Source organism: Microcaecilia unicolor, chromosome 5, assembly GCF_901765095.1.
Source record: "Microcaecilia unicolor chromosome 5, aMicUni1.1, whole genome shotgun sequence".
In the NCBI taxonomy this organism is placed as follows: domain Eukaryota; kingdom Metazoa; phylum Chordata; class Amphibia; order Gymnophiona; family Siphonopidae; genus Microcaecilia; species Microcaecilia unicolor.
This window is the reverse complement of record NC_044035.1, coordinates 106032342-106104430: the sequence shown is the minus strand read 5'-3', so window position 1 is coordinate 106104430 and position 72089 is coordinate 106032342. Positions and strand designations below refer to the sequence as shown.

Below are 72089 nucleotides of genomic sequence, written 5' to 3'. Positions count from 1 at the left end.
AAGGGCCCATAAGCTTTCCTCTGTGCAGCAGCAGCATGTAGTGAATCTGCCTCTGCTGTGCTAGTGCTTGCTTTATAGACTGTCTGTGTTAGGGTCATAGATCATGCACAAAGTGCATCAATGAAAACAGATCAGATACATAAAAATACAGATGTGTTCTATTCTTAGCAAAAGTTTGTCCACATCTCCTCCTCTCCATGATGTGCATGAGGCAGCCAGGGAAAAGAATCTATAATCCTCAAACATGTGAAGGACTTGGTTAGTGTGTTCCACAAGTTCTCCTTAATCTGTCTTTTGATGGTGCTCTTATGTTCCATAATTCTCAGATTAAACCTCATTTTTGTTTTGTCAGTATAGATCAAATTGCAAGGACATATTGCAGAATATACTACTCCTACAGTCTTATAGATAGAAAAAGTTCTGAGTTTAAATTCTTCTCCGATAGTAGGATGAGTGAATACCTTGATTTCCATATTGACCACACACACAGTGCAAGATCTACATTTGAAATGACCAAAAGACAATTTCTTCATTGTGATATTGGCAGATGATTGTGCAGATGGAACATGCATCATTTTTAGCAAGTTTTTTAGCATTTAAAAGTGTAAAAAATTATGTATTTATTTATTTTTTGCTTTTGTATCCCACATTTTCCCACCTATTTGCAGGCTCAATGTGGCTTACATAATACTGTGATAGCGTTCGCCAATTCCGGTATGAGAAATACAGAGTGGTATTGCGTTAGAGTTCAAGAGTGACAAAGTAAATTAGGTAGTCAAGGAGGAAGAGTCAAGTTTTGTCCAGTTCTGGTATAAGTTTTGTTGTATTGCAGGGTTCAGGTGTTTCAGTTGGATCGTTTTGGTATGCCTTATTGAACAAGTTGGTTTTTAATGATTTCCAGAAGTTTGTTAGTTCATGCATTGTTTTCAAGACGATTGGTAGTGCATTCCATAGTTGTGTGCTTATGTAGAAGCTGTGTGCTTATGTAGGAGAAGCTGGATGCATAGGTTGATTTATATTTTAGTCCTTTGCTGCTTGGGTAGTGGAGATTTAGGTATGTGCATGTTGACCTTTTTGTGTTTCTGGTTGGTAAGTCTATGAGGTCTGCCATGTATACTGGGGCCTCACCATGGATAATTTTATGGACCAAGGTACAGATTTTGAACGCAATTCTTTCTTTGATTGGGAGCCAATGCATTTTTTCTCATAGGGGTTTGCTGCTTTCGAATCTCGTTTTTCCAAATATGAGTCTGGTTGCGGTGTTTTGGGCAGTTTGTAGTTTCTTAATGATTTGTTCTTTGTTTCTGGCATAGATTGCATTGCAGTAGTCTAGGTGATTACAAAAATTACAAAAACATTGTGATTTTACTAATTTAATTATGCTTTTTCAGAATCTGTAATTGATTTTTATTTTGGATGGCCATTTTTGCCATTTTTGTGCACTGTGGGATCCTTTTACAAAGCTGTGGTAAAATGTGGCCTGCAGTAGTGTAGGTGTGCACTGGGTCACGGAAATGGGAGGGCCATGAGCAAATTGGGTGTATGACTTTTATTTAGGTGCTTAATTATAAAAAGGACCCTCAGAATTTGCACCACATTTTTGTTTGTGCAAATGGCTGCACCTAAATGTAGGCACGACTCCTGTGCTTCAGCACTATTCTATAAACTGTGCCTAGCTTTAGGTGCTATCTATAGAATATGTGCTTTTATTGGCACCAATTTTTTAGGTGCCATTTATAGATTAGTTCCCCCTAAATGGATAGTTCTACTGAACAGCTGCATAAAGTTAAACAGATAAGATATCTATTAAATTTTAAGCAATTGACTCATTGCATTAAATTTTTTTTTTTTACTTTTATTTTTAACTAGTAATAAAGGCCCTTGTGAGAGAGAGAGAGTGACTGTGCAAGTGTGTGTGTATGATAGAGAGAGAGTGAGACTGGGTGCGAGTGTGTCTGTGAGAGAGAGTGTGCGTGTGAGAATGACAGTGTGTGCAAGTGCGTATGTGAGACACAGTGAGTGTGAGAGAGAGAGAGAGAGAGAGAGTGGTCCACATAGATACAGTGTGTGTGAGAGAGAGAGTGAGTGTGTGAGAGACAGCGAGTGTGAGATACACAGACTCTTTGTGAGACCGAGAGTGTATGAGACCAAGAGTTTGCAGAACCCCCCTCCCCCTCTTCTTCCACCCCTCCTTCCCCCTTCCCCCCCTTCCACCCCTGTCCGAGTTCCAGAACCCCCTCCCACTTCTTCCCTTCCCCCCTCTTCCCTTCCCGCTCTGCCGATCCCCCTTCCCCCCCCCCCCCCCGCTACCCCCTGATCCAGGACCCCCCCTCCCCTTCCAGTTCCAGGACCCGCCCCTCCCCTTCCAGTGGATTTCCAGTAATCCCCTCCCCCCCATGTTGTTTCAGGACCCCCTTCCCCCCCTCTGTCACTTCAAGACCTCCTTTGTAGTTTCAGGACCCCCCCATGGGGCGCCACTGCAAACGCCTCTTCGATAAAGGAGTACATTTTGCGTTGTATCCAGCTAAAGTGCGAGTTCTACAGCATAACAAAGCACTGTACTTTACTGATCCCAAGGACCTTGGGGCTTTTGTGGATAAACTACAGTGACCCCACGGATATGCTCACTGTTGCTGATGGAAGTCGTAAATGCTACCGAATGGTCTGCGGCCTAATGTTAGTTTGTTTGCCAGCTGCTGAGTTTGCGTACTCATTGCTAGTTTACTGCCGCTGCGGAGTTTAGAAGGACTGGAGGTCTTGGGGAGGTGTCCGAACCCTGAGATCTTTCTGGAGAACTAAAGCCTTAAAATCGGTAGCTGGTGAGGAATAGCAGCTCCCAATAGGTCTCTGAGGCAAGGCATGACAACTTATACTTTGCAACTGGAAGCGGCCCTGCAGAACTAACTTCGCCTGTTTGCTGCAGTAGTGACTGTCACGATTGTGACTTTTTCTTGGTTTGTGCTCCTCTCGCGCTCTGGTGGCCAGAACCGGTGGCTGCCATAGACTTTCCAGACTCTCTTTTCAGTCCAGTCCAGATATTTTAGCCCTCCAGTCTTGCTTGGAAGTTTGGCAGCTAGCCTCACCCATAGCTGCTTCGTGATTCCTGCATCTGAGCTTCAGCTGCTGATGGCCTTACTAACCACCTGGAAACCTTCTGATTTTGCCTTTGCAAATGCCAAAGGTCCAGGTTAGTGTTTGGTGCTGATAGGAGCACTTCTGTCTTGCTGTGCGTTTAGGAGCACTTCAGCCTGCTTGTTTAAGCTTCCCTGCTTTACCCTTTTGGCTTTCCTGCTTTACCCTTCTGGTGCTGATAGGAGCACTTCTGTCTTGTTGTGCTGTAGGAGCACTTCTGCCTTGTCTTGTGTCTTACCTGTTGTATGCCTTGTTCTTGTCTGGGTGCCTGTGGGGCACTCCTGTTTTGAACCCTAACCCTGTTTCTGTCAAGCTTGTTCTGTATCCTATTCCCTGTCTGAGAATCCCGTATCCTCAGTAGTCCTGAACCCTGTGTTAGTCAAGCTTGTTTAGTATCCTGTTGGTCTAGTCTGTCTGCAAGCTAGGACCAGTAAGTCCTGCCGGCCACCTGCACCTGGGGGTGGGACTGCCCTGTATCTCCTTGTCCAGATATACAAACTGGTCACAAGGGGAACTGCACCTATGTCAGGAGGAGCACTTTTCCTACTGATCTACCCAGATGATTATAACAATGTCGGGTGGGTCCAGCTGGGGGACCCTCTGGGCAATTCAAAGTCTGTAATCAGCTTGTTTAGAACTTTATTATCATTGCTCCTGTATGGCTAGTCTCAAGATTGTTTCCCTCAATGTTGATGGCATTCCATTCCCCCATAAAAAGGACCAGGGTGTTGCAGGCACTCAAAAAGCAGCATGCTGATATAGCAATGCTCCAAGAGACGCACTTAGGGAAGTCAGAGCACCTTAAATTAAAGCGGAATTGGGTGGGAGATCTATATTTTGCCACTTGTAATAGCAGGCACAGGGAGTGGCTATATTAATAAAGAAGTCATTAGCGTTTGAGATGCATAGGCTTTATCAAGATCCAGAAGGCCGCTACGTGATTGTTGCGGGGCTCCTGAAGGGGGTCAAGGAGGCTTTGTGCAGTATATATGCGCCTAACAATTACTCACATAAATTTTTTACTCTCCTTGAAGCTAAACTGGTGACTTTTGATGAATATCCACTAATCTTAGGGGTGATTTTAACATCACTAGTGACCCTTTGATAGATTGTCGACCTCCAAAACAGCCAGGTAAATATCATGAAGAGCGGGAGGGGGGGTGAATTTCATTTCTAAGGAATTGGAAGTAGTAGACATCTGGAGGCTCTAGCATATAGACGAATGTGATTACACTTTTTTTTCCCACCCATATGGGGTTCATGCACGCTTAGACTATATTCTTTTGTCCCACTCTCTGGCCCAAGCAACTGGCCACACCGGGATAGGGGAGTCTGTGATCTCGGATCATGCACCGGTATGGGCCACCTTGAGGTGGGGGGAGAGGGTTGGAACCTTTCGCTGGCGAATCAACCCTGCCTTGTATCAGGACCAAGCTTTCCACACGTATTTGCGGCAGGGATGGCTTGATTATGTAGCTGAGAATGATGTCCTGTCAGTAAGTGCCAGAACCTATTGGGAAGCTGCCAAAGTTGTGCTCCGCGGTAAGATTATTGCTTATACTGCATCTTTAAGTAAGCATCGAAAGCAGGAAATTAGGGATCTTATGATTAAGTTGAAAGAAGTCCGGAGACTTTTTATTCTTTCTCCTTCTGAAGCCTCCCGTAAGGAATACTTTGAGACAAGGAAGCAGCTGCAGGCAGTATTGGACACCAGGGCGCTTTACAGTGTTAAACTTTAAAAGTACCGTTTACATCAGTGGGGCAACAAGACTGGCAAGCTGCTTGCTTCTTTGATAAGGCAGAGGACTGCAAAAAATCACATCATTAGCATTAGGGATGCAAAAGGGGTCTCACATTCTGGGATGGATGCTATTAAGCGTGAATTTGTTCAGTTTTATTCATCGCTTTATAAAACAGGTTCATTCTCTGCTGATAGTTGTGCAGACTTTTTTACTAAAATGGATCTCCCCTCTTTGACAGCAGAGCAATTGGCGGGCCTTAATGCTCCATTGCAGGGAAAAGAAGTGCAGCGGGTCATCAAGCAATTGAAGTTGGCCAAAGCACCGGGTCCGGATGGCCTGGGCACAGAGTTTTATAAGATATTACAGGATCAACTGATCCCATTGTTTGTCTCTATGTGTGATGACTTACGGGATTCACAAGCTAAGGGGCCCTCAATGAATCATGTTTATATTACGGTCCTCCCCAAACCAGGAAAGGATGCAGGACTGGTGGGCTCTTATCGCCCAATTTCTCTTTTGAACCAGGATGTCAAGATTATGGCCGCAGTACTGGCAGCCAGGCTGAGCATACTGGTTCCCCAACTTATTCACTGATCAAGTAGGTTTTGTGCTGGGGCGGTTCGCCTCAGCTAATATTCTGAAAGTGAGCCGTGCCCTACTTGAGGGGAGCCGACAGGCGGGGGACAAGATATTGGCCAACTTAGATGCGGAGAAAGCCTTCGATAATGTAGTGTGGGAATATCTGTTTTGGGTGTTACAGCGCTTCGGTATCGAGGGGAGATTTTTAGAGTGGATTCTGGTGCTCTATAGTAACCCCATGGCCCAGATTATTCTTAATGACTCTTTGACGGAGGTGCTCTCCCTGGGAGGTGGTACTAAGCAGGGGTGCCCCTTGTCCCCTCTTTTAGTCATCCTTACACTAGAGCCCTTAGCAGCTAGAATCCAGCAAGACCCATTTTTGAAGGGAATTGTTGTCGGGGGGTAGGAGTACCGAATAAACTTATTCGCGGATAACATGTTGTTGCTGCTTGATAATGTATCTTCGAACATACCCTTGGTGATGAAAATTATCCGAGAATTTGGCACTTTTTCAGGCCTTTGTATGAATTTTGTGAAGTCGGAGGCCTTACCTATTAGCAATCCTTGGGTCAGCACCACAATGCCCAACTGTCCTCTATTCTGGGCTAAGACTGGTATCAAATATTTGAGGGTATATCTTAGTGCGGATCAAGCATGGGTTTATAGGAAAAATGTGTTGGATAGGCTGGAGGATGTCAGATGACTCTGCCATCAGTGGAGGGACCTAACAGTGAGCTTTATGGGAAGGATTGCGCTTGTAAAAATGGTATTACTTCCGAAACTCTTATATCCCCTGCAGATGCTCCCCCTCTGAGTGCGCAAACGCTAGGATAATCTATATCGTAGTATAATCAGCTCGTTTATTTTGCATGCTAAACGCCCAAGAATATCTTTTGCTAAATTGACGCTGGACAGGGCTCAGGGGGGACTTCGCCTACCTGATCTGCGGGCTTACAATGTCGCCGTTATGCACTGGATCCATGAAGCTCACTCGGGGGCCAGTTTCTTCTCCTCTGTCGATTTTTGGGCAAGCTGGTGTGCACCTTATGACCCATTTGTTGTACTAGAATCTTGGCATCCCCGGAGGCTGGAGGAGCTGGGGGGGAATCCCTTTTTGGCTGTGGTGCGGCGTTCTTGGAGGTGGTGGAGGGAGCATGGCGGAGTGATGAGAGGGTTGGGACCCTTTCTAACTCTGACGGACAACATTGACTTTCCCGCGGGTATAAAGGCCTCTGTGCTTAGACAGTAGAGGAGAGGCAGGTGTTGGGACATTTTATACAGTTGGGAGGTGAGACTTTTCCCTCATTTGAGCAAGCTAGGCATGCATGGCAAATCCCCAATTCACAATTTTTTGCTTTCCTTCAAGTGAGAGATTACATTTTGGTAGCTGAGCGTAAGCAAAGAGGGCAGGCGACCTTTACGCAATTGGATTATTTATTCTTACAAATTCCCCCTGGCTTAAACAAACTGTCACAATGGTACCAACTGATTCGTACTACCAGGAAGGCCCCTTACCTGGCGCAGATGGCTGCGACTTGGAACAAGGATATAATAGATCCTGTATCAGAGGACATGGGGGAAACATTCGGGAGTTTTCACTCCGTGATGCCTAATGCAGCACTCCAGGACATCCAATATCACATCATGCATAGAGTACACATCACCAAACAAAAAGGGAGAGACATGGAGTTATGGGCAGATGATACTTGTGTCAAATGTACGGCGCATGTGGGCACTTTTCTACACTCCTTTATGAAATGCAGCACTATAACACCGCTTTGGTCGGGTGCTCTGGGGACTATTGAAAACACCCTGCAATGCACACCCGAGTGGTCATATTCTGCAATACTGTTGGGTTGCATGACTACTCTCAGAGATCAAGGGTTGGGAGAGGCACAATGTAAGTTTATTCTTGTAGCCACCTTACTTGTTAAAAAATGCATTCTACAGGCCTGGGAAGACAGCACACCCCCTTCAATAGTTGCTTGGTACGGCCTCATGTGCGAAATGACCAGTTGGTTACTATAGTTCCCTTAGGTTTTCTATCTCAATGGGGCAATGCCAGTATCATGATTTGTGGAGCAGAGTCTCTTCTTTGCTTATGGCAGAGCATCAAGCTGAAGATGCTACTCTGATAGTCATCCCAGTCACGTGGGTGAGGGTTGAAAGGGGGGGTGATCCCGATTCTGTCAGGAACTAATGGGTAGGAGCTGCTTCCTAAAGATGTGGTGATGGACAGTGGGGGGGAGGGGGAGGGGCATGAGGGGGGAGGGGGGACATTATAGTTCAAAAATTGAGTCAGAGATGAGTCTTTTATGTTCTGTTTCCTTTTGAATATCGTGTATTACACATAGGCTAAGCAACTATTTGCAAACGAATCTCTTTTGTATTGGCAGCAATGTGTTTTTACGTTTTACCTTTTATGAATGTCAATGTTGTGCTCTGACTTAATAAAGACATTTTCCAAAAAAACAATTTACACACACAACTTTCTAGGTGTATTTTATAATGCAGTGCACATAAATTCTCATGCGCACAGTCGAAAAGGGAGTGTGGCCATGGGCGTGTTATGGGTGTTTCAAAAAACTGTGTACACTATTACGGAATATACCCGATCTGTGCCTAAGTTAGGCACAGGTATTTAGGCCTAGTTTTAGGTGGCCTAAATGGGTGCACCTAAATGTTAGTCACATGAACAGCGCATGAGCATATTCTATAAACTACACCTAACTTTAGGCATCATTTATAGAATCATGCTAACCAAGTGGTTTTTCGGCACCAATTTTTAAGGCACCATTTATAGAACTTGGCCCAAAGATTACAGGATTAATACAACACAGTTTGGTTTTTGGTGGACAAAGTTAGTTTGATATTTTGATTGTATTTCATGAGAAATAATTCTGGATTTTCCCCCTTTCATTTTAAGGGCTATACAGAGAATATTGTGCTAATTTGTATTTTAGTTTCAATTTTTTTTTTTCTTATGCATTTTTATCTTTGCATGATGCATTCTGTATTTCTTGTTTATTCTTGAGATTGTTTAAGTTGAAATCATATGAACAATTAGTTTTAAAATCTAGTAAGAATTCTGCTCTTCTACCTTCCGTGTTGTAGGGACAGAGAGGGCAGAGGACTGGGTATCAGAGAGACAGGAGGGAAAAGGAGAGAGGATAAGAATGGAGATGAAGCTAACAAATATGTTTGCCTGCCCTGGACACTTAGAGGCTCTTTTATCAAATAACTTTAAGCACTTAACATGTATTTAGATTGTAAGCTCTTTTGAGCAGGGACTGTCTCTTTGTGTCAGGTGTTCAGCGCTGCGTGCGTCTGGTAGCGCTATACAAATGCTAATAATAATGTAAACTGTACTGTAACTGCTAACAAGGGGAATTCATTATATGGCACCAAAAGTTAAGTGCTACTTTCACGCCAAATATTTGGCACAGAAAAAAGCATTCTAATGAATGCAAGGCACTGAAATGAGGAAGAAACAGTAGATCCGTGTGAAAACACACACAGAACCAAAAGAGATGCAATTTTTTCCCTTACATCATGGGATAGGGACCTCAATCAACCTTTATTTTGCAATTTCTCATAATTGTGCTGCAAGGTTGTTCTTATCACTGTGATAGCCTCCATTATGGGTGAACTTGGTAAGGAGATCTCACAGAATCATAGAACCATAACAGCAAATAAAGGCCAAATGGCCCATCAAGTCTGCCCATCCACGTCATTCACTATCTTCTCCTCTCCCTAAGAGATCCCACTTGCTTGTCCCACACTTTCTTGAATTCAGATACAGTCTTTGTCTCCACCACCTCCACCAGGAGACTGTCCCATGTACTTACTGCCCTTTCTTTAAAAAAATTAAAAAAAGTATTTCCTTAGATTGCTCCTGAGCCTTTTAACATCATCCTATGCCTTCTCATTCCGGAGTTTTCTTTCAATTGAAACAGTCTCACCTCCTATGCCTAATGCCACAGAAATATTTAAATGTCTCTATCCTGCCTTTCTTCCAGTGAACTGTGCAGATATCTGTAAAACAGACACAGCTGTAATGCCTTTACTGTTCTATCTGAATTGCCTATCTAGGATTTGATCCTTTGGTACATAGAAACCTCAAGTGGTTCATCTGCATTCCTGTCTCTCATTGCAGAGAAGCTGTATTCTCAGCACAGAGTACTGATCAACTTTCTCCAGTAAAGTGTTCACTTTGGGTAGTCTACCACACCATCTGTTCAACCACAACAAGCAAGAACCCAGAAGGGTCTGGAACCTACCAGGAATGGTCACACAACCCATGTCACTGTCCTCTGAATTCTATATATGACGCTAAAAATTGTGCACGCAAATTTGGGTGCACGCCCAATTGAGTAATGAGCCAATTAGCACCAATAATTGGCCACTAACAATCAATTATTGGCATTAATTGGCATCTATTTAGATTTGTGCATTCATCTTGCTGTGTGCTATTCTATAAAAATTTGCATGCAAATCCTTTAGTGTGTGTAACTGAAAAGGGGGCACAGCCATGAGAGAAGCACAGGCGGGTCTGGGGCATTCAATAAAGATGCAAGCAGAATTATAGAATTTGGGAGATCCACACCTAACTTATGTGTGAGAATTTACACCAGGTTACAGTTGGTATAATCCTGATGCCTAAAAGTTGGGCATGGATCCTGGCGCTACACACTATTCTATAAACGGTGCTCAACTTGGAGCGCCATTTATATAACAGCACTCAGTACATTTTTCAGTGCCCAAATTTGGGCACCATTTACTGAATCTACCCTTCTAAGCTTTATTATTAACTGTGATTTAACCTCTGAAATTCACGCAGTCTCTTCTAGTGTGGCATAAGTGCTGCAGAGTTATCACTGACTCTGGTAGCAACTGTCAGCTTCAGGGGTACTCCTATCCCTGGTAGTAGTGGATTTATGATAGTCTTTAATATCTATGATTTCCCCTATTCAGATTACCATGGAAGGAAATAGTGAAATGTGGTGATGTCATGTAAGAACGCATAAGCGAGCAAGTAGGAGGGATTTTGTCTTTTCCCCCTATTTATATTCATTTATTTTATTTACAGATTTATAGTCTGCCTAATGTCCTAGGTGGCGTACAGAAATACCTACATAAAAATAGTTAAAAAAACAAGAACAAGAACAAATACTAAAATAACACGATTAACATGCAACTAGATAAAGAAACACATGATATTATACATCCTGCGTTATGATCCCTGGCTTCATTGATAGGAGTCAAAGGTGTGTTATTGAGTAGTACCATCATCATCAAATGCTTGGGAGAAGAACCATGCCTTCAATTGTTTCTTAAACATAGCTGTGTCTGTGCCTAAGATCAGTGGGAAGCCTGTTCCACTCGTAGGGCCCTGAAAGTGAGAAAGTTCAACATATTGTCTCCTCAAAATGCACTTTTCCATTGATGGAATGGATAACCTCCTGGTCCCTTCAGACCCGAGTGCTCCCTCGGGTCAATAGATTCATTAGTATAGTGGTGAGATAGTGAGGAGCATCCTGCTGCAAATCCTTACAAATTAAGACTAAAATTTTAATTTGATCCAGTAATTCACAGGAAGCCAGTGTAAGGACCTCAGGTAAGGTGAGATGTGACTCTAGCAAGGGGTGATGGTCAACCGTATTTGACACAAGCTGTAGAGCTCTTAAATGTATCTGAAATAGGTCAAGATAAAGCACATGACAATAGTCCAGTTTTGTTAGAACTAAGCTTTGAAGAATTATCCTAAAATCATTTGCACATAAGCATTGGCTTGAGCTTACTTAACATTCCAAGACCTGCCCTCTTCCAAGCATTAACCCCTATTTGACTAACTTGATCCTTTCTTATATCTCCTCATGCAATCTGCACTTTTCCCATGCTTCTCACCCTCTCTTGATATGTCACTCTCCATTTTCTGTCTTGACCCCTATCTTGACTCCCTCTTTATCTTGTATCAAGAATCTTCCTTCCTTAACTTGAAGAAGGCTGTTAAAAGCCTGGTTCTTTGAGCTCTATTTTGCCATTCTGTGATTTGTGGTAGCTTGCCTATTCTTTGCTTTCTTTAATTGTATTTAAATGCTGATAGTAACATTCCTTCTGGCTTTCTGTTTGTGTGTGTGTGTGTGTGTGTGGGGGGGGGGTTCTTTGTTTTGTTTTTTTACTTTGTACACCACTGTCTGGTAACTATATTCTAAACTGGGAATTTGCAAGAGAAATTTATCAGCAGATCTCAAGGTCTTATTTATTTATTTATTCTTTACATCTATACCCCGCCTAATAAACTAAGCAGCTTACACATAAAATAGTTCCTTTTGTTTTTGATGTCAGTACCTTTGAATATTACTGACTTGCCAGATCTGGTATTTTATCAGGAATTACCAGGATTGAAAATTGGGCACTAATTAATAAATTAAAACTGAATTCAAATAAGATGCTGTGGTTCAAAAGATCTGATGCTGAGGAGATCCGGGAAATTCTAGACTGGTGAGTCTGATGCCGGTGCCGAGCAAAATGATAGAGACTATTATTAAGAACAAAATTACAGAACATATTCAAAAGCATGGATTAATGAGACAAAGTCAACATGGATTTAGTGAAGGGAAATCTTGCCTCACCAATCTACTACATTTCTTTGAAGGGGTGAACAAACATGTGGATAAAGGGGAGCTGGTTGATATTGTGTATCTGGATATTCAGAAGGCGTTTGACAAAGTACCTCATGAAAGACTCCAGAGGAAATTGGAGAGTCATGGGATAGGAGGTAGTGTTCTATTGTGGATTAAAAACTGGTTAAAATATAGAAAACAGAGAGTAGGGTTAAATGGTCAGTATTCTCAATGGAGAAGAGTAGTTAGTGGGGTTCCCCAGGGCTCTGTGCTGGGACCGCTGCTTTTTAACATATTTATAAATGACCTAGAGATGGGAGTAACTAGTGAGGTAATTAAATTTTCTGATGAGACAAAGTTATTCAAAGTCGTTAAATCGCGGGAGGATTGTGAAAAATTACAAGAGGACCTTACAAGACTGGGAGACTGGGCGTCTAAATGGCAGATGACGTTTAATGTGAGCAAGTGCAAAGTGATGCATGTGGGAAAGAGGAACCCAAATTATAGCTGTGTCATGCAAGGTTCCACGTTAGGAGTCATGGACCAAGAAAGGGATCTAGGTGTCGTCGTTGATGATACGTTGAAACCTTGTGCTCAGTGTGCTGCTGCGGCTAAGAAAGCAAATAGAATGTTAGGTATTATTAGGAAAGGAATGGAAAACAAAAATGAGGCTGTTATAATGCCTTTGTATCGCTCCATGGTGCGACCGCACCTCGAATATTGTGTTCAATTCTGGTCGCTGCATCTCAAAAAAGATATAGTGGAATTAGAAAAGGTGCAGAGAAGGGCGACGAAAATGATAAAGGGGATGGGATGACTTCCCTATGAGGAAAGGCTAAAGCGGCTAGGGCTCTTCAGCTTGGTAAAAAGGCGGCTGAGGGGAGATATGATAGAGGTCTATAAAATAATGAGTGGAGTTGAACAGGTAGATGTGAAGCATCTGTTCACGCTTTCCAAAAATACTAGGTCTAGGGGGCATGCGATGAAGCTACAATGTAGTAAATTTAAAACAAATCAGAGAAAATCTTTCTTCACTCAACGTGTAATTAAACTCTGGAATTCGTTGCCAGAGAATGTGGTAAAGGCGGTTAGCTTAGCGGAGTTTTATGTTTAAATCTTTTTATTCAAAACAATATCTTCAATTACAGTTACAATTCGCAATTCTAATTAGAAGACTTAACATGTCCTCAATTCAACGCTTTCCAACATATAAATTCACGAAAATAGAGTTCAAACATTTCCCCCCCCCCCTTCCCCACTGCCCCCCTTCCCCCCCTTTCCTAACATTAGGGGCAAGGAATCAGAAAGGCTTGGCTCATTTCAACAGGATTGTCTAGAGGCAGTGACTATTGAGGAGACTGCTCCTCGCCGCTGGCTGTAGTGTGTCCCAAAAGCGACTCCACACCACTTGCAGATGTCTGCCCTCTGTTGTTTCAAAGTCCTTAATCCCCCGTCTTTCCAACTTTAGTCTCTCAATCATTTGTACCCTCCACTGTGCCAGAGTCGGGCCGGTTGGCTCTCTCCAATTCAGGAGCAACCCTCTCTTTCCCTGCAGCACACTTCTCCTTAAGAAGTCTTTCAGACCATGTATTCGAAAATCTCCCAGTTTAAACTCCTCAAATAAGAGCAGAGGCTGCAAGGGCACTGCACCATTCCAATATTGCCGAACAGCCGCTAGGATCTCTGCCCAGAAATTGGTCACCAGTGGGCAAGTCCAGAACATATGGCCCAACATAGCTGGATCCTTACCACACTTTGGGCATGCCCCATAGAACGTTATTAAATGGACTTGGGGAAAATCCACTATTTCTGGGATAAACAGTATAAAATGTTTTGTACATTTTGGGGATCTTGCCGGGTATTTGTGACCTGGATTGGCCACTGTTGGAAACAGGATGCTGGGCTTGATGGACCTTTGGTCTTTTCCAGTATGGCAATACTTACGTACTTATGTACCCGCCACTTTGACACTAGCCGATAATCTGGTAATTAATGTGGAAAATGTATCACGAGTACTGGGAGTCATTCTGGATTCCTCACTTTTTTATGGTTTTCAAATTAATCATCTATAAAAAAATATTATTTAGAATGAGGCAGTTGTGGCTAATATTGGTTTTTATTTACTCAAAAAGCATTTTCATTCTTAGTCCAGATGTTGATATTGCTGCATCTGGACATTTGCAATATACTCTATTTAGGGTTAAGCAGTAAATATTAGTGCTGTCCAATTCAGTCAAACAAGTTTTGATTCAGTATGATTTGAGTCTTTCAAACAAATTGGTTTTTTGATTCAATTTGATTCGGTTTAACTTGATTGAAATAGTGAGGCCCACATGCTAATATTATAACACACTGGGTAAAAAAAAAAAAAAAAACAGACAACAGCAATTGAACAAAGGCAAACTTTAATGTGAGCATGCCATGCAGTGTTACATCATGTGAAAAGTGAAGTTTGGTCAAGTCCTACATCTTCCAGTTTTTATTAAGAAAAATCATTTTGTCCACTTTGGCTGGCTTCAGACAACTGCGTCTTGCAGCTATAATTTGTCCAGAAGCAGAAAAAAATTCTTTCTGAGGGCACAGAGGTGGCTGGCGTACACAGAAATATACTGTTCTTCAGATGCAATTGTGACTTCCTCAAAAGCCTGCAAAACATAAACGAGTTTTTGGGCAAGATCAAAGTCACGTTCAGCAGGTGCACCTTTCTTTGTGATTTTATTACTGCTGCTCAAAGCTAAACCAATGGTTTGCTTGCCCCTGAAACATGTTCAAAACAGAATAATCCATTTGTGTATCTAAAAGGTAAACTTCTACAAAACAGATGAAGATGTGATTCCATGTGCCCCAATGAAAGGAGAATTTAATTCTACTTCCATTTAATTTCAATATATTCCATCATCTTTCTAACACCAGGCTTCCCAAGGCAGATTACAACAACAGTTAAGATAAACCCATCAGGAAACAGGATATCCTCACTGAAATCTGGCCATCTGTATTGTATAGAAGAAGTGAAGAAAAATGGGCACAAGCTACAGAGTTTATAATTATTGTTTCTACCAGCTACAATAATTTGTGAAGCTGTTTTAGTGATATTCAATTGTTATTTCTTTTCTCCTCCACCTAAGGCACTGCCTATCCAACTGAAACAGCTTTAGACTTGTTACAGATGAGGACCAACAATAAAGAATGACAACGTGGAAGCAGCAGCTCATAGGTTTGCTTGCTTTGTTTTGAGTGTGTGGCAATGACGGCTGCTCAGGGGAGTGGACACACAGATTAACCAAACTGGCTTACTTGCTTACAGTGGACTAGATAGGCAGCTCACTTCCACTCCTGTCTGTTAAACCTCCTTGCTTAACTTGCTTGGCTCGGCTGCCGGTCCTGCTCCCTGATGTCAGTTCCTGTTCCAGCTGCAAGCCAATAGAGAGACTTTTTTGCCTGCGCTAACAACAGAGAGACCTTGGGCAGCTGCAGTGGCTTGGGTGACAGTGTGAGGAAAAAAAAAAGGGAAGTAGCAACAGCAGCTTGGATGACAGCAGGAGGGTGGGTGAGTGGGAGGTGGGGAAATCCTGAATCGGAACTCCCGATTTTTTTCCAAACCGAATCGAGTTGAATCGTGAATTGGACAGCACTAGTAAATATCGTAAAAAACTTCAACTTATCCAGAAGACCGTTGTGAGGTTAAGTTTTAGATTACGCAAGTTCTCCTGTGTATCAGGATTTATGGCTCAACTATATAGGCTCCCGATGGCCAAAAGGAAATTGGTTAAGGCGTTTTGCTTGTTTCAAATTATTTATGGTTCTACATTACACTTGTTAATAAATATGATCTCCAATTCACTATTTGGTCAATCATCTTGTTTAAGGGATCAGCTTATTCTCTGTCCTTCACTTTTTAGAAATTTACATTTTTTTTAAGATGATTAACTCAATTTTTTCAGTAATTATAATTCCTGAATGGAATTCTCTCCTGTCGATAATTCATAGAAAACTTATCTTTTTGGTCGGGTTTAAATAATAATTTATATTTTTGATGTGTTAAGTATCTGTATAATTTAGTTATTGCTTCTTTTGTACACCACACTGAAACCAAGTTATGAGAAAGCTGGAGTTCAAAAAGTGTGGCATTGACACTTACATTGACAATAAGCACAAACACGATATACTACTGCAATTTTTCATCAAATTATAACACTTAAATTCCCATAAAGGCTTGCAAAAAGAGACGTGTTTTTAAAGCCTTTTTAAACTGTAAGCGTGAAGAGCCAAATCACAAAGGACCAGGGAGAACATTCCATTACAGGCTTATATACTTTCAAAGTAGTAGACAGAATTGAAGGGGCTTCATCTTTTAAAATCTTTTATAAAGGGCTTGCCACGCACCAATTCAAAACTACTGTTGGGCTACTGCAGGAGCCCAGCGATAGTTCCCACCCCCAGTGCATGCCATTTCTGGTGCTACAAAAATATTTTGTATTTTTGTAGTGCTAGGGCTTAACCGGCAGTAAGGTTACTGCCAGGTTAGTGCAGGAGCCCTTACTGTCACCTAAATAGGTAGCAGTAAGGGCTCCGCCCAGAAATGGCTGTGCACCAATCCTTGTGATTAGTGCAGGGCCATTTCTTTTAATAAACATCTTTTTACCTGTTGCGATAAAAGGGGGCCTCAGTGTGCGTGAAAAACACGCACCGACGCTACCACAGGCCCCTTTTTATCGCAACTTGGAAAAGGGGGCCCTAAGCTCAGAATCTTAAAATGAATCCTCTTGTCAACTGGCAACCAATAAAGAGAAACCAAAGCTGGAGACATGTGATCAAATTTTAAGGTATGGGTAATTAGACAAGCTGCAGAGTTCTGAGCCACTTGCAAGGATTTCAAGGCAGCTGCCGGCAAACCAATCAGTAAAGCATTGCAATAATCAGAATGCAGTAGCACAAAACTCTGACGCATCATCTGAAAATTAGTTAGAGATAACAAATCTCTCAATCTCTGAAGTAATTGTAGTTTGAAGAAAATAGTTTTAATAACATGTTTGATATGACTCTTCAAAGATAAAGAGGAATCCAAAAGAACACCCAGATACCATATTTCTGATTGGATCGGTACCTTACACCCATAAAGAAGAAAATTAGTAGGATTGGTAAAAGAGAGTGTGTCCATAATCATAAAGCACTAGAGAAGAATAACTCTCCTCCTCCTCCCCCAGAAGGTAAGAAGAGTATCTTCCAGTTTACAATACAGCCCACTTAGATACAGAAGTAAAAGAAATACCAAGAGTGATTACATTAATATCGATAAACCCCAGGTTTTCTCTACGTAGGCCAGAACAGATTATACCTTTCATTTTCAGAAGTAGATTCTTTCACTGTGAGCCACAATTACACTAACTCATACTATCTATATTAATCACACCCTTCTGTTATCATTACTGTTTCATATGTTTCTGGTATGTAACCTCAAGACGTACTGCTGATATGTGGATGTATAAATAATATGATACAATCCCTTACATCTTTATAAATCCACATACTAGAATGAGTCCATTCTAGTGAAAATAAAAGCATTACTAACTAGGAGTGTGCAGTCCAAATATTTTTGTTTTGTTTATTTTCCCATGTCTATGGGGAGATCAATAAATAAATATTTGTTATGATTTTTTAAATGTTTTTGCTTCGGTGCCAATGTTGTAAACAATATGCACTCTTTGGAATGAGTGGGCTCCATTGACAAGTAGAGCACACTCTTTCCAAAGAGTAATACTATTTATGACACAGGGGGAAATAAAACAAAATTTGGGCTTTTCCTGTCATTTTGGCAAAAAGTGACATGAAGCAGCATAGATAAAGTCATGGAGATTTTCCATGTTATTTCAACCAAAAGCACATCCCTATTACTAAAATTACTGAGTAGAAATTCTCCTCCACTAGTATTTAATGTTTTTCCAGGTTGCAGTACCTTTTATTAACATAGTAACATAGTAAATGACGGCAGAAAAAGACCTGCTTGGTCCATCCAGTCTGCCCAACAAGACAAACTCATATGTGCTACTTTTTGTGTATACCCTACTTTGATTTGTACCTGTCCTCTTCAGGGCACAGACCGTATAAGTCTGCCCAGCACTATCTCCGCCTCCCAACCACCAGCCCCGCCTCCCACCACTGGCTCTGGCACAGACCGTATAAGTCTGCCCAGCACTATCCTCGCCTCCCACCACCGGCTGGCTCTGCCACCCAATCTCGGCTAAGCTCCTTAGAATCCATTCCTTCTGAACAGGATTCCTTTATGTTTATCCCACGCGTGTTTGAATTCTGTTACTGTTTTCATTTCCACCACCTCCCGCGGGAGGGCATTCCAAGCATCCACTTCTCTCTCCGTGAAAAAATACTTCCTGACATTTTTCTTGAGTCTGCCCCCCTTCAATCTCATTTCATGTCCTCTTGTTCTACTGCCTTCACACCTCCGGAAAAGGTTCGTTTGCGGATTAATACTTTTCAAATATTTGAACGTCTGTATCATATCACCCCTGTTTCTCCTTTCTTCCAGAGTATACATGTTCAGGTCATCAAGTCTCTCCTCATACGTCTTGTAACGCAAATCCCTTACCATTCTTGTAGCTTTTCTTTGCACCGCTTCAATTCTTTTTACATCCTTCGCAAGGTACGGCCTCCAAAACTGAACACAATACTCTAGGTGGGGCCTCACCAACGACTTATTATCCAGCATTAGAATTTTCCAAAGATCGTGGTACATATGAGGATCCTTCTTCAGAACCTACCCAAAATAAGGATTTCTTCAAGACCAGAATTCCTAGTTGAATCCTGCATTACTACACTATTGCAAAGTATCTGCTTTATTATCACTTCTCTAAATAAATCCATAAATGTGCTCTCAGTTGCCCCTATTCATCCCCATAACACCAGAGGTGCTCGTTCCCCTTCCTCTTTGTCTGGCTTCCTTGCTGCAACTAGAAATAGTCTGTCAAAGGGCAGGAGAGATGGGGACATGGACATGACATGCAATCATCATGTTTATGGGGTTCTGCTTTCCTTAGCCCATCACAGTTAAGAAGCCTTCGTCCCTTGAGCTTGGATGTCTGTGCAGTAACCCTAGACATGCTATCACAGTTTGCTTTGGTGGTGCAAGTAAATTCTTGAGCCATTGGTTGTGCACAGTCATAGGCAAGTAAATACATGTTGCCATACTAGGATGGACTGAAGGTCCATGAAGCCCATCCTGTTTTCAAAAGTGGCCAATCCAGGTTACAAGTATCTGGCAAGATCCCGAAACAGTAGAATACATTTTATGCTGCTTATCCTAGAAATAAGCAGTGCATTTTCCCCCAAGTCCATCTTAATAATTGTTGGATTATTTGTAGTAAATAATTAGCAGATTTTAGTACACACAGCTTCAGCTTTAGAAATGTTAATTTCTTTCTTCATCTCTCTCTCATTCACCCCTGAATAATTCACTGCTGAGTCACTTTAAAGTTGAAGTAACAAAACATCTGTTTACTCACAGTTTGTAGTTAGATTATAATCAGACAGGCTTATATATACATATTACTATACATTTGTATTATCAGCTCCTTCCATGTGCTTAGATGGTAATGGATGCTCACACCACCATAGATCCTCTCAGGTTAGGAGAGATCATGAGCTCCATGTGCTCCATGTGCTGTGTGTGCTGCATCTATCCCCCACAGGAAGTTGCATAGCAGTGTGACCTCTCTAAGTAATTCACATCAGAGGTCACAGAGTAATCACAGAGAAATAATAGGTGACAGGCAATGCATGTAAAATACAATTACATTCCAACAAACCCCTTCTCATGCATAACTGTCATGCAATTATTTATTCATACAAAGTCCAAGCTTTATACGCAGATTCACAAAATGTTCTCTGGGTAACGGTTTGGTCATGATGTCAGCTGTCATCTCACTGGTGTGACAATAGTGTAGACTGATGACCCCTTCTTTTGCCAACTCTCGCACGTTGTGGTATTTCGTTGCGATGTGCTTGGTGCGTGACTGAACCTTGTCATTCTGTGACAGTCGGATGCAGCTCTGATTATCTTCCATTATCTGGATTGGTCTCTTTTCAGCTATTCCAAAATCCAGCATAAGTTTTTCAATCCACATCAGTTCTCTGCACGCTTCCGATACGGCCACGTATTCAGCTTCTGTAGAAGACAAACTCACAATACTTTGTTTATGACTGGCCCATGAAATTTGTACATTTCCATACATAAACACATATCCACTTGTGGATTTATAATCAGAATGATCCCCTGCCCAATCTGAATCACAGTAACATATTAGTTTTGGATTACTATTGGCTGAAATCTTTAATTTACAATCAATGGTACCCTTTAAATACCTTACCATCCTTTTAACTGCAGTCCAATCTGATTTGGTAGGTGAGCTGACCCTTCTGCTCAAAATTCCTACTGCATTTGCTATATCAGCCCTGTATGTGGTAGCTAGATATAAAAGCTTACCTATGGCTGATCTATATTGGATGTTATCTGGTAAAGGTTCTCTTACTGTTTCATCCTTCAGAAAATCAGTGATCATGGGAGTGCTTACAACTTGGGCATCTTGCATACTTAAACTTTCAATAAGCTCATTTATTTTCTGCTTCTGGCTTAGAAGATAAGAACCATCATTTTGTTTCTCAATTTCTATACCAAGATAGTATGACACATTACCAAGTTCTTTTATCTCAACATTGAGGTTTAAACACTTTACAATGTCCTTGTACTCTTGCTCACTTTTGCTTGCAATGAGCAGATCATCAACAAAAGCTAAAATGTATGCATATTGTCCATTTGTGCACCTAGTGTACAAGCATTTATCTGCTTCACCTTGCTTAAATCCTAAATTTGTCAATATTTCATGCAATTTATCATTCCAACATTTTGCACTTTGCTTTAATCCATAAAGACCTTTGTTTAATTTACACACTAGCTGTCTTTGTTTTGTATTTATGAAACCTGTTGGTTGTTCCATGTACAAGTCTTCAGTTATTTCTCCATGAAGAAACGCTGTTTTCACATCAATGTGGTTGACTTGCATGCCTTTTGAGACTGCAATGCTCAGAAGTGTTCTAATTGTCGTGTGTTTCACTACAGGTGCAAACACTTCATCAAAATCTTCTCCATATTTTTGAAGATATCCCTTTGCGACTAATCTGGCTTTATACCTTTCCACTTTTCCTTGTGCATTCCTTTTTAACTTGAATACCCATTTGCATCCTATAGCTTTCTTGCCAGGAGGTAATTTTGTAAGAATCCAAGTATTATTTTTATCCAATGCATCAATTTCTTCTTGTGCAGCTTTACGCCATTCAGCAGCTTCTTCTGCTGGCATTTTCTCAATCTCATCCCATGTTAAGGGCTCTTGAGCTTCTGCTGACTTTGTTAGGTAAGACAGTCTTGGGGGTGGAACACCTTTGTTTTCCCTGGATGAGCGTCTGACAACAGGTTGGTCTGACCTTTCTGCATCCTCTAAATCTGAGAGTCCTTCTCCAATTGATTCCCCTTCTCCAACTGTACTGTCTTCTTCAATGATCCTTTCTGTGTCTGCTTCCTCTGCCTGTTCCTCGTTAGATACAGATGAGTTGCTTTCAGACATCTGCCTTGGTATGGCATTTATATACACTGGCATGTCTATTATGGTTCTAGTTTCATATTCTGGATGATAAGGCTCATCTGGGATAATCCAGCCTTTATCAACCCTTTTGTTTTCATCAAAATATGTAACATGTCTTATGCCAACAATGCCAGTTTTCAGATTCAAAATTCTATATCCTTTGTGTCCTGGAGCATAGCCAACTAAAATGCCCCTTTCTGTTGTGGAATCCAGCTTATGCCTTCTTTGCTTTGGTACATGAGCATATGCTGTACTTCCAAATGTTCTTATGTGTGACAGGTTTGGCTTCCTACCATGCCATGTCTCATGTGGTGTGCGCTCAGCGCCTTTAGTTGGCATTCTGTTTTGTAGGTACACTGCTGTGAGAATGGCTTCCCCCCATAGTCTTTTAGGGAGATTGCTATCTGACAGCATACATCTGGTCATTTCCACAAGTGACCTAAATTTTCTCTCTGCAACAGAATTTTGCTCTGGTGTATAAGCTACTGTTGTGATATGCTGAATGCCTTCTTGTTCTAGAAATGTGCGCATGCTTTTTGAAGTGAACTCACCACCATTGTCGGTCTGAAGAACCTTTGGTTTTCTTTCAAATTTATTGCTCACCATGGCTACGTATTTCTTCAGCATGTCTGTGACTTGACTTTTTTCTTTCAGCAAATAGGCCACACAATATCTAGAGAAATCATCCAAGAATATTAGCACAAATCTGTTATTTCCCAATGATGGGATATTAAACGGTCCACATAAGTCACTGTGTATTAAGTCCAGTACTTTATTACTCCTATTTCCTGTGTATGCAGGAAATGAGGGTCTCACACCTTTTTGAGTAACACAGTCTATGCATTTCTCCATTTTACCAGCATCTGCACTTATCTGAATGCCGGTGGCCAGTTGCTTACTGTAAAGATCCTGGATCACCTTAGAATCACGATGTCCCAGGCGGCGGTGCCAGATTTCCAGACTACATTTACCATCATTCTTCCTTACTTGCGCCATATGTGAGGCTTCACCTGAAATGCTGAGTCTATAAACATCATTATGCATAAAAGCTTCAGCATACACTTCATCATTTTTAGAGATTGTGCACTTACTGTTTTCAAAATGAATCACAAATCCCTTCTTATCTAATGTAGATACACTAAGCATATTACAAACTGCTTGGGGAATATACAAGACATCACTTACAGGAATTTCTTTAACTTCATTAGACACTTTGCATTTTAAGAATCCAATACCTTTTGCTTGGATCTTAGCAGTCCCTGCGTTTGCAGTTTTAAGAATACCTTCCTCTGGACACATTTCCTGAAAGAAATCCTTACAATTGGTTAAATGGCATGTGCTCCCCGAATCCAAAATCCAAGTACTTTCATTTGAATTATTATTTACCATAGTCAAAGATTTTTCTGCCATTAGAAAACCCTTGTGTTTATCTTTGTCCTTCATACATTTCCTGGTTTGAAAATTCTTTAGTTCCATTGGCTTAGGTGAGCTAGAGGGAGTGTTTTGTGTTTCCTTACACCATTTAGATACATGTCCCTCCTTTCCACATGAGTAGCAAATCAGCTTGCCCTTGGGTGGAGTTTTCCCATAGCTCCGCCTTCCTCTGTTCTTTGCCAAGAAATTTGTTTCATTTCTCTCTGACTGACTTTGAGAACAGATCTCCTCAGAATCAATTATTATGCATTCCTGCCTTAGTTTTGATGTTGTCTGTTCAAAAGATTGCCCTTCAATGGCCTCATTTACAGACCTAAAAACATCAAACTTCTTTGATAGTGAGGTAAAAAGAAATGCTCTTTTCAATGCATCACACATGGGAATTCCTGAAAGTTCTAGCTTTTGAAATGAAGACATAAGATGCATAATGTGATCATTACATTTACTTTTATCCCTTAATTTGGTTTCATTCAACTCTGCCAACCAAATTGGTTGCTGCTTTGCATATGTAGTTGCATACATAGTTCTCAGTTTATATAAAATGTCCTTTGGTGTATCTTTTCCCTCCACTAATATGGCTTGTTTCTCTGAGAGAGCTTCCAAAAGCATGCACTTCACATAATAGTTTGCATTGTCCCATTCAGCCATATTTTCAGCTGTTCTGTCTTGGTCTAAGCATATATCTAATCTTTTTGCTCGAAGGAAACATATGAATCTTAATTCCCACTGCTGATAATTAAACTCAGTTAATTTAGGCACCTTGAGAGAATAGAACAATGGTGAATTTCTTCCCTCAGCCATTTTCTTAGCCTTCTGTCTGCTGTGTGGGGGGAGAGAGAGACAGACTGAATCTTTCCTTTAAAACTTAAGAGAAAAATGTGGCCTTTTTTTTCTGCCTGGTAATATTTCTCTTCTTTTTCAATTCCTGGACCCTGGGCCCATAACCCTTTTGTTGGATTATTTGTAGTAAATAATTAGCAGATTTTAGTACACACAGCTTCAGCTTTAGAAATGTTAATTTCTTTCTTCATCTCTCTCTCATTCACCCCTGAATAATTCACTGCTGAGTCACTTTAAAGTTGAAGTAACAAAACATCTGTTTACTCACAGTTTGTAGTTAGATTATAATCAGACAGGCTTATATATACATATTACTATACATTTGTATTATCAGCTCCTTCCATGTGCTTAGATGGTAATGGATGCTCACACCACCATAGATCCTCTCAGGTTAGGAGAGATCATGAGCTCCATGTGCTCCATGTGCTGTGTGTGCTGCATCTATCCCCCACAGGAAGTTGCATAGCAGTGTGACCTCTCTAAGTAATTCACATCAGAGGTCACAGAGTAATCACAGAGAAATAATAGGTGACAGGCAATGCATGTAAAATACAATTACATTCCAACAATAATGGCGTATGGACTTTTCTTTTAGGGAGCTATTCAAACCTTTTTTTAAAACCCTGCTAAGCTAACTGCTTTTACCACAATCTCTGGCAACAAATTCCAGAGTAAGGAAAAGGTATAATGGATACCTTTGGTTCTTATTAGCAATATAACATGTGCCTACCCCTGGGTAATAAAGGAAGGAAGGTGGTGTAAGTAGTTGTAGCCACGTCCAGTATTATAGGTTACAAAGATTGACAAGACTCAGCCTGGCATGGCAGGATTGGGTGAAGAAGCCTAACATTAAGCTTCCCCTAACACACAGCTAGCATTAATTATATTATCTAATAAGTGGCTGACATAAGTATAACTCAGCATAACATAACATTATGTAATTACTATGTCATTATCAAGTGTTACTTATATAATACAGTTGAAGCCCCTGTGTTTTCACTTTAATCTTTGCATAAGTGCATCTCTATGAAGGAAGTAATGGAAAGGTAGGAGGTGGGCTGATGAACATATAATTGCCTATAATGATAACTAGTATTTGCTCTGTGTTAAATCCTCTATCCCTGTGATTAATTTGTCTAAAATTATTTGTTCTTGTACTGCTCCATGATATTGTTTGTATTAGCACAATGCCCTGAATTAAATTATATATTCAAAATATGGCCTTGCCAAATATTTGTGTGTAGTACTTGATAACATTAATTTACATAAACAAGAGCATACCTAGATTAAAGTAATGTAACTTTGTTTTGCCTGGGTAGGCATCAGGCAGGTTACTTTAGTAATATTAGGCTTGTTGGTGGCTCGGGGCAGGGACTAGTTTGCACTGGAAGGCTGTTGGCACTAGGCTTACTCCACACTCCTCTGGCAAATAACAACTCAGTTCAGGCCAGAATTTGGGTTCTGAATCAATTGTGGAGGAGTAGCCTAGCAGTTAAAGATGTAGGTTATGAAACAGAAAAACCAGGGTTCAAATCCCACCAACACAGCTTGTGACCTTAGCAAGCCACTTAACCCTCCATTGCCTCAGGTACAAACTAAGGGGCCCTTTTACTAAGCCGCGTAAGCATCTAACCACACCCAACGTGTGCCAAAATGGAATTACTGCCTGACTACTGTGTGACTCTTGCAGTAATTTCATTTTTGGCGCGCATCTGAAAAATATTTTTTTTATTTTCGGGTGCACATAACGGATGCGCGCTAAGTGGAATTTGGCATGCATAGGTCATTACCTCCCGGTTACCGCATGAGTCTTTACCACTAGGTCAATGGCTGGCGGTAAGGTCTCAGAACCAAAATGGACGCACGGCAATTTTCATTTTGCCGCATGTCCATTGTCGGCAACAATTTTAAAAAGGCCTTTTTTACAGGCACGCTAAAAAATGGATCAGTGCATGCCCAAAACCCACGCCTATGCTACCGAAAGCCATTTTTCAACGCGCCTTTGTAAAAGGACCCCTAAGACTATGAGCCCTCTGGGAAGAGGAAAATGCCTACTGTACTTACATGTAATTCACCTTGAGCTACCACTGGAAAGGCATAAGCTAAATAAATTAAAGTCCCTATGTAGAAAAAGGACAAAAGCTACAGCGATTACACTGATATAGGAAGGGGCAGAAAGCAAGAATAGTTCAACCACTTGCCCCCAGATTCTATATAGGGTGCGGAGCCCAGTTGTGTACATAAACTAATTAATTAATTAGATGCTGACAACTGATTATTGAGGTTAATTGGCACTAATTTGGATTTATGTACACATCTGTCTATATGCTATTCTATATCATTGGGTGCCCAAAGTGCCTCATAGACAACTCAAACATGGGCATGAGTGAGTCAGATGCATTCCAAATTTTTAGACACAGTGTTATAGAATAGCAGGGTTATACGCCCAACTTGCATGCTAGGATTTATATCAGGTTTCAGCTGGCATAAGTCCACATACCCAAAGTTCTAAGCACTATTCTAAAAGGGGGGCTCAGTCCAGAGGGCCCTTTATAGAATTGAGCTTACTGTGAATTTTTCCTAGCACCTAAATTTAGGCACTATGTACTGACTCCAGCCCGTACAATCTTTCATATACTTCTTTAGAGTTCTTTGGTGGTGTAATGGAAAAATTTTAAAGATTATTTTTCAACTCTGCTTTGGCCGACAGTACAAGTTTCTGTTTTTGACCAAAAGTAACTTTTTCTTGTTTTTCCCTGTTCATGCAAAAAAAAGTTGGAATGTGGAAGGTAAGGCACGGCGCTACTTAATTTGATATGTGCAGGGGGAGGTGGAGCATATTTTGAGTTCAGGCTGGCCCAGGAGCATAGCCAGACCCACAATTTTGGGTAGGCCTGGGCCCAAGATGGGTGGGCAGAAGAACCCTGCCCCATCCCACAGGTGATTTTCACCTGCATACCATATGGTCTCTCAAACATCCCCCCTCTCCTGCATACCTTTTAAATAATATTTTTCCACTGGCAGCGAGCAGCAACTAATATGCACTGCTCATATTGGCCACACAGCCTTCCCACTGATGCAACTTCCTGTTTCTGCATAGGTGGGAACACGTCAGAGGGAAGGCTGTGGGGCTGGTTCGAGCAGTATGTATCAGCTGCTGCTTGCTGCAGGCGAAGATCTGCTATTTACAAGGTATGCAGCAGGGACAGTTGTTGAGAGTTTTCAACTGTTGAGACTTGGGAATCCCTGCCAGCCACATCATAGGTGTGCTGCTACTGGGTGGGCCTGAACCCAAAGTGGGTGGGCCTGGGCTCACCCGGGCCCATCCTTGGCTACGCCACTGGGCTGGCCACCTGGACAAAGAAACATGTGACCACAATTCTCACACACAGCTTGTAACTTTCCTTAGCTCTGAAAATGAGTTCTAAACCTAATAAAAAGGGGGGCCCTCTTATAGCAAAATCAGAAGCTCACCTATGGGTAGACATGCTGCATAGGAGATCGCCTGGTCATGAGACTCCTGGCTATCACTGTAAATGGGGCTTCTGCAGCTGATGACACGTGCCTGGATGTAATGATACATGACCAGTGATGTTATGTATGTATGTTATATTTATTATTGTTTCTCTTCAATTATGTAGCTTAATCATTGTGTATATTTCTTAATCATTGTGTATCTTAGACAATAATGACTTATACCCTCTCCGTTTGAAGTGAACCTCTAATAAAAGTCTCATTTACCTAATTTGAATCCAAAAGAATCCACAGTAATTGTTGAGTAGTCTGTGTTAGTGAGGCAGGCTGTAAAACCAGAGCAGAACAGGAGGCTCCTAAGAAAGTCCTTGAATACTGTACTTTTCCTGAATAGTATCTAGTCCCCAGCTAGAAGCTCACAGTAAGTTTCTTTATTGTGGCAGATCCCAGGAACTTGTTCCCTCCTTCTTCTCAGTGTTGGATCATCTGTACCCTCTTCATTTTCTTTTACGCCCTTCTCCTTGACTCTTTTCTGCAGTATGTGGTTGTGGGCTGGTTCCCTATTTCAGCTTAGTGTAGAAGCTTCAGATGCTCTGGCACCTCTTTGCTTCTCCAGGTGCAATGACTAGGCTAGCCAAGAACCCTTTTCCATTTATGATATAGTACAACAGACAGGGAAGCAGAAGCCAAGGACAAAGAAATTCAACTGAGCTGAGTTTTTATTCTGGCCACAATTTCCTTCCAAGAGGGGTCTCCTTCCTACTATTTCATTACAGGTCAAAAGAGCCCTTCCCTTGTTTGGGGCATTAAAAAGTCAAAGTACAGGATCTCAGCAAAGCCATTAGAGGTCTTGGCTATCCTTATGAAGCAGAATCATAGAGGTCTCTACAGTAATTTAGCATGCATGAGGAATAATGGGCTATATACTAAGGGGGAAATTCTATAAATTGGGGCTTCAGTCTACATACCCTGATGCTGTGCACTTTGGGTCAATTCTATAATGACATCTTGGCATAGGGTCAAAATTGGCATGCATGTTTAGGTGTGCCCTTTTATGCCATGTCAATGGTAGGTGTAAATTGGTATGCCTAGGTGCCATTGCCCGCCCATTCTCCACTCACATTTATACCCCCTTGCAGTTAGGTGCTATGGTACTTAAGTGCTACCATATAGAATAGTGCCTGGTGCATTTTCAAAGCATTTAGACTTACAAAGTTGTATAGTAATCTATTGAACTTGTAAGTCTACGTGCTTTCAAAATATGCCTAATAGAGGTGCATTTCCATAGTAATCTATGGAACTTTATAAGTCTAAGTGCTTTGAAAGTACATCTAAATCTCAAATACCAGTGCCTTTGATGCACATAAGTTACACCTACCTCTAGGCAACAATTTATAGAATTGCCCTTTTAGACCGTAGAATTATCAAACAGAAGGTTAACACATGACAAATGATTTTCAAAGATTGTTGTACTCCTCACAATATATAAGACACAATGGTTTTGTTATCTCTAACAACAGGCCATTAAGAGATTTCCTATAGAATGGCATGATCATTATTGTCGTTCATGAGGTTTATCAGTCCAAACATCATTCCAGGTACTCTCCAGCTCATTTTCGAAAGTGATCGCCGGCCATCCTCCCACGACCAAATGCCTTGGATTTGGCTGGGTTTGAGATCGCCGGCATTATTTTCCATTATGGCCGAAAACCGATGCCAGCCATCTCAAACCCGGCGAACTCTGACATTTGGCCAGGCCCAACCGTATTAGTGAAAAAAAAGATGGCCAGCTATCTTTTTCGAAAATACGGTTGGATTCGCCCACTTACGGCGCTGGCCTCGAAGATGGCTGGCCAGCTATTTGGCCAGCGCCATTCGATTATACCCCTCTCTGTGTCTTCCCTTGGAATAGCAATCTGTGTGAGATAGGCTTTTTTGAACTCAATGTTGTTGGGGTTTGTTTGGTTGGGAGTTTTTTTGTTTTTGTTTTTGTCTTTTGTTTTTTTTTTTGGCTGAGACCCTCTTCAGAGAACTTTGAAACCTTCCCATACTGTAATCAGATTTAATGCCATTTCGTGCTTTTTATCAATTTTTCATTTCTCCAGAAGGTCCTCCTACCTAATCCTCAGTTCTCCAAGGCTTCCCATCACCATCTATCACTAAATGAGAAGTGAATCTTAGAGGCTTCAATTTGCTCTCCAGTGCATAACCCTATAGACCAACCTGGCACTAGTTACTGATTCTCAATTACTAGTAAAAGGAGCATGAGCGAAAGAGAGAGTAATAGCAATTTATGCAATACATGATCTTTTCTGTGGCTATTATTACACCGCCCTCTCTGGCAATGTGAAAACCATTGACTGCTTCATTACCTGAGGGCTAGCCACTGAAAACCTGACACCCAATAAAGACATATAATTTAAACTTTAGAACTATGCAAGTTATTTTGTGCCCTTTTTATGAGTTTGCATGTAGCTGATATCTTTTATTTAAACATATCGGGGCGAATTATATATATGGCACCAAAACAACTGGCGCTGAAAAAGTGCTATTCTATAAGGCGCTTGTTGATAGAATAGCACTTATGCACAGGAATCATGCCTAACTTTAAGCATGTCCATTTGCACCAACTGAAACATGGTGTAAATGTACGCATCTAAATTGAGAGGGTATCCCCCGTATTCTATAACAATGCATGTAAATGCTAGGGATACCCCTATTCCACCCATGACTATCCAATGTCCACGCCCCTTTTTTTACTTGCACGTGCCCAAATTTGTAAATCTAATTAGTGCTGATAATTGTTTCTTAAACAACCAATTATCAGTGCTAATTAGCTCATTATTCAATTAAATTGCATTTGTAAATTGGGCACATGACCAAATTTGCATGTGCAATTTGTGGTGACTTTTATAGAATTCGGGGAATAAGGGTAAACTTTGAGTAGGGAGTCTAATTTGGTGCCTCATCTTAGGTACCATAAATGAGTGCACTAGATGCCAATTCTATAACAGTTAAGGGCACAACTCTCTAGCCTCTCTCACTCCCTCACGGCCTGTAAAGGTTACATTAGTCGCCCAGCACAGCAACAGCAGCATGACAGGCTGCCTTTATCGAGCCCCTGGGTCTTCCTTCTGCCATGTCTCGCCCCAGGAAATTACTACTACTACTTATCATTTCTATAGCGTTATTAGATGTACGCAGCAGAGGAGGCAGGATGCAGCAGAGGGAAGACCCAGGGGGTGATGGCGCAGTGCCAGACCCTCAGGGAGGGTGGAGGGAGAAAAGGCTTAAGAGGATGGGTATTTTGGTGCCCTTAATTACTGGCGCCCTGGGCCAGAGCTTCACCTGGTCCAGTGGTTAAGCCAGCCCTGTAGATGAAAGCAGGTGTCAATGTCAGCATTTCAGCAGTGTGGCCTCCGATTAACCAGACAGTGATCATAGTTAGCTGCTTCTCCAGCCACAAATACATCATGGCCAAGATAAACAGATAACGGTACCCAGTTATCTTTAGCTAGCTAGATTTCACATGATCAAAGCATGAGCTAGTAAGGAAGCAAATGTTTATTATGTTTTATGTTCTTTTTATTTGCTTAATTGCCTTTTGACATGACATCGAACAGGTTTACAATTGTAATAATAAAATAGCAATAAAAGAAAATATACATATATGTTACATTAAAGCAGTAAACAGGTATACTAAAAATCAATGGCTATTGAGAAAAAATATAAAAATAAGACAGAGAAGAGAAACAACAGTCAGAGAACCTTCAGTGAAAGGAGCCGCAGCATGCTTTCCCCAGTAGTTACACATGGACAGACATTTCACCTGTCCCCGCCCATCCTCACAGGAATCTCCTCCATCCCTGCTTGTCTCCTGTACTAAAATAACCCAACTTAACTGTAGCCCATGTTGATAACTTCCTCTCTCAGTCAGTGGCGTAGGAATGGGGGGGCGGTGGGGCGGTCCGCCCTGGGTGCACGCCGCTGGGGGGGGGGTGTCGGCTCCGCTGGTTCCCTGCTCTCTCTGCCCTGGAACAGGTTACTTCCTGTTCTGGGGCAGAGAGAGCAGGGAACCAGCGGAGCCGACGCAGCTCCCAGCGACATGCACTCGGGGGCGGATTGGCCCTCCCGCCCGCTCCTCGCTTCTCAATGCATGTAAGAATGCACTCCGGGGGGGTGCGCGCCGGAAGGGGGGGGTGTGCACCGAGGGGGGGTGCGCAGCGGTGACCCGCTCCGGGTGTCAGCCGCCCTTGCTACGGCACTGCTCCCAGTGCTTATGGGGATTTCAGTGCTATCAATCATATCCATTAATATTTTTAGTGCTGTTATAATTGCTAAGCTAACTTAGAAACAAACTAATACAAGCTACTAGTCATTACCCACATAGTAAAATTCAAATACCTTTAAGAAATATCCAAAGCAGGAATACGAAATATATAAATGATACAATTTGCAATCACATGCAGTTACCAAGAACAAGACTTGTGATTTATCCAGATGTAAGCAGTAAAAAACATTATTAAAAAGGCAAATCAGACAGAGAACAAAACTGGCTCGTTTCTTCAGCATGTGGAAGCAATAAGCATGAATTATGGCTATATATCACTTACAGAAAAATAAAACCTTGACCCCAGTACCAAGAAATGCAGTCACTTCTTGACTTCCAACTGAATCAGTGAATTAAAAATCAAAATCCCTTCTGCTGGTGCTAGAAAAACTAGAAAACAAACCACGTTTTCACACTGGCCTCGCTGCACAACCCACAACATTCTGCTGCAGTAGACAAACTAAAAAGGAATGAGGTTAGCACCACAAAATGAGAAAGAGGGAGAAATGCAAATACATAGCATTATTTCTTGTCTACTTACATGCAGGTCGATGGCTCTTTTTTTTGGAAAGTCCAACAGCAATAGTAGTGCTATTGTACTGAGTCTGACCAGTACAGTGTGTGCACGTGAAGAAACATTACTGGAGCGGAAAGATGGTGCAGGAAATAAAACTGAAGAGTGTGATGCATCAAAGGGCGGGGCTCGGAGATCGCACTAGCCAATCGCCTGTCACCACATACACGCGCCTGGCAATTGGCGAGTGTGACCTCCCAGTCTTGCTTCCTGATCAGCGAGGAGATGGCAGCCATGGCACAAGGAAAAGATAGGTAGGCTGGCCTGGCACTGCACTTCCACGGGAACCCACAGGACCTGCGCCAATCCCCATGGCATTCCCGCAGACCTGGAGGGGATCCCGGCAGGAGTTCATGGGCCCGGAGGGGTTCCCTGTGGGATTGCAGTAGTAACTGCAGGATTACTGCTAACCCCGTTCCCTTGCAGTTCTGTATTCCACAGTCCAACACCTCGGTAAAGGCTTGTTCAAAAAAAGTATATTTCAATCCCTTCTCAAACCTTTCATCTGAGCTTTCTGCTCTCAAATAATTAGGCACAACATTCTGAAGGGCTGATGATAGGTAGAAGAAGGCAAAGTGATTGGTAGATTCATACTGAGCTTGTAAAGGGGTAAGAACAGTGAGCAGGTTATCTTTTAGGGAGCATAAGGTATAAGAGTATAAGGGAGGCAGAAAGGTGTTCTGACCCTCTGCTATCTCTCTGAAAATCTCATGCAATTCAGCAGGGGTCATATGAATTGGAAGCATAACATCATATTGAGTGTTCAAATGATTAATGCAGATCAATACTGTAGGTATATTTTCCCAAATTTCCTCCCAATGTTCCTTTGATCAGTTTACTTCCAAGTCCACCTCCCATTTTGATATGTATGAGGGGTCTTATCTTTTATCTTATCCAAGGCAGCCAGTGTGTGATCTTCATATACCCCTGAATATGTAAAGGGCAAATCTATAATAGGGTGCCAGTTACATGCCACTTGTGCATGTAAACGTACAGGAAACCAGGCACTTAGGCACCTAAGTCTAAGTGGCAGCAAAACACCTAAGCACCATTCTATAAGTGCACATGTAAGTGGCAGAGAGCATAAATGCAAGTAGGAATTCCCATGAGCGAAGCATAGGAGTGACATGGATGGGGCTGCCACTTACATGTGCAATTTACAGGATACTTGTCTGTTTATAATCGAACGAGAAAAACGCCCAAGTTCCGACCTAAATCGGGAGATGGACGTTTATCTCACAAAAACGAATAAAGCGGTATAATCGAAAGCCGATTTTTGGACGTTTTCAACTGCACTCCGTCGCGGATGCGGACAAAGTTGATGGGGGCGTGTCAGAGGTGTGGCGAAGGCGGAACTGGGGCGTGGTTATCTGCCGAACAGAGATGGGCGCATTTCACCGATAATGGGAAAAAAGTATGCGTTTTTAGCTAGAATTTAGGACACTTTTCCTGGACCCTGTTTTTTCACGAATAAGGCCCCAAAAAGTGCCCTAAATGACCAGATGACCACTGGAGGGAATCGGGGATGACCTCCCCTGACTCCCCCAGTGGTCACTAACCCCCTCCCACCACAAAAAATGAAGTTTCACAACTTTTTATTTTCACCCTCAAATGTCATACCCAGCTCCCTGACAGCAGTATGCAGGTCACTGGAGGAGTTGTTAGGGGCTGCAGTGGACTTCAGGCAGGTGGACCCAGGCCCATCCCCCCTACCTGTTACAATTGTGCTGCTTAATGCTTATTAGTCGTCCAACCCCCCCAAACCCACTGTACCCACATGTAGGTGCCCCCCTTCACCCCTTAGGGCTATAGTAATGGTGTAGACTTGTGGGCAGTGGGTTTTGAGGGGGATTTGGGGGGCTCAACACACAAGGGAAGGGTGCTATGCACCTGGGAGCTCTTTTACCTTTTTTTTTTGTTTTGTAAAAGTGCCCCCTAGGGTGCCCGGTTGATGTCCTGGCATGTGAGGGGGACCAGTGCACTACGAATCCTGGCCCCTCCCACGAACAAATGCCTTGGATTTATTCGTTTTTGAGCTGGGCGCTTTCATTTTCCATTATCGCTGAAAAACAAAAACGCCCAGCTCACACATTGTTGAATAAAACATGGACGTCTATTTTTTCCCAAAATACGGTTCGGTCCACCCCTTCACGGACCCGTTCTTGGAGATAAACGCCCATGGAGATAGGCGTTTTCGTTCAATTATGCCCCTCTTGGAATGCCCTCCCGCGGGAGGTGGTAGAGATGAAAATGGTAACGGAATTCAAACTTGCATGGGATAAACATAAAGGAATCCTGTTCAGAAGGAATGGATCCTCAGAAGCTTAGCCGAGATTGGGTGGCGGAGCCGAAAATGGCAGATACAAATGAAGGTCAGTTATACACATAAAGTAGCACATATGAGTTTATCTTGTGGGCAGACTGGACAGACCGTGCAGGTCTTTTTCTGCCGTCATCTACTATGTTACTATGTTACAGAATACAGTAAGTTATACATGCCATGGCTCCAATCAAGTGCCTGCAGTTACATCAGCTCTATGGCTGATCTAACTGCAGGCACCTAAATGTAAGATTCACCGATTAAAGAATGACACAGAGACAGAAACACGTAGTAAATGCGGGGGCAGGGTCAGAGCCCATGGGGCCATGGCAAGGAAAGAGCCTGCAGGGAAGGGGCAGGAACAAGGACAGAGACCAAGGGGACAGGGCAGGGTCAAAGCCAACGGGGATGGGGTGGGGACAGGGACAAAGCCCACAGGGATGGGGTGGGGACAGAGCAAGCAGGAATGGGACAGGGACGGGGACAAACACTGTCCCCATGTCATTCTTTACTTTGAAGGCTGTTAATAAATCGGACAATTATTTATGTTCGAGTGATACAGATGATGATGTTTTCATTTTTTGGAAAAACAAGCAAAAGTGCTGGCCACAACTAGCAAAATTTGCACCGGGAATCCTGTGCAGGAAGGTCTGTGGAAAACAGGAAAGCTAGACTGAATCCTGAACTTGTTGATGACTTACTATCCGCAGATTAAAAAATCATAACAGTGCTTTGTAAAGCATATTTCTCCCCAACTAGGGCATACAGAACGGATTGTAATTTTGTACCCCTGGACATTTTAACAGGGTGGATTAAGGTTCCTTGGGGTAGTAGAAGTCAGCTATTGTTGTGGTTGGAAGGGTAGAGGTTGGGGACGGAGACAGGGACTGTGGGGACAGGGCTGGGACAGAGACAGAGCCTGCAGGAATGGGAACAGAGCCCATGGGGACAAACTTTGCCCCTGTGTCATTCTCTTGTGCTGATATCAGATTACACTTGTATCCTTTAATTCTACTATTTTAGTATCTGAGCACTCAGATACTGTTATAGCTAGGCTCTCTCCATATGGCATCAGGGTGCCTAAAAACAGAAGCACCTCCAAATTGCCTCCAGAGCGCTTTACAGATGGCCCAGCCTTGAAAAATAAAATGGACCCAGCCACAGATCAGGGCACAATCTGTAGCTAGAGTACTTAGCATTCTACTTAGAGAGGGATATATAAGAAACTCATTCCATGTGTCACTCAAAACAGCTTCTCTTAAAGACAGGCACTATGTATCATAAAGGAGTAAGTTCTCAATAGGGTAGTGGTGTGCTGGAGCTCGCGTGAGCCGGTTGTTGATTTTTGGCCAATTTTGCGAGCCAGTTGTTGTTGTAATCAACTGGGGCAGGAGCAATCTTCATACTCTCCTGCCCATGCAGTCTCCACTCTCCTCCATAGTCCGTACTGTTGAAAATGTCTACCATGAGTTCCCATGGCAATCTCATGAGAGTGCCGCTGAAACGGCAGTTTCTTGCAGCAGTCTCGTGAGATTGCTGCGGGAACTCCTGGCAGGCATTTTCAATAGTACGAGCTATGGAGGAGAGTGGAGACAGCATGGGGAGGAGAGTGGAGACAGCATGGGCAGGAGCGTATGAGGATCGCTCCTGCCCCAGCTGACCACTGGACCACCAGGGCTAGGTAAGGCAGGAGCAGAGGGCTGTGTAAGGTGGGAAGCAGGGAGCAGGAGCAGGAGGGGGTTTGAAAATCATGCTGCATGAATGAGTGGGTTAGAAAGGGAAGAAGTTGTGTGGATGAGAGGGAAAGAAGAGGACAGGCTGTGTGCATGAGAGGAAGGGAAGGGGACAAGCTGCATGCATGGATGAGAGGGAAAGAAGAGGACAAGCTGCATGTGGATGAGGGAGACAACAAGGAAAAAGAAAGGGAGACATGCCTTATATGGAGGGAAAGGAAAAGGGAGAAATGCAGCATATAGAAGGGGATGGAGAGGGGGACATTTATGCTGCTCATGGATGGGAGGGAAAGGAAAGGGGGATATGCTGCTCATGGTTGTTTGCTTTTTTTTGGAAATATATTGCTCATGGATATTTACTTTTTGGAAACATATCTTTTCTAATTTGTATTTAGCGGATTATGGAAGAAAATGCATTTCTGTTACTTTTACCAGTATTTTCACTGCATATATAATCTGGCTTTCTTGGGGGGGTTTCCAGTTTTTGTCTGCATGTTTCTTGTGGCCCCATATTTTGTCTATTTTGTATCAGTTGAGTGTGTGTCCATGTTCTGCATGTGTGACTGAGGTGAAGGATTCTGCTGGCATGTAGTGTCCTTGTAGGAATGTGTAATCGTACAGCTTGTTCCATTTTCCCTATAGTGGTTAATTGGTATATAGAGTGAGAAATAGACTGACAGTAAATCATCTGTCAGATTTAATGTCAACAAATTTATTGTGTAAAAAATTAGCAGATTGGGATGAATAGCAAACATAGATTGGCTACAGAGTGTGGCGAAAATCAATTGGCCATTTGGAATTAACAGTAAAGAATATTGTATGTTTTAATATTACTTGTAAATTGGTTGCTGCCTGCATATATCATTTGTACCTATAGAAGGTATAATACAATTACGTTCATATTTACAGGTGGGTGGGTGATTTTCTTTTTTGGCGAGAGAGCCTGTCATTAAATATTTACCAGCACACCACTGCAATAGGGAATCAATATTCAGCAGCATTTATCAAGGTAGGAGCGGCTCCTATCTGGGTTAAGTGGCACTCACTGGGGCCAGCCATAGATTTTCACTTGTATTATCTGGATAATGCTGCAGAAAATTGCCACTTACTGCCCTGGTGCTGTCTGGGTAGAGCCGGGGCCAGACCTAAGGCAAAACCAGGAGTTACCCAGTTAGCAGAGATATTCAGTCCATAAACCAGGTATCAAAAAGGCTGTCCTAACTTAATCTGCACAGCTGTCTGGGTACTGGCATGAATATTGCCAGGACCAGGATAAGTGCCAGAGGCTGTTTTATATCAGGATATTCAGCAGCAGTATCTGGGTACAGCACAGCACAGCACTGAATATCTGGGCATTAAAATACTCCCATGGCAGCCAGCATTTAGAAAAATGTTGACACCATGGGCTGAATATCGGGGGCAAAGCGTTTAACTGGCAATGGATGTGGGCATTTATGAGCTTGCACAAACCAACCTGCTGTTCAGATATAAAATTCTCATAGTTTGTGTCTGAAGAGTAGGTTGTTATGCAGACAAATAGGATACATATACTTTAAAGTCACTCCATACCAAGGTATAAAGTATAGAGGCTTTTTTTTTTTTTTTTAAAGAACAATGTTTCCGATCACATCTCCCAAAGAAACCTCCAGAATGCCCATTTTTTATGCAGCTAAAAATACTTGTGTTATTGAAGTATATTTCATGCAGCTAAGAAAACATACTTCATGCAGCTAAGAAAACAGGACAGTCTCATTTCGGAGAGAATGTCAATAAAATATAAAATAATAAGCATTTCTCACAGTTTCTCGTCAACTGGTCAACTAAACAGTTTGGCTTAAGTATTTCCCTCAGCCACTTGCTGGAGTGTCACCTCCCCATCATAAGGGCCAATCAACTTCCTCATCGTCCTTTATTCTGCAGAATCATTCAACAAGATAAATTGATGAACCTCTGAAGATATGATATCCATATTCAAAGTAGAGATGATAAAAATAAATCATACCAAGGCCTCGTAAATGACTCAAATTCAATGGCACTTTCTGTGAAGCTGCTGAATATCTAATCTTGTACCTAGTACGTATATTATATTATTTTGTCATTTATATCACCAGCAAGGACAAATCATACCAACTTCCGTGTTTATGGTGTTGATATAAATGAAAAAATTAAAGTATAGCTACCAGCTATAAGATCAGTTCTTCAGCAGAGTTTGCCGTCTTGCCAGCTTTACAGAAATATGCTTTAGGTGTTAAGTATTGTGTTCAATTCTGGTCGCAGGATCTCAAAAGAGATATAGCGGAAGTAGAAAAGTTTAAAAGAAGAGCAACCAAAATAATAAAGGGGATGGAACTCCTCTCCTATGAGGAAAGGCTAAAAAGGTTAGGGCTCTTCAGCTTGGAAAAAGAGACAGCTGAGGGGGGATATGATTGAGGTCTATAAAATCCTGAGTGGTGTAGAACGAGTAGAAGTGATTTGATTTTTCACTCTTTTAAAAAGTACAAAAACCAGGAGACACTCAATGAAATTACATGGAAATACTTTTAAAACATATAGGAGGAAATATTTTTCCACTCATAGAATAGTTAAGTTCTGGAACTCGTTGCCAGAGGATATGGTAACAGCGGTTAGCGTATCTAGGTTTAGAAAAGGTTTGGTCAAGTTTCTGAAGGAAAAGTCCATCGTCTGTTATTGAGATGGACATGGGGGAAGCCACTGCTTGCCTTGGGATTGGTAACATGAAATCTTGCTACTATTTGGGTTTCTACCAGGTACTTGTGACCTGGATTGACCACTGTTGGAAGCAGGATACTGGGTTAGATGGACCATTGGCCTGGCCCAGCATGGTTATTCTTATGTTCTTATGAATTTGAACAAGGCATGAGGCCTTGGTACAGGTATGAACAATGTATGAGGTACTTGGTACTATGATCCCTACTTTGAGATTGATACATACCTATAAAGGATTTTTGCCCCTTTTTTAAATATTGTTTGATGCTTTATTAATTGGCTTACATCTTTTGTTAATTCTTTATTACAACAGGGCCTCTATCCAGTTGAATTAGGGGGAATTATTCTTACTCCTATGCTTAAGAAGTTTAATTTGGACCCTACACTTCTAGCTAATTTTAGATTGGTGGCCAGCATTCTACTATTGGCTAAATTTTTAAAGTCTATTGTATCTTCTAACTTACTTCTTATTTAGATAAACATAGCTGTTTAAGTCTATTACAATTTGGATTTCGATCTTTCCATAGTACAGAGTTGGTCTTGCTCTCGTTTTAGATGCCAAGTCTTTTTTGGCTAGAGGTATTCCACTTATTTTACTTTAGTTTAACCTCACTGCTATATTTGATACAGTTGATTATGATATCCTTCTTCTTAAGCTTAATTCCATTGGTATTTCTGATAATGTTTTACATTGGTTCAAATAACTTTTGACTAATAGATATTACAAGGTCAAAATTAAAGATATCTTCTCAGAATCTTGGCATCAGCCATGCAGAGTCCCACAGGGTTCTCTGTTGTCACCAGTCTTGTTTAATGTTTATATGACCCTAATGGATTTTGGTTTTTCTTCTTTAGGTGTAAAATACCACTCATGCTGTTGATATGTTTTTGTTAATTCCAATTAAGAATGGATTGAGTGACATTTCATCAATGGTTGCTTCTTGTACCTCTAAAATTAATCATTACATTCTCATCCACGGATTTAAATTGAATGCTGATAAGACTAAATTACTTTGGTTAAATAGAAATATTGATTCCGTTCTTGATTTTATAACTATTTCTGATAGTCTTTCTTTAAAGGTTGACAGAATGTCAAAGGTTCTTGCTGTCATTTTGGACACCACTCTTTCTTCTGAACCTCAAATAAATCATATTACACAAGTTGTATTTTTCAAACTTTGTCAGTTATGTAATTTTTTTCATGCTCATCATTTTGCTACTTTGGTGCAGGCTACCATATTATCTCATTTAGACTACTGTAATATTTTAAATCTATTACTGTTAAACTTAATTCAGAATTACAGATCTTGCAAAATACTGCAGCCAAATTGATATTGAGACTTAAAAGATTGGATAGTTCTTCTTCAGCTCTTATTTCTCCTCATTGGCTCCTATTCCAAGCCCGTGTTTTGTTTAATATTGTACAATATTCAAAATGTTTGATGGTTTTGTTCCTGCTTATATTCTTGATATTTTTCTTATTTCCTACAGTTTACAGCTTTGCTAGAACTAGGGATCCATTTCACCAGTTTATGCCTTCCTTCTTAGGAGTCAGATACAGGAGTTATCTTGAGGCTTCTTTTATTTACCAAGCTCCTCACTTTTGGTCATCTCTTCCATTAGAACTACGCTCTTAGGGTTCTCATTACTCTTTTTGCAAAAATCTGAAAAGTTTATTATTTAAGAATTTTGGGGGTTAATTTTGTTATATCATTCTTTAATTGTTATTCACTTTGAACCACTTTTTGTGTGAGTTAGTAGGATACAAGTGCTGTCTTTTATGACATTACATTACAGAATGAAGACTTAATACAGTCTTGTATTTCTCTTGCAGTTTGTTTATCTCATCATGTTTCCTTTTCTACAACCAAATGAGATCCAACCAATAAACTAGCCAAGTCATTAAATAATCAAAGATATGGATAACTTCACCTATCTAAAAATGGCATCTATTTACAGTTAAGCAGTATGGAGCTTGAATTTTCTCAGTGACACAGTGGCAGTACTATGCACTGATAAGCAGATGAACTGGTTCTGGAGCCTGGCAGCTTCTCCTTCGGCTGTAGTGTCTTGTGATATTCACAGTCCTTGGGAGAGAGAGACTCAGACTTCACAAGACAGTGAAGCCTAACAACCAGATTCAGAAGGAGATGTAGTCTGTGACTTCCAGTCAAAAACTGTTGTTGCCAATGTGGGGATGCAACCTAGGTAGTTTTTGAGTACATCACTTCCCTATAGACGCTGACAGTAATTGAGCTGGAATCCTAGAAAAGCTGAAGAAAAATGCTAGTCCAAAAATAAGGAAATAAATGAAGAGAAAAAAACTAATCTGGAACTAGATGAGCTGTATAAAGAAAACTCAAGTTTATTTATGTACTGTACAAATAAGAATTCAGCATGTCAGAAGTGCCTCAGGGTGAGATCACAATCCCGTAAAGTTCTCATGAGATCCAGCTGTCAAAGGCATATTTATCTTTCAGAGTAATGTCTGTTCTTCTTGCATTCCACCATCAGAGTTCAGTGGACCTACTGTATTAGAATTTTCCATACTTTTATTGTTGCCAGATCATTTCATTGCAGTCACTTGACTGAGCTGAAATGGAATTCCTCATCACATTGTATTTGGACTTAACCGTTCTGCAAAAGTTCCCCATCTCTTAGAAAGTGTTATTCCCAGAGTTGAGGTGCAGGGAGCCTTTGGAAACATCACTCTGCATGGTTGAGAGTGGAAAATGTTCGTACTCATCCAAAACGGATGCCTTCCACTTGCAGTTCTGAATTAGTGATTTCACTTCTTTTTTGAAGTTGCTGTTCAGGAAACCATAGATAATGGGGTTAATGCAGATGGAAACCATGGCTAACAAATGGCATAGTGAGAAGATGAGATTATAGTGACAAATTTCAATGATTTCATGATTCCAATCAAAAATGCTGTTGAAGATATTTAATGGCAACCAGCAAATAGCAAAGGCAGCAACCATAGATGCCAGCATAATGTTTATTTTCTTAATGTTAGTCATTCTGCAGTTGTATTCAGTTTTCTGAAATATATCTTTTCTTTTCTGTAGACGTAAGTAAATGCGCAGGTAACAGACTATGATAAAGAAAAGGGGAGCACAGTACTGCAGTATGAGCAGCGAGGTCATGTAAATTACCCGATGATGCTCCGAAGGCCATGAGTGAATACACATAGCTTTATCGGCATAAAAGTCCACAATGTGCGACAGCTTCTTGTGCGACTGGTCTGTCAGAACGGAGAAGACGATATAGGGCAGGGAGATGCAGCAAGCCAGCAGCCAAATTGCCACAACAGCAAGGCAGGCCTGAAGGAAACTGGGCTTCCAGCCTGTGGGATTTATTATGAGTTGGTGTCTTTCCAAAGCAATCAGAACCAAAGATAGAATGGACACGGTAACCGACATGCATTGAATAAAGTCATTCATCTTACACATAATTTCACCAAAGATCCAGTAGTCCATGATCGTGTACACAATAGTAAAGGGCAGACAGAATATGCAAACCATAATGTCAGAAAAAGATAAACTTGCAATCAATATGTTAGTTACATTGGCTTTCTCTTTCTGTCTGATTATGACAAAAATCAAGCAAATATTTCCAAGCAATCCAATGACAGTTACTATGCTGTATGAAATACCTAAAAATGGAGTGAGGTCAGTGGCGTTTTTACACCAATCTGGAAAAGGTGGGAGGAAATCAACACTGTGGTTCCTAATAAATGAGGTTGAAGGCTTCATAGGAAGGAGTCTGGTGCTGTTCATGATGTACAATAGTCAAAGAATCTGCTGCAGGAGAAATAAGGTAAAAAGCAGGCTACATGTAGTTCTCTCTTGTCACATCTGGATGCTATTGTTTCTCACGTCTTCCATTTGCTCACATGGGAGCAACATGAAGGCCTGTAAGGAAAATGATACGTTATTTGGTTTGGACACAAATAAGAATGAACTAGGACAAATTGACTAACAAGAGCCCATGTGATAAGACTAGATGGAAGGTGGCAACTAATTAGCTAATGCTGCAGGCCAAAAAAAAAAAAAAAACTTTACCAACTCTATCACAAGATCAAGGAATGATGTCAAGCAGCTGTTCAAGATACTTAACTCTTGGACACACACAGTCCTTCTTCCAAGTGCATATTTTGCTATAGCCCCAGACACTAAAAAATTGAGCTCTCATTTTACTAATAAGATCCGTAATTTACAGCTTGATTCCTTATGAAAATCTGTCAATAATATTGGATTATCTTTAGAGGGTTTGGATTTTGAGGTAACTGGGGATGGGGATTTCTCTGGGGTAGACTGTGGATGATTTTTGGACCTTATTTCACTTGAAAGGCATTGAGGGTAGAATCAGGGCAACCTCCTGCCTGTCCAATTAATAAGCAAACTTAAAGCTACCAACTGGAACCAGATTCACAAGACAGGGTTGATCCAGTCCTGGTTTTACTCTATTGCATACAAGGGCTTGTAGTTCTGATTTCCCCATTCCATTCCCTAAGAAAAGCAAGACTTGGTAAACGCTGCAGGCAAGGGCACCCCAAGGCAAGATGCCATCTGAGGCAGGACTGAGATGCTGCCACCCACCCCAGGACCAAGTTCTGGCATCTCCCCCCTTCCTTTCTCCGCCCTCTTCCCCAAGATTTCCTTCTTTCTCTATTTTTCAAAAGCTGGCAGCAGCATTGATTTCCATATGTGTCCGCCTCTTCTCTACTGTGGCTGCCTCTGAGGAAACAGGAAGTTACAACAGAGAGGCAGATCACAGTAAAGACAAGAGGTGGGTGCTGGGGGAGGGCAGTAAAATGTAAAAAGAAGATAAATTTGGCAAACGGGATGGTGGAAGGAAGGGGGAGATGCTGCTTCCAGAAGAGTGCTGCCTGAGGACCCTGCCTCAGGTGACCTAATGGTCGGGTTACCCCTGGCTTCAGGGAAAGAAAGGAACCACTTCTGCCAAACTTAATTCCTGATCTGCCCTAAATCACATTCCAGACCAGCCTTCCCTGTTAACCTTTTCCATCTGTAGCCCTGGTTTCTTCTGCAGTCAACTATCTGCAGGAGAAACCATGGTACACTCTGCTGGCCCAGCTTACAATTACTTTTAGTCCTTCTCCAGGCTTCCTCTCAGCACTGCCCAGCATAGGCACTGACTCCGTGGGTGCTGTGGGTGCTCGAGCACCCCCAATATTCACCCACCGGAAGTTTGTTCCCTCCCTCCCTCCAAGTTCCAAGGTCATCGTCCATCCCCCCTCTCTCCCACAGTTCCAGCATCCCCCCATCCTCCCTCCCTCCCTGTTCCAGGACCCCTCCCTCCGAATTTTAAGTCATCCTGACTTACCTCGTCGGGGTCACGGCGGCCGGCAGCAGCGGTAAAAAGCGTACAGGCTCGACATTTACTTCAGTTTTCCCTTCTCTGTCTCTCAGCTCTGGTCCCACCCTTGCATAAACAGGAAATGAGGGCGGGACCAGAGCTGAGAGACAGAGAAGGGGAAACTGAAGTAAATGCCAAGCCTGCACGCTTTTTACCACTGCTGGCCGCTGTAACCCCGACGAGGTAAGTCAGGATGACTTAAAATTCGGAGGGAGGGGGCCTGGAACTGGAAGGGAGGGAGGGACGATGACCCTGGAACTTGGAGGGAGGGATGATGACCCTGGAACTCAGAGGGAGGGGACCCTGGAACTAGGAGGAAGGGAGGGAAAACCCTGGAACTGGGAGGGAGGGGGCCTGGAACTCGAAGGGAGGGAGAGGGCCTGGAACTGGGAGGGAGGGAGGGGGGCCTGGAACTCGGAGGGAGGTGGAGGGGGGTTGGAGAAGGGGAAGGGAGGACAGGAGACGGGGAAAGGGAGGGGGAGGAGAAGGGGGAATGCACCACCTGTTAAAAAAAAAAATTTTCAGCACCCCCAATCATTTTGAAAAGTTGGCTCCTATGCTGCGCAGTCTGCTACATGAATCCCTCTACCCTGCAATATGCAAGGTTCTGCCCAGCCCTTAGGATGCTTTGACTTCTCTCCATTCTATGAATAGCAGAAGAGTGGAAGCCCCTAGCTTCCAGAGGAAAATCTTTCCATCCTTTCCAGTTCCCCTTTTCCTTACCTCAAAGAAATGTTTCTTTTAAATACCTTTATGTGCGTCACAAAACCTCTAATTACTGCAGCTGTTAAGCTCTGGCAACAACCAGAGCCTTATTCATTAGTACAAGCAGAGCTTCCAAGTTACCCAGTTCTAGGAGGGAGATTTTAGGCCAGTGCATTATGGAACATGCAGCACTGATTTCAATATGTAGAATTAGGGACTACAAATCCCACACTGCTTTAAGATGTAAGTGCAAAACCAGAACTGGCAAGAAGTCTCCCTCCTGGAACTGGGTAACTTGGCAGCCCTGTACAGGTGATAGCTGCAGTATTTTGCTTCCCTCACAGCCCACTGCCTTATAGGACTTGTAGTTACCACTGGACAGGGTTGATTCAGTTCTGAGTTTACCCCATCCATACAGGGACTTATAGTCTTGTTTTTTTGTAAGGAACACAATGGGGAAATCAGAACTACAAATCCCTGCATGCAATGGAATAAACCACTGGATCAACCCTGTCCCATGAATCTGGATCTAGTTGGCAGCCTTACCCATGACAGGGGCATGGCAATGCCTTGTCACAGAGCTGTCAAGGTACCCAGTTCTAGGTTGGAGACTTGTTGTCCAGTCCTAGTTTTGAACTTACATCCCAAAGCAATGTGGGATTTGTAGTCCATGATTCTACCCATTGAATCAGAGCTGCAAGTTCCATAATGCACCAGGATTAGTTTGGAAAGAATCCAGGACTGGCCTAAAATCTCCAGCCTAGAACTGAATAACTTGGCATCTATGTTGTCACAGTAGGCAAATTTTAGGCTGGTGTGGCAACTTTGCTTGTTCTTGGATACCCAGTTGTTAAGAACTTGAATGCATCTTTTCCTGATTTCACAGATTCACTTCTTCTAAGTCTGTTTGATAACTTACAATTAAAACTGCAGACTATACAGAGCATTCCACTCAATTAGTCTTGAGTGCCCTGTGGAAAATAAATACTACCCCTCTTCTTCATATATTACATTCACCCTCTGTGAGAAGAATCCACTGTTTTGGCAAGCAGGTTTTGCTAGTATAGTCCAGGAAGGGAATTTAGTTCCAGTCAAGGGTGATTGTGAATATCCTTACAGTGCATAGATTAGATGGGAGAAACAGAGCGTGTGATGTAGTGGTATAGAAACTGGTCGTGATGATTTGAAGTTTGGTAAATAAGAGAGACTGGTGAGATTTTCAGTGCTTCCCTATCTTCCAGGGCCAGCATTACTATCAGATGCACTAAGCACTCACCTATAGCAGCAGATTTTGGGGAGTGGTAAAGACAGCTGACAAACTTGCAGGCCACACCCGCATGCTGGTGGGGATTCCCTGGCCCCAACAGCTGAAGAAGTAGTTGAGTTGGTTAGGTAGAGTGGCATGCTGCTTGGGATCCCCCAGGTCCTACCAGAAAATGATTCTGCAGGGCAGGTCAACCAGGTACCAGAGCCAGGGCCTTTGCCATGCCTCATGGCTCCCATAGGGTTACCATATGGCTCCAGAAAAAGGAGGACGGATTGAGCCAGCCGGGTTTTACTTCCATTGCTTTCCAAGCAATGGAAGTAAAACCCGGCTGGCTCAATTACTTCCATTGAAAGCAATGGAAGTAAAACCCGGCTGGCTCAATCCGTCCTCCTTTTTCTGGAGCCATATGGTAACCCTAGGCTCCCAATCACTATTCTCCGTCTTCAGTGCCAGTACAGTGACAGAAGCACATTTTAAATGTGAGCTCACAGGCCAGCACATCTCGATGCTAATTTCATGATGCATAAGCACATCACAGTGCTGGCATTAAAAGATTGGGGAAAGCAATTAGGAGCTATAGCACAGGCCTCTGCTGCTCAGTTATACCAAGGAAGAGATGGTAAGGGCCAGATGCTAGGGGAGGGAAAGTGTAAAAAGAGAGGCAGGGAATGATGGATGGTGGAGATAGGGGGATAGAGGGATAAGCAGAGACTTTTTGGTCAGTCCTAGTTTTGAACTTACATCCCAAAGCAGTGTTGGATTTGTAGTCCCGGATTCTACTGATTAAAACCCAAGGAGGCATCATGGGTCTATTTAGCCCATTATGTGGGCTGAAAGCAATAGGTGGAACTTGTTGCCCTATCAGTTTCATTGTTTTGAGTCTAACAAGATAGCAGCAGCTGCATAGGGGAGAATTAAAACTTCCTTGGGTGGAGACCAGCTTCAGCCTTGTAATATCATGCTGTCTTCTGTTATCAGACCTCTTTGTTGAAATCAGTTCTGCATGACCTATGATGCACCAGGAAGAGGTTGCCTAAAATCTCCCTCCTGGAACTGGGTAACTTGAAAGCTCTGGGATAGGAGGGAGTGAAAATAGGCAATAAGCAAGGCTGCCGAGAAGGGGGGTGGGGGAAGGCAAAATTCCCTGGGCCTGGCTTGCAAGGCGGGGCTTGGGCTTGGGCCCAGCGCCGGCAAGCTTCTTCCTGCCTGCTTCTGGGTTTATCCTCTTGTGTGCCAACCAGGACCCGAATGATTATATTAACGCAATATCGCATTAATTCAATCATCCGGGTCCCAACTCCTGGCACACAGGAGCACTGAAGCAGAAGAAGACAGAGCGAAAGAGCAGCACAGCAGTGATTCAGAGATAGAAAGGTGCAGGCCCCAGGGTGGGGGCAGTGGGTGGTGGCAGCCCGGGGGGGGGGGCGCGTGTGAGCGGAAGTCCAGTTGTGCCCCGGGCCCGGCTGTGTCTTTGGGCAGCCCTGGCAATAAGTGGATATTGGAAGAGATGGAGAGGCAGGGGTAGACTTGATAGATAGAGGAATAGACTGGGACAGTTGTGGGTGGACACAATAATGGTGCTGAGCTGGAAACAGTGAAGATAAAGAGACAGATAAAGGGAAATGTTAGGCAGGGAATGGAGAAAAGTGAAAGATGATATGTAGTTGCACAGAGGAGAAAGAGAGAGAGGAGGATGGGGCAGTGATAGGAGGAATGCTGTGCCAGATTTTCCACTCAAGCAAGTCAGAGAGAAACAGCAACACAAAGTCAGTGTAGCGAAAATAAGTGAAGTGGGCCTCAGATCGAATAAAATGTGACACCCATATCCAAGGAAGCAGAAAGTTTATTAAGGGAGCTCACACAGTCCATGTTTTGGCATAATGCCTGCATCAGGGATCAAATGTTAAAGGATCCAACACAGCCTGTGTGGAATCATTATAAGAGGAATTGTACCTTGAGAACAACATTTGACCCCTGATGCAGGCATTACAAGTTTCCAAGTTTATTCTGGATTTATTATCCCACCCATCAAATTGAATATTTGAGTGGCTTATAATCTAATAAAGGGAGTAGATGCTGACTTATCAGTTCCCCTGAAGATGGCGAAACATGGCCCATATAGGGAACCATGAACATTGAACAATGAACACTAGATTGGTGAAGTCACAGAGTGATTTTGAATTATAAAAGTATTACATTGATCCGGGACTCGCATCATTTCTTGAACTGCAACATCCTATTGAATACGTAAAGAAGATCACAATTCCATCGCTTCCCTCCTAAGTCAACTCAAGCTAAGGAGCTGATTCTTTGCTTTGACATTATTACAATTTGGTACACTATAATAGGTAGGAGTGGAGGTAGGGAGTGCGATGATGGTGGAATGGTGTTTTTACATATCTCGAGTCTTCGAGTCTCTGTAGTACACCTAAAAAAACTAAGCACAATTCATTATTTTATATTTTATATATATATTTTAGTATGAAAAAATTTCTCACACACAAAATTTTTTTTTACACACATTTGTTTTGACAATGTACTTTTCTATCCTTTGGTTTCTTTAATATTTTTCAGCTTTACTGATTAGAAATCGAAATTCTGTTTAAACCCAGAATATTTAGTAAAATTAAATTTTAACTGCCAGACTATCGACCATTCTTCTAACTTTTGGAGATCCCTTGATTAAGCCAGAAGGAATGGGGTCCTGAGGAGCAATTAGTTATCTTTTCTGATGACAGTGGAAAGACTGAAAGAGGATGGAAAACTGAAGATAGCAAAGGTGCTACATTGAAGGTTAAAGAGAAAAGCAAATGAAGGAATCGTATTTGAAGTGCAGGAAAGTAGAAAGTCTTGTGTTCAAAGTGAATGACTAGCTCCTAGGCAGTTGATACACAGTCAGAAGATTCATTAGAGGAGCATAAGGTGGTAAGAAATGTTTGGTAGAGAATAGCGGTGTTGGGTGTTCTATTTTTGTAGTGTAATAATTATTTTTTTGCAAAGAGGAGGGCTGATTTATAAGAGCGGGCTGTATCTCTGAAGATAATAAGGAAACTGGGAGAGCCACAGTGCCTCCATTTCTGCTCTATTAGACTCAATTGTCTCCTAAGATAGTGCAGTTCAGAGTTATACCAAGGGTCAACAGGTCCATTGAGAGAAGTGAGAGTGCTTAATGTATTGGAGGCAATAGCACTGAAGGCATTGTTGAGTGATTTATCCCAGTCTTCTACCCTAATATCTAAAGGGAGCTCACAAAAGCAGGAAATGTCCAAATTAGAATGTGTCAGTAAAGAATCTGATGTGATATTGTTGAGATCCCTATGTACAGATGGCACAAGGATCTGTCTGTTAGGAGCTACGGTGGATCTGTAGGCAAACAAGACTAAGAAGTGATCAGTTCATGGGAAAGGGAATGAGGGAGAAGACCAAAACATGAGCTATGTCAGGTCCCTTAATAAACATTCTGCTTCCTTGGGTACGAATGCCGACTTTTATTCCATCAGAGGCCCACTTCACTTCTTTCACTAAAAATTGGGTCATTCCATGTCAAGTGGTCTGGTGGTCCCTGCGCGACCATCACGGATTTCGATGAAATTTTATGTGAACATTCATACATGTCCCCAATGAACATTGGTAACGTTTTACGTTCGCTGATGCAATACTTGCTGAGATATAGTAATCTGTTTGACCCCATACTGCAGCCTTCGTGCAGGGACCACCAGACCACTTGACATGGAATGACCCTATTCAGATTTGCCACTGCCAGTGAAAGGGTGGTAGATTTACTGCAAATAGATAAGTTGGAGTTGGATTTGGGGGGGGGGGGGGGGGGACACAATAGTGAAATTTGCATAGAGTGCCCAGTACCCTTACACGGATCTGCTGTCTTTTTTTGGTTACAAGCATCCACTCTGTGTCTGTATGTAAATACGGTCTGCTCAACTGCATACATGACCCGTCTGCTCAGCTGTGTCCATGAACCATCATGCTTTGCTTTTCTTCAGCCAGGGTGGTGTAATGTGTGTTGAGGTGAGCTTCTCTAGTCATTTTGAAAAGTTGGCTCCTCTAGGATTATACATTTTCTGCTGCATATAAATGTACAGCAAATGTGTGTTAAATGACTGGAACAGATTTTATGCAAACTTTTTAAGCTATCTGGAAAGAAGTAATGCAAGGTAGATTACTTTATAAAAGAATAATGAGATTAGTTAGCGCTGCAGAAATATCAAAAAGGAAATGTCGTGACCAGTTTTATGGCTTCACTGTAACACTGTGTGCTGCAGCCCAGAAAACCAGTGCTCAGGTTTTCAGCACACAGAGACAGATGAGGTGTGAATATGTATTGCAGATTTAAAAATGTGCTTTCATTTCAATAACATAAGTAACGTCAAAAATTGAGACATATTTTCAAAGCATTAAAGGGTCCTTTTACTAAGCCATGTAAGGCTCTACGTGCGCCAAAATAGAGTTACCACCCAGCTACCGCGTGGCTCTTGTAGTAATTTTATTTTTGACGCACGTCCGATACATGTGGCCAAAAAATAATTTTATTTTCTGGCATGCATAGCGGACACGCGCCAAGTGGCATTTGGCGTGCGTAGATCATTACCGCCTGGTTACCATGTGAGACTTTACCACTAGCGCTGGTCTCCATTTAGCTGCCCTGCTCGTCTTTCTTCTTGGTCCTCCTGTGCAGGCTGACACTCCTCAGTTTCACATAAATGAGCGTCAGTGTGCACAGGAGGAGTAAGAAGAAAAAAGAGCAGGGCAGCGAATGCGGCTGCGCTGGAGACCAGTGCTGAAGAAGGCTTTGGCAGGCGGAGGTTGGGGACCCCTGCTAGCCAAACCAGGGGCCCCAGATGAAATTTGCGGGGGCTCAGGCCCCCATGGCCCCCCGTAGCTAAGCCCCTGCTTTGTACCTGGGCAATGGAGGGTTAAGTGACTTGCCCAGAATCACAAGGAGCTGCAGTGGGAATCAAACCCAGCTCAGCAGGAGCAAAGCCTGCTGCATTAACCACTAGGCTACTCTTGCACAGTTCATCAAGTCTGCCCAACAAGGTTGTTAGAGCCAAGCCCACCACTCTGTGCAGGCTTAACGCAGGACTTTATCACACAGTAGCTGCAAATTTTATGCAAGACATATTGGGGGTGTTCCCAGTATTTTCCATTGCAGGTACCTGCTTCTGGTTAATGTGGGAGCACTTAGCGTCTCCTATTTAGGAGGTGGTAAGTAGTCCCATGTTAACTCCATGTTAGCGCTTGATAAGCGCAATACATTAATTGCCAAATACTTTCCACACCCACTCTGCCCATATCATGCCCCCTGACACAAAAAGCGTTTTTTACCATGTGGCAACTGCTAAATTATTGAAAGTCTTCTAATGTTGCCCTGCGCTAGCAGTTACTGCGCATTTAAGACCAGATTCAGTAAATGGCACTCAAATTTGGGTTCAGAAAAAATACACAAGAGGTAGCAAACTATCAAAATATCACAAAAAAGAGCAGGAAACATGCAGTTTGCTAACAAAATGGCTAACCCAGACTGTGGGGAACTATGAAAAATCTCACAATTTAAACAAACGAGGCCTCAAAACTCAAAGAACAATGGTCTGACCCAACATGTCAGTCTATCACCAAAGGGATTCCCAGATATTTGGCTATTGTTTCTCTGGTGTTTTCGTTAGCAACTTTTTTCTCTGTTTTGGGAGTTTTCTTGTTGCTCTTTTTTCTGGAGGTAGATAATTTAGTGGGGCCAATGATAATATCTGAGAGCCCCTTTGGGGATAGACTGACAAATTTGGGTGCCAAAAAAAATCGGCATCCAGTGCTAGTCTATAACAGGCACTGTGGATTGAGTGCCCTGTTTAGAATAAATAGCTCAAAGCACCAATTTCCACATCCAATTATGGGCAGCAGGACTTTTGATGCTAAAACCAGGCGTAATTACTGGCACCCAATTTGGGTGCACATATGCAGTATTCTGTAACACTGTATGTAAATTTCCAGAATTCCCCTGACCCGCCCATGCCCTTTCCATGGCCAAGCCCCCTTTTGGTTGTGGGATTTGGGTGCATAGTTTTATTTTATTTATTTGTTACATTTGTATCCCACATTTTCCCACCTATTTGATTGGGTGACCGGAGAATTGAATCAGGGACGAGCTATAGACGTAATCTACTTAGATTTCAGCAAAGCTTTTGACACGGTTCCCTGCAGGAGGCTCTTAAATAAACTGGACGGGCTGAAGATAGGACCCGAAGTGGTGAACTGGATTAGGAACTGGTTGACGGACAGACGCCAGAAGGTGGTGGTTAATGGAATTCGCTCAGCTGAGGGAAAGGTGAGTAATGGAGTGCCTCAAGGATCGATGCTGGGGCCAATTCTGTTCAATATATTTGTCAGTGACATTGCCGAGGGGTTAGAAGGTAAATTTTGCCTATTTGCGGATGATACTAAGATCTGTAGCAGAGTGGACACCCGGGAGAGAGTGGAAAACATGAAAAAGGATCTGAGGAAGCTAGAAGAATGGTCTAAGGTTTGGCAATTAAAATTCAATGCGAAGAAATGCAAAGTGATGTACTTAGGGAGTAGAAATCCACGGGAGACATATGTGTTAGGTGGGGAGAGTCTGATAGGTACGGACGGGGAGAGGGATCTTGGGGTGATAGTATCTGAGGATCTGAAGGCGACGAAACAGTGTGACAAGGCGGTGGCCGTAGCTAGAAGGTTGCTAGGCTGTATAGAGAGAGGTGTGACCAGCAGAAGAAAGGGGGTGTTGATGCCCCACCTGGAGTATTGTGTTCAGTTTCTGAGGCCGTATCTTGCTAAGGATGTAAAAAGAATTGAAGCGGTACAAAGAAAAGCTATGAGAATGGTATGGGATTTGCGTTACAAGGCGTATGAGGAGAGACTTGCTGACCTGAACATGTATACCCTGGAGGAAAGGAGAACAGGGGTGATATGATACAGACGTTCAAATATTTGAAAGGTATTAATCCACAAATGAACCTTTTCCGGAGATGGGAAGGCGGTAGAACTAGAGGACATAAAATGAGATTGAAGGGGGGCAGACTCAAGAAAAATGTCAGGAAGTATTTTTTCACGGAGAGAGTGGTGGATGCATGGAATGCCCTCCCGCGGGAGGTGGTGGAGATGAAAACGGTAACGGAATTCAAACATGCATGGGATAAACATAAAGGAGTCCTGTTCAGAAAGAATGGATCCTCAAGAGCTTAGCTGAGATTGGGTGGCAGAGCCGGTGGTGGAAGGCGGGGCTGGTGGTTGGGAGGCGGGCTTAGTGCTGGGCAGACTTCTACGGTCTGTGCCCTGAAAAAGACAGATACAAAGCAAGGTAAGGTATAAACAAAATGTAGCACATATGAGTTATCTTGTTGGGCAGACTGGATGGACCGTGCAGGTCTTTTTCTGCCATCATCTACAATGTTACCACATTACTATGTATTTGCAGGCTCAATGTGGCTTACATAATACTGTAGGCGTACGCCAAGCCGGTGAAGAACAAATACAAAGTGGTATTATGGTAGAAAAAGATACATGTGTTACAGGCACATTTGGGAATCGTAGAGAGGAGGAGTTGCGTCGAGTCCATTACTAGCTTTAGTTAGTTGTGTAGCAGGGTTCAGGCTTTTAGGTTATGTCAATAAGGTATGTTTTTTTGAATAGGTAGGTTTTTAGTGATTTCCAGAAGTTCAGATGGTCGTATGTTGTTTTCACGGCTTTTGGAAGTGCATTCCACAGTTGTGTGTTTATGTAGGAGAAGCTGCTTGCATAAGTTGATTTGTATTTGAGTCCTTTGCAGCTTGGGTAGCAAGATGAGTGCACAAATCCAAGTTGGTACCTATTAACTTCAATAATTGATTGTTAGCAGTAGCACCCAATTATTGACATTAATTGGTTCGTCACCCAATTTAGTTACGCACACATCTCAGGATTGTGCCCAAATTTGGGCATGCAAATTAGAGCACCATTTATGGAATCTGGGGGTTAGTGCTTAATATGCTTTAGTAAAAGAGCCCTTAAGTGTAAATGAAATGTACTGGCATGGAATGAAAGCTATTGAAATGATGGGTGATGCATGGATATCAAACACTCAGTGCAAAATTAACATGATATAAAATCCAGCAAGTCATCACTGCTGCATTCAGTTTGGAGTGTACACGTACAATGGGGAAATAAACTTAAAATGTGTGCTAGTGTGGAACTGGGAGAGAGTATACACAATGAGAAAAGCCTAGACACTCCCACAGGTGGAGAAAAGAAAAAGGGGTGGAAGTGACCATAGTCATATGATCCAGGATGATACAAATGAATCTTTTATTTCAAACAGTAGGTAAAAGGCTTTGTGGATGAACAATCATATAAACCCAACACAGGCCATATTCTGGCAAAAAAAAAATAAAATCCCTTCCTCAGGGGTCCTGTTCTTAAAAGAACAAAAACTTGTAGAATGCTGTCTGCACAGTACACTTTCTTCACTTGGGAGGCTATTAGTGTCTGGGAGATGTTGCTACAATAATGTCAGCATTCTACAAGTTTCAGTTCTTTTAAGAACAGGACCCCTGAAAAAGGCTTGCTTTTTTTGCTGAAACACAGCCCGTGTTGGGTCTATATGAATTAGGATAGCACCCATAAAAGTTGTTTTTAAAACACAATATGGCTCTAGATCGGACAGTATTCTAAGAAGCCTATTTTAGATTAAGGGGGTAATTCTATAACTGGGCACCTCCATTTAGGGTGCCCTGAGCAGAGGCATAGCCACGGATGGACCTGGGTGGACACAGGCCCACCCACTTTGGGCTCAGGCCCACCCAGCAGCAGCACAATGCTGCAGTAGCTAGTGAGGATCCCCAAACCCCGCCAGCTGAAGATTTCCCAGAAGGTGTCAGAAACATGAGTGCTCAGCTCTACAGTTAGCAGCTGCTTTCTGAGCCGCCAATGCCAGTACTCCATGCAAGCTCATTTTTCGCACATGTGCAGAAACTGAGTATGCACAGGGGTGCTGGTGTTGGAAGCTGCCGCCAACTGCCAAGCTGAGCACAGGTGTTTCTGGTACCTTCATGGAGATCTTCAGCTGGTGGGCCTGGGGATCCCAGCCAGTTCAAGGACTTATAATTTCTTTTAAACCTTGAGTATTGGGGGGGGGGGGGGGGGGGAGAAGAGCATCTTGAAGTGGATGGGGTGGGAATGAGGGTGGAGAGCACATTTAGTGCCCACCCATTTTCCCCTTGGGCCCACCCAAAATCTGATCTCTGATTACACTACTGGCCATGAGGCTGCACAGTAGCAAGCTATTCTACAACAGAACATAGGAAACTAGGTTTTAATATAGAACAGAAGCATAAGCTGGTATGGACACTCCCAACATGTAGGCACCCACATTTATAACACCTAAATATAGCAGGGGCATGCGTAGCTTATTCTGTAAGTTACCCATGTAAGTGGGAGCCTCGCCTATGTCTCAGCCATGCTCCTCCCCTTGCAAATACACACTATTTAAGTATTACAGAACAGTGCTTAGGCAGATAATTGACATTTACCTGTATAAGTGCACACATGCATATATGTCAGTATTCTGTACATTTATGTGTATAATGTGCACATAAATGTAAGAGGCCAGTTTATACAATTGTCCTTTCTTAGTAGGTTTTGTTTTATTTTTGAGTTCTGGGTCACATTAACAGCTGGAAAGAAAGAAGGAAGCCATTCTAGAAGCAAGCATACCACTTATGTTCACTCATCCCAACCGTAATGCTTAAATCATCAGGTCCATAGTGATGCTATCACCAAGTTAATATCCTAAATGGCCTAATCTGCCTGCACGTGAAACCCATAAAATTAGTCAGCCTTTTTTTTCCCACTTCTTTAGCTTTGGAATCACTCCAGCTTCCTAGAAAGAATAAAGAAACCTAGACACTGTCAATCTTTTTTCATACTCCCACATGACCTATATTTCACACTCATTTCCTCCTTATTCTAATGACGATCATAGGAAGATTAAGCTTCTCTCCCATTTGGTGTCTATGGGGAAAACCTTCACCCTATATATTACCTTTGAACCATATAAACTTGTCATTACTATCTCTTCTTGTTTCACACTCCTCATTACTTTCGTTTCCTCTACAGACAAAATGTCTGCATTTAGGGCGTACTTTAAGAAGAAGGATTTCTTTTTAGCGGACAGAAGTTACAAATTTTTCCAGATGTGACAAGAGCCACTCAATTAAGACGTGAGCTCCCAAATTCTATATACGGTACTCAGAATTTTGTATACAATTAATTTGAATAACAAACCAATTAATGCCGATCATTGAGTGCTAATGATCAGTGCTAGTAGGCATTAATAAAAATGTATGCCCACATTTTTAGTTCTGGGGATCCATTTGTAAAATATATATGTGACTCCAAAAAGGGGGGGGGCATGGGAGGGTCTGGAATGGATCAGGGGTGTTCCTACAATTTGTGCACACTGTTATAGAATAACTACTACTACTACTACTACTTAACATTTCTAGAGCGCTACTAGGGTTACGCAGCGCTGTACAAATTAACAATTAAGGACGGTCCCTGCTCAGAAGAGCTTAAGGGGTATTCATGCATAATTTAGGCACAAGGATTTACACGGTGCAAATCTTCGCATCTAAAGTTAGGCGCCGATCCCGGCAATAAGCACTATTCAATAAATGGCGCCTAATTTTTAGCACCTCTTCTAGAATAGCACTTAGTGCAGTTTTTCGGCACCGATTTTCCGGCGCTGGTTTTAAAATTTGGTCCAAGATGTTTATGCAATTGAAATTATGGACACTTATTTGCAGTTCCCCTGCAGGTGCCTGCTTAAATATCAATCCAATAAGGGTGGAATTCATCAAGCGGTGTTTTGGCCTTAACACCTTTTAAAGGCATTAGCGGGCACTAAATGATAAAATCCCATTCTATACCTATAGCCTTTTTGCATTTAGCGCGTGCTAATTCTCATAACACGCATTAAGATGCATTAAGGCCATAACACTGCTTGATGAATTTTGCCCTACGTACGTATATTTTGATCCAGTTCAACTGGAGAAGGTTTTGCTTCAGAAGGAATCCAAACAGCTATTGGGGATTAGTGATCTCAGTTCGGATATAGATTAATAGGGACAATATATTTTTGGCACTGTAATGAGGGGGGAGGGAGAGGATATTTCTCCCTCTAGATCTTCTTGATTTTTTTTTTTTTACTATTTTTCGTTCCTCATAGATGTAGACTTGTAATTAGGCACAATGTATATATTCTTATTTTTCAAATTTGTTTTTTGAGATGTTACATTCATTGCTTATTTTGTGCCTGACAATTTGCTTTAATTATTTATTGGGTTGTGACTTTGAAAATGATAAATAAAATTAAAATAAAAACTACTTAAGAGTAGCTATGGGGAAATCAATGAAGCAGTGCAAATGTTAGGAAAAAAGCCTACATTTACCTAATATTAAATACTGTAGATCAGTACATTTATTTCAAACAGAGAGTATAAACACATTATGTTTATGGTAACAGTTGAGTGCTTCTCAACCCATCCGTTGGGACATGCCAAGCCTATCAGTTTTTCAGGGAAACCACAGTGAATGTGTACACAGTGCAGGTAGATTCAAGGTTTTGTCGATACACCCTGGGCTGAACTTTATATTACTAGAGAGAGAGGTGGCTCACTATTCCAGGTGTTGGTGTCATGAGAAACTCATTTTTTTTGTTTATGCCCCAATACTATGGAACACACTTCTAGGCTCTATGAGAGTCAAAGGGATTTGAGTGTGTTTACATATGAATTGAAAACATACTTATTTCCCAGGGGTTTTGAAGGAGTGCTGTGAGCTGAAGGGGTGGATTGGTTTGAACTGCCTGTTGTATGTCCTGATAACTGGGAAAATAACATCTGTCTCTACAGTGGATAAAATAAACTATATCCATTAACGACCTCCATTCTGTGGAACAGGGGTCCTCTAACTATGCTCCATGGACTAGTTGTGGCACGCCATACAAGTTTTACTGGCCCTCCATCATTTCCCATCTCCTGTGTTCAGTGCAAAGAGTTTAGTTTTTTCTTTTTTGCCTATGTGTTCCATCATTCCTCTTCTTCTTCTTTGCTCTCTTCTGCAGCTCAGGGATTTCAGCCAGTAGATTAAGCAATCCAACCTCGGTGGCCCTTCCATCTTATTCCCTCCCCCCCCCCCCCCACACCCCACGGCATGTTATCCTTGCTGCTTACATCCTCTTCTTCCTCCTTTCCTTTGCCAGGACGGTGGCAATCCTCCAGAAATAAGGTATGAAAATGATAGGACCAGGAATAGACACTGCCTTTGGGACTGTTGGTCTTGCCAAAAGTGAATCTGTCTTCAATCACCATGGTTCTGCTTCTACCTGTCACAGGCAAAGTGGTGTTACCACAGGGGAGGGTAGTGTGTGGTCCCCATTCTTGATAAGGAAGGGCTGGGGTGCATTTATCTCCCCACTCCACTGTTGTAGGTGTGTGAGGGTGCTTTCAGAACCTGTGACTGCATGATCGGGGTGTATATGTGTACAAGTACACTTGGCTGTGAGGCTGCATGACTGGGGTGTGTGCAGATGTGCCCTGCACCAAGTCTGCAGGTTCACAGTCTTGGTGCTCGTCCTCTAAGTAACTCAGGGTCAGAGGCATTGAATGAGGCATATTTTCAAAGCACTTTGGGAGGCTAAGTTCCATATGTTTCTATGGAACTTTGGGAGGCTAAGTGCTTTGAAAATAAGCACAATTGGAGCCGACTCTGTGGGTGCTGTGGGTGCTTGAGCACCCCCAATATTGAGAAAATTCCTTGTATGTGTCCAGGGAGGGATTATTTCCATTGGGCTTAGCACCCCCAATAATTTTGAAAAGTTGGCTCCTATGGTCAGAGGTGAGAGGTCAGGTGTGCCCTGCTCTGGGGTTGTTGGAATGTTGGAGTGGAGGAGTAGCCTAGTGATTAGAGCACCATCCTTGACATCCAGAGGTGACTGGTTCAAATCCCACTGTTGTGATCTTGAGCCAGTCACTTAACCCTCCATTGCCTCTGGTACAAAATTAGATTGTGAACCCTCCAGGGACAGGGAAATACCCAGTGTATCTGAATGTAATTCACCTTCAGCTACTACTGAAAAAGGTATAAGCAAAATCTAAACAAATAAATAAAATAGTGAGAAGAGGTACGGATGAAAGAAGAGAGCAAGGCCAGACAGAAGAGAGAGGTGAAAAAGAGATGGGGCAAAAAAGGGGAATAAGATGAAGGAGGTAAGAAAAAAGTGAGTGAGTGCAAGAGAGTGCACCACACATACTCCTATCCCTGCCATCACCCACCTCCTACTCCCACAGGGAGTGGGGGCAGATGCTGGTGAAAGGGACAAAGCAGGGACCAGGATATGATCTGCCACACCTCTGGGAACCTTAACTAGTGCCTCCCCCCCTTCTCTAGTATTTGAAATAGGACCAGGCATGATTTCCCCTCCCTGCTCACTGAACATACTCTTCTCTAAGGGGAACCCTACCTGCGTTTGGCTTTCTCAGTGACTGAAATGTCCTCTATGGCCCTTCATGTGAAGTTTGCCGACACCTGCTTTAGAATATTGACAATTGGTTTCATGCATAGTACAATACACTCTTGGGTCAACATTTAAACACCACAGTCAATGTTTATTTAAAAGCCAATCGCAGTGTTTAAATTAATCACAGATATTCAGCACTTTTATCTAGATAGTGAGTGGTACTTAATAGCTGTGCAAACTGACTGCACTATTGCTATCTAGAGATGTCTGCTATCTGATTAAAGTTGGGACTTTTTTTATTTTGTTTTGCTCTTGTTGTTTTTTTTTACTTATTTGGGAGAAGGCATTTGTTTTTGTTTTTTGTTTGCTTTTTTTGCAGTCCTAACTTTATTGGAATAGCAGATGTGAAGATCACCGTTCTCCAGATAACTCAGTACTGTGCCTGCTCACCAGCCCAGTGCTATCTGGAGAGTGACGAGGCAGTCGGTAAGGATTTTCAGTAGCACTATTCAAATAGTGCTGCTGAACATCAAGATAGCTGATTGGGCCAGATTCTATATAAGGCACCTAAAAAATCTGCGCGGTAAACATTTCTGCCTAAGCGTAGTCCATAAGTGGCACCTAGATTTAGGTACAGTATATAGAATGCGCTTAGTTGATATCCCAGCGCCTAAAACTGCATGCCTCTGTTTACACCAATGAAAATCCCTGCGTGTAGATTTATGCGAGCTGGGCCATATTTTATAACTATGCATGTAAATTTTGGAACACCCATGAAACACCTATTTTCCTACCCCCCTAACCCCTTTTGAACTGCTTACATTAGAATTTAGGCGCAAGTCATTACAGAATACGCTTAGAGGATCTTTTACTAAGGCACGCTCACGTTTTTAGCTCACACTAAAATTGTGGGCGCGCTAAATGTTAGAGACGCCAATGCATTCCTATGGGCGTCTCTAACATTTAGCGTGCCCACAATTTTAGTGCGTGCTAAAAACGTGCACGTGCCTTAGTAAAAGACGCCCATAGTGAGCTGTGCATGTAAATTCTGATTATTGCCAATTAGTGCTCATTGCTTGTTAAGTGCAGTTATCAATGCTGATTAGCATGTTAAGCCAATTAAGTTGCATGCACTGTTAAGGAATATGCTTAGATTTTGGCACGGAACCCTAGGCACACTATATAGAATCTGTCAGATAACGGCTGCCATTTATCCAAATAACCCCCTTTGTCTATGTGTCCCACTTGTTTTAACTTTTTTTAACAAATAGTTAAACCTCCTTCAGACCAATACCTTTGGAATACATTTAAAAATGATTTAATAGTAATTATTATTTGGATTACCATTTATTAAACACCAATACCAACCAAGATAATGATAATTTACAACGAATACAATCCACATGTAATAATATACATACCACAATGCATAGAATAAAATTATTATTCTCTCCCTGCTTGGAGCAGCTACATTCCATATCATGCTGTGGAAAAGCCAAGATTTTGCTTGTTACGATTGGAAGACTCTTTAGAATGCAATATGGAGAACTTTAAGGGGCCCTTTTTCTAAAGGGTTGCTGAGTGGCAACCTGGAACTACCGCTGGCCCAATGCAGGGTAGTTCCACCCCCAGCATGCATCATTTCTGGCTCTAGCAGAAATATTTCAAAAATATTTCCGCAAAGGGTTAGTCGGCAGTAATCAAGCTGCCTGGTTACCACCGGATTCGTGCGGGTGTTAAGTGCTCCCCTCCGAAATGCCATGTGGCAAATGTGACCTACCCCATGGCCATTTCTTTTTTTGGCCCCTTTACCCTGGTGTGCAGCAAAAACAGCCACTAGCACAAGGTTCCTTTTACCGCAGCTTAGTAAAATGGCCCCTTAATAAGGACAGTAATGATATATTTACTACAAAGGATGCACAAAAGATGACATGATTTGTGAAGGGTTTTCCTACTCTATCCAGCTGATTTTCGAAAGAGAAGGGCGGCCATATTCCGACCCAAATCGGAAGATGGCCGCCCTTCTCCCATGGGCGCCCAAATCGGTATAATCGAAAGCCGATTTTGGGCGCCCTCAACCGTAGTCTGTCGCGGAGATGAACAAAGTTCCCGGGGCTTGTCAGAAGGGTAGCGAAGGCGGGACAGGGGCGTGCCGGGGTGTGCTTAAGAGATAGCCGTCCTCGGCCGATAAAGGAAAAAAGAAGGGCAGCCTTAGCGAAAATTTGGTCCGCTTTTTTTTTTACCCTTTTTTTTCACGACCAAGTCCCAAAAAAGTGCCCGAACTGCCCAGATGACCACCAGAGGGAATCGGGGATGACCTCCCCTGACTCCCCCAGTGGTCACTAACCCCCTCCCACCAAAAAAAAATACAACTCTAAAAACATTTTTTCCCAGCCTGTATGTCAGCCTAAAATGTCATACCCAGCTTCATCCCAGCAGTATGCAAGTCCCTGGAGCAGTTTTTAGTGGGTACAGGGCACTTCAGGCAAGTGGACCCAGGCCCAACCCCCCCTACCTGTTACACTTGTGGTGGTAAATGGGAGCCCTCCAACCCCCCCCCCCAAAACCCACTGTACCCACATGTAGGTGCCCCCCTTCACCCATAAGTGCTATGGTAATGGTGTAGAGTTGTGGGGAGTGGGTTTTGGGGAGGATTTGGGGGGCTCAGTACCCAAGGAAAGGGAGCTATGCACCTGGGAGGTATTTTAATGTTTTGTTTTTATTTTTAAAAGTGCCCCCTAGGGTGCCCGGTTGGTGTCCTGGCATGTGAGGGAGACCAGTGCACTACAAATCATGGCCCCTCCTGCGACCAAATGCCTTGGATGTGTTCGTTTTTGAGATGGCCGCCTTCGGTTTCCATTATCGCCGAAAACCAAGGTCGGCCATCTCAAATCCACCCAAATCCTAGGCATTTGGCTGGCCCCGACCGTATTATCGAAAGAAAAGATGGCCGCCCTTCTTTTTCGATAATACGGTTGGGACCGCCCCTTCTCGTAGCCGTTCCCAGAGATAGGCACCCTTAGAGATGGGCAGCCCCTTTCGATTATGCCCCTCCAAGCCTGTTGAGGAACTTTGGGAAAATCAGGTTCTACTCTTTTTTTTCTCTATTTCTTTTCTTTGAAAATCAGAAAGGACATATTTTAGAGCTGTGTAGAACAGAGTACAAATATCCCTGCAGTATACTTGGGGAGTTTTGCGGCTTCATGTAGGCTTCTAGGTTCAGTGGATCACAGCGCCCTAAAGCGATTGTGCTTTAACCTGACATCCCTTGTTTTGACAAAGCTTGAAATAATGAGCCAGGCTCTACCTATAAATTGCAGTTCTGAGAAGCATTGTGCTATCAATCCACCCACACTTGTTTATTTGCTCCACTGCCTTCCCTTAGCTGCCAAAAGCTACTTTTCAAGAGGTTGATGAAATGCTTGTCAAAAGAAAATAAACAGCACTCCATTCTGCAGCCAGTCCTAGTGAAGCACTTCTGAAGCAAAATGTTCCAAATGTTCAAGGTATCTATAAAAATATAGATTTATTCAAGCATTTTTGATTGGCTCTGCATGTGAATAAATGCGCATATATTATTCCTAAAGCTGTGCACCGCTTTTTGAAATGTATTTTGCTTTTTCCTTCTTGATTAAATTAATTTTACAATCCAAACTTTATGTTCTAATACGGTTTAAATTTTTGCTCTACGTTACCCACGGGAGTTCAGTTGTCAGAAATGTACCAAACACAAGCAGAAATATTTCTTTTATCACAGTACCCTGCTGATAACCTTAATGTGGCTCTGAAAATACAGCTCTATCACTTCATATGCAGTTAGATCTCCTGCTGAAAGTTTTCCAACAGATATCAAAATGCTATGATCTAGTGATCAGTATTTACAGGACTGAAGGTTTAGCAAGTGAATTGCAAATATTAAGTCTTACCTGGCAGAGTACTATTTATGAAGGCTGCATAGAAAGCTACCTGCCGTCAGCTGCTTCCACAGAGCATCCATTCAAGCCTGGGGCTCCTGTCAGAAGTCGAAGAGCAGACTTGCTTGCTCTGTGAATGCTCTTCCTCTTTATCCTGCATTCTGTTTTCACAAGTGAGTATAAGTGCGTTTTTCAGTACAGGAGGAGTTCTGCTCTGGTTGTGCAGCCTCCACTTCTAAAGCACGTATAGCTCCCTCTGTTGATAAAAACGTAGATCCTGAGCACAACCCACTGCTCAGAGCATAAGTAGGTAAGTATTGCCATACTGGGACAGACTGAAGGTCCATCAAGCCCAGCATCCTGTTTCCAACTGTGGCCAATCCAGGTCACAAGTACCTGGCAAAATCCCCAAACAGTACAATACATTTTATGCTGCTTATTCTAGAAATAAGCAGTGGATTTTCCCCCAAGTCCATTTTAATAATGGTCTATGGAGTTTTCCTTTAGGAAGCCATCCAAACATTTTTTTAAACCCCGCTAAGCTAACTGCTTTTACTACATTCTCTGGCAACGAATTCTGGAGTTTAATTACATGTTGAGTGAATAAATATTTTCTCCGATTCATTTTAAATGTACTACTTTTTCGCTTCATTGCATACCCCTAGTTCTAGTGTTTTTGGAAAGCGTGAACAGATGCTTCACATCTACCCATTCAACTCCACTCATTATTTTATAGACCTCCATCATATCTCCCCTCAGCCACCTTTTCTCTAACCTGAAGAGCCCTAGCCGCTTTAGCCTTTCCTCATAGGGAAGTTGTCCCATCCCCTTTATCATTTTCGGCACCCTTCTCTGTACCTTTTCTAATTCCACTATATCTTTTTTGAGATATGGTGACCAGAACTGAACACAATATTCGAACGGCAGTCGTACCATGGAATGATACAAAGGCACTGTAACGTCCTCATTTTTGTTTTCCATTCCTTTCCTAATAATACCTAACATTCTATTTGCATGATTGAACTAAACAATGTTATGATATCAGTATTTTTCTTGTATTGACTGATAATTGTCCATCCACAAATACCACAGATTGAAGTCAATTTGCTCATTGCACTGCCTCTGCCAGAAATCAGCTGGATGTGAATAGTTATAGGTCTAAGTCCGGTCCAGGAGGCCAAACAGAGGTGAAAACGGTAAAAAAGGGGAATAGTTTTGAGCTATAATATTGTTACCCAAAAAAGATCAGAGATAATATTCCTGTTGGTCATGAATTCAATTTTAGGGGAATTTGAGCTGCAATCTGTGAATATGTATTAACCTTTTCACAGGGGGATTTCCACTTTAAGGTGGTGTAAATGTACTTATAAGCATGCCTTCTTCAAGTAGCCAAGACCTTGTGATGACAACCTGAGATTCATTTCCACAAGATCAACTTGTCTTTTGCCCTTTAATCATAAGACACATGAGATTACTAATATCAAAAACCAGCCACTTTTACAACAATTTTGTGTTTAGCTCCCTTCCATTATTTGCTTGTAAAGGACAAACCAAATTAAGGGCCCTGTTTACTAAGCTATGCTGTAGGAACGTGCTAACGCTAGAGACACCCAATATATTCTTATGGGTGTCTCTAGCATTAGCACTTGATCATTTTTAGCATGAGCTAAAACGTTTGCGCGCCTACATCGAGGCTTAGTTAACCGGGCCCTAAGTGACAATTTGATCCTTTCTGGTTTTCCTATTGAACAAAAGGATGAAGTTCTGTTTAGTGGTCATCAATCCAGTAGTGGTCATTGCAGGGTATATCGCTACTCATTGACTTTTGTTCTTCCTTTCCCTGAGATATTTTTTTTTCTTTTAGAGGTATGACTTGTGAATAGCTATTTAAAGTGCAATTCCTTAATCTAGATTCTCCACATTTGCATGCTCCTTACACACATTCGGAATCCTTGTATGTATAAGTGTACACTTACCCTGAAAAATGCCTGCAGAAAACTTAAGTCACTTTCCTCCATTGCCCCAGGTACAAATAAGTACCTGGCACGTAAACTGCTTTGAATGTAGTTGCAAAAAGCCACAAAAAAGCAGTATATCAAGTCCACTTATCCTTTCCCCTTAAATGCTATTCTGTAAGGGTATGCATAAATGGCATCGTGTATATATTCAACAGGGGTACATCTATGGGCGGAGCACGGGAGGGACATGGGTGGAGCTCCTAATAACACATGTAACTTGCAAAATACTGTCAGTTACACCCATCCCTGCCACATTTATGTGCCCACAGTTACATCATGTCTATAACTGGTATAACTGTGGATGCGTAAATGTAAAGCACAACAATACCGTGTTATGCTGGTATTCTGTAATGGAGTCTGGGTACCCAGATGCCAATATAGAATAAGCTCTAACCACACAGCATTAGAGCACCTAAATGGAGGAGCCACTCAGGGGCCCTTTAACTAAAGGGTTGCCGCACAGCAACCCAGAACTACCACGGGCCCTGAGTACTTTACAAGGAGAGATAGCAATAGGTCACTTTAAGTGTGACTATTGTTCCATCTGTCTGATTATGTCACAGTCCACAACGTTTGACAAGTCTATTGATGGTAAAATTTACAAGTTGAATCATTTCACTTACATGTTCTTCAGTCTGTGTGATTTATACTTTGAGATGATGCTCTTGTGACAAAGTATATGTAGAAAAAATGACTAGGATTCTAAAAACTAGATGGCCAATATTCAAAGCGAATTAACTGGCCGGGAACTGCTGCTGGCCAGTTAATTCACATCTCAGCCTTTAACTGGTCATTTTCAGCAGGATTTAACTGGTTATCGCCACTGAAAATGGCCAGTTAGTGCCAAAAATAAAGCTACCAATGTCAAGGTCGTTCCAGGGGCATGACAGGTTAAGTCCCGATATTCGGAACTTAACTGGCCAGGCTTAGCAGGCAAATAAGGCCACATAAAAAGCAGGCCTATCTTTGCCCACTAATCCATGGTCGGTTAAGTCTGAATATCAACTTAACGGGTCATTCGCTAACCAGCGTTGAAAAACCTGGATATTCAATGTCAATCGCCAGAAACGGCTCAGCATTGAATATCTGGGTTGAATGCCAGCAGCGAGCAGTCAAAGCCCTGCCCACCGCCGACTGACTAAACAGCATCCGTGCCTGATGAAAACTCATAACCTTTGCAGCTGTTACCTTTAGTTTTTCTTCTATCCATTTTGCCCTTTATTTTTAATTGTCTTCTTTTTGAAACTAAAATGGGGTTGCAATAGATTTCCTTAGCGTCCTTTCATTAAGTTGAATGTGATCACTTTGAGGCTGATATTCAGCCCATGGGAGGCAGGCCGGCCAAGTGCCACAATCGGCACTGAACCCAGATATTCAACGCCAGGCCATTTCCGGTGACTGGCATTGAATATCCAGGGTTTTTTGGCTGGCTTAAACTGAACTGGCCAAGTTAATATTCAGTGCTATCTGAGTAGGTTTACAGTGGCAAAAGATAGGACTGCTATTTAGGTGGTCTGATTTGGCCACTAAACTTAGCCGGTGACATGCTGAATATTCACAGCAAGCCAGTTATATTGTGCGATATAGCCCGTTACCCACTAGGGGCTAGATTCTATATATGGTGCCTGAAAAATCCACGTGGAAAAAAATTACGCCTAGGCACATTCTGTAAAGTATGTCTAAATTTTATAGAATAGACTTAAAATTTCCACATGATATATAGAATGCATCAAATGGCTCGCCATATGACCAAATTTGGTTGTGTCTATTTAGGCTACATTTTACGTGGTATAAATCCCAGCACCCAAATTAGGCGCAGATCGGGTGTATTCTATATTAATGTGCATTGATTTTAGAAACATCCATGCCCCGCCCATGGCTATGTCCCCTTTTCAACTATGCAACTTAGAATTTAGCAACACCATATTATAGAATACTCTTAGCGAGTTTTGTGCATAAATCTCAGTTAGTGCTGATAGTTGCTTATTAGCATCCAATTAACAGTGCTGATTAGCTAGTTAACCAATTAAGTAATGTGCATTGTTATAGAATGCGCTTCAGTTTCCACATGGATTTTCAGGCGACATGTATAGAATCCAGGGGTAACTGCTAATATTCATTGGAGATAACCGGCTGATACTGAATATTAGTGCTTAGCCGGCTAAGGGCCCTGCTTACTAAGACGCATTAGCATTTTTAACACACCTACAATTAGCATGCACATTAATCATGTAGGCGCCTATAGGGATATTGTAGGCGCACACACAGTTAACTCATGTACATGGTTAACATGCATTAAAGATGCTAACGCGCCTATAACACGGTTAAACAGCTTTGAATATCCTGAGGATTATGATCAGTATGGCCAAGGGGTGCCAACATTTTTATATATAGCTCCAAATTCTGTGTTCCACTAGGGACTAGTTCCTGTCTCTGGGAAAAGTCTCAGATCCAAGAGAATGGCCAATTTTTCACCATAAGCAGTATGAAAACTTATATGTTTGAACTTCTGTAACTATTTTATTTTTTCACATAACAGGATGAGGTTTGGATTGTATTACAAATTGTTTGCTCAAACAGAAATCATTGTAACTTCATTTTTTGTTTCTGGAGACCGGTCACCTCTTCCCAGAGATGGTTAAATATAGCTCCTCCTCTTGCTAGTTCTTAAACCATCTGCTCCATGAAGCAGTCATTTATTTCATCTAGAAACTACTTTCCTAGCAAGTCCTGATGTGATATTTGCCCAGCCTGTACTAGGTAATTATTGTTGCCAAATTTGTTAGCATTTCATCAACTCTTTATTCATTCTGACAAGGCAGGCTGTAGTACACCCCCACCAATATTGTATTCCCCTTCTCGCTTGGCATTTTTGTTGTTTGTCTTTTTAATTGCTTGGTCTTGTTCTTTGTATTTTTATTTGCAGGGTGGAATGGGATTCTATTTGGCTTTCTATTTTTTTGACATGCTGTTACCTCTAGTCTTACCTGACTATGTGAAGCTAAAGGATGTTTGGATTCCATTTTCATGCTGTTTTGAGGCTCCTCTGATAATGTGCTGACAGGGTGAAATACAGTCCTTTTAAGGCTTTGGGACTTCCAAAATTTAGCATTCAGTTGATGTGGTCTATACGACTTGGGACTTTCAAACACTGGGGTGACGTCTGTTGCGCCTTATTCTACAGCACCCTCTCAGATGATGGCATCAGTGATGCAGCATTGCTGTATTTTTATCTTTAAATGAGGTCTTTTGAAAAATGCCCCCTAGTGACATATACTACAGTCAGAAACATTGGAGAATTAGGTGCAGGATTCCTGCTGTTTACAAATAGGAAAATGATTGGTAATCAGTGCAGTGGTCATTTTAGCTGTGGAAAATGCAAATTGTGCAAACGGAGTATTGTTGCAACTGATTGGCAAAATCCAGTAGGGGGATTAATTTTACTGCATGGACTTTGGCATCATGTCACTCTGTGTATATTGCTTGGCCCTTGTTAGAAAGTGTGTGTTGGCTGAACAAAACAGGCATTCAAACTGAGATTGAATGAACACAGAAAAAATGTCACCACCAATTATTTGAAACAACACAGAAGTAAAGGCCTCCACAAGTCCAAATGAGCAAAACAGTGGAGACAACAAAAGATAGCAAGATGTTTAAAATCTTTTATTGTGAATCTTCACGCTACTCATCACGGGCTGTATTTCACCATTATGGCCTGCATCAGGAGTCTAAAACAAAATCACAACAAAATGTATGCAATACCACAACATGAAAAAGTAACTAAACCTTAAATACATAATAAATCTACAATAATCACCAATAAATAATTGATAAAAAATGAATAAACAAATAAATAATACTTTTTGTTGTGACTAAAATATTTAAACACACATAAAAGATAATAAATATGAATATGAATAAAATGTGCATGGATATGCACAGCTGTATCGATCCATGTTTTATTAGCAAATAATTCATATTGTATGGATAATCTATAAAGAGCTGATTAAATAAAGTAAATTAAACCTGAGAGAGAGGGAATCAATAAAAAGAATGCAAAGGAACAATTTCCTAAAACAATTTGTGTTAAAACTATAAGGGCCCTGTTTACTAAAGTGTGCTAGCGTTTTTTAGTGTGTGCTAAAACTTACAGTGTGCTAACCATGTAGACACCCATAGGAATATTATGGGCATCTGCAAAGTTAGCACACGCTAATGCTTAGTGCATGCTAAAAATCCTAGAAGCCACTAGTATGGCCTAGTAAACAGGGCCCTAAATAACAAAAATTCATAATGAGACGCTTGATCGTAAAAATAGAGGGGAGAGATGAAACCATATCAAATAATTATACAAACTGAAAACCAATTATTACTACAACCAAAAACTGTATATGTATGTATTCCTATAGTACTGAACACAATTCATATTATAAATTTTAAAACCAAATGGAATCTTTCCATAAATAATCAAATAAGTACATTAAAAAGTGAATAAGACCTCTACAAACTATTATTATTATTATGTGCTGCCATGTTTTCCTGTATTATTATGAGATAAACATCTGATCCAGTAAGTCTCTTCTTAACTTGCAAAATAATATTATTACGGATACTTGAATAAATAAAACTTACTGTAAGATGAAATGGAATTAAGCATAGCTACTCAGAGCCTGAGTGTCCATAACATTTTGAAGTTTAGATATGTCTTTTTTAATTTTACATGTTCTTTTGTTTCAGCTTATGTTATTTAATACATACTAAATAAAATAAAACAGAATGAAATGGAAATACATATTCCTATTATTTTTTTTAACTATTGGGATTGGTGCATTTGAATGGGTGCATTGGTACCTAATGCAACAGAAACAGTATCTTCCATCTCCAAGTATGAATCATCTCCTCTACAGTCTTGATTTTCCAAATGCAATATCAGACAAATTCAGTGAAAGCAATGAGGTCACACAGGCTGAAGGATGAATTCCTTCTCACAAAGTTGTTTTAACAGTCAACAGAATAGTTCACAATGGCCCTACCAGGGCATAAGTATAACCTCTCAATTATATCTCCTCCTTGGGCTTAGGTCAGAAACTAAGATTAAGTTGCCAACACCCATATGGAGCAGGGGCGTAGCCAGACAGCAGATTTTGGGTAGGCCTAGGCAAGAAATGGGTGGACACCAAGCGTTCTCCCCCTCCCACCAAAAAAATATCTCAGCTGGTGGGAAAATGCTTCTCTCCACTTTGGCAGTCTGCAGCAGGCATGTGCTGAAAACTGAGCAAGCGCAGGTGCCAGTATCGTGGAGAGCAGCGTTTTTGTTACCATCAGGGGGAAGTTTTCAGCTGCCGGAGCTTGGGATCCCCACTAGATACTGCTAAACATGTACTACTGTTGGGTAAGCTTGAGCCCTAAGTGGGTGGGCCCTGGCCCACCTAGGCCCACCTGTAGATACGCCACTGATATGGAGTGCCAGTGCAAAGGTATTAGCACCCTAGGCAAACCTTCAGCCTGGTACCACCTCCAATTTTCAGACTTCTATCTCACCCTCTGAGATTTATTAATCTCAGTAATCATAATCACCCCAACCTTATCCCTCCCACAGGGATCCTATAAAAATACATAATTGGGCATCATATTGTTAGATATTACACTTTGTTTTATATATGTTATGTACAGAGTCTTTCTGGTCAGCTGTCAGAGAGAGGATCACAGCACTTTAGTTGTACACTTAAACCAGTGGCGTAGCCACAGGTGGGCTTGGGTGGGCCAGGGCCCACCCACTTAGGGCTCAAGTGGAGAAAAAGATACTATATGGGGGGATAGAGTGAAGAGAAACATACAGATGCTGGACCATATGGGGATGGAGATAGGATAGGAAAGATGTATGACATTGTTCAGGGGGGGCAAAACTGGACATGGGGAGGGATAGGAACACAGATAGATGCAGGCATGGGGAGAGAACAGGGAAATGGACAGAGGGGTGATGCTGGACATGTGGTGAAAGCTATGAACAGAGGGGTGATACTGGATATGGGTGGGGCAAAAGAGAAACAAAGGAGTGATTCTGAACATGAGGAGAAATAGGGACACAGAAAGTTTATGCTA

The 72089-nt window shown here is 42.0% G+C and overlaps 1 protein-coding gene across 1 annotated transcript; it reads right to left on the bottom strand.

The window, feature by feature from the left end:
• Positions 1-39247: 39247 nt before the first annotated feature.
• LOC115470192 (neuropeptide Y receptor type 4-like) lies at positions 39248-64104 on the bottom strand. The gene is made up of 2 exons (XM_030203154.1): positions 63982-64104; positions 39248-43072 (listed from the first exon to the last, which is right to left on the bottom strand). The coding sequence occupies exon 2, from the start codon at positions 42935-42937 to the stop codon at positions 41816-41818; it is 1122 nt and encodes a 373-aa protein (XP_030059014.1). The 5' UTR covers positions 42938-43072; positions 63982-64104; the 3' UTR covers positions 39248-41815.
• Positions 64105-72089: the final 7985 nt, after the last annotated feature.

Coding starts and splice junctions, on each gene's coding strand:
- LOC115470192 (XM_030203154.1), bottom strand. CDS start 42,937: ATGAACAGCACCAGACTCCTTCCTATGAAGCCTTCAACCTCATTTATT.